At 36.1% G+C, this 72,089-nt stretch overlaps 1 long non-coding RNA gene across 1 annotated transcript; it reads left to right on the forward strand.

Annotated features, from left to right (window-relative positions):
* Positions 1-7,900: 7,900 nt before the first annotated feature.
* On the forward strand, positions 7,901-36,780 carry LOC112920465 (uncharacterized). The gene is made up of 7 exons (XR_003235071.2): positions 7,901-8,281; positions 13,185-13,237; positions 14,735-14,788; positions 31,008-31,275; positions 32,000-32,201; positions 32,633-32,702; positions 32,867-36,780. It is a non-coding gene; the product is annotated as an uncharacterized lncRNA (long non-coding RNA).
* Positions 36,781-72,089: the final 35,309 nt, after the last annotated feature.

Consider the following 72,089-nt stretch of genomic DNA (forward strand, 5'->3'; position numbering starts at 1 on the left):
ATAATGTGTTCTGGATGTTGTGCAAATGAACTACAGCCAAGATGATAATATTAAAATAAAGAGCATTAGAAAATACATAGTAAATGTTAAAATGTCAAAAAAAATCATTTGAGTAGTACAATTTCACAGCTGTATTTGAAGACACCAAAAATTACTTTAAGCAGCTCAAATAAAAGAGAAGATAATTAGTGAAAAATCCATTGTTCTTTTTCAGGGAGCCTTGGTATCACTCCAATCAACATGAAATCAGGTCATCTGCACAGTGCATAGAGATACACACCAAGCACCAAAAACCCGTCCTGGTTTTGAAGAAATCTGATCTCTCTAGAAATAAGTATTTTGTCAATGCTGAAAATAAAGAGACCTTTTTCTTTTTTCTCTAAGGCAGGAAAAATATATATATCGCTAATATTTTAGATAATTGGTACTCATTAACTATTTGATAAATTAGTGAATGAATTCTGGTTCCAGTTATACTATAAAGGTCAAATACTCTTTGGTTCTTTTTTTTTTTTATGTATTGTCTAACTTCTCACCCATCTTTGTTGTACTAATGAAATGAAGATATCCATCATGATGTAACTGTGAGCTGGGGGGATCTAAATTACCTTCATCTGGCACCATTCCAATATACTATAAATGAGGTAATTGTCCTTGACTATAAAATTTGCATTTTCAAGACTTAATTGCTATCATTACATCTTTTTGTAATTCTATTAATTTAACTGAATGGAGCGTTTGGTTTTTATGGTTAAAAATTTGCATTAAAACATTGTACATCTAAATAGAATTTTAATATTTTTATCAAAAGCTCTGTACAGTTATCCCAGAGGAGCAAAATAATTTCTCAAGAAAAAAGTAGGAAGCTGTCAACAAGCAGGTTTTACCTTCAGTGATCATTAACAGACCTTCAAGTCACCTGGCAAATGCTTCATTCTGGGATTTGAGAAATCACTGAGGCTGTGTGCTCCATGGAGTCCTCCTAGTTAATCATTAACAGGAAATCTATTAGCCATGGCCAAGGCATGGATGGGTGCCCTTTCCTATGATCGTCCTGGTGTTTGAGGCATTTCCCTCTTATCCTCGGTGAATGGCTCTTTCTATGTGTGCACGTGTTTGGCTTCTGCTGGAACATAATGTTCTTTCTGCCCTCTCCCCTCCCGAGCAAGCCTCTACATTTACAGGTCTGATCTTCCAGCCATGGTTCACTGCACGGACTAGGTAGGAAAATGTTAGAATTCTCTCGCCTACTGGAGGGTGCAGTTGAGAAAACTTTCCACCTTTGCTTTTGGAATCTTCTCGGTCACCTTACAACTATGTAGCGATTTCTTAATAAATCTGAATGTGAATTTAGCACCTTTGTAGCAGATTAACTAAAGTACTTTTTTTTTTTAAGATTGTATTTATTTATTCAGGAGACACAGAGAGGCAGAGACATAGGCAGAGGGAGAAGCAGCTCCCTGTGGGAAGCCCAATATGGGATTTGATCCCAGCACCCGGGGATCATGCCCTGAGCCAAAAGCAGACACTCAACCACTGAGTCACCGACATGCCCCCTAAAGTGCTTTCGTGAGTAAAGTTACAGATAATTGCAGTTAATGAGATTACCTTTCTATTTAATAATTCTCTAACCCTTTAGACCCTTAAAAACTGCCAGCATCCTCAGCCGAGGCTGGGTTACAAATCAGAAGAGAACTGGAGCAAAATGTCAAAATAAAGTTTGGAAGGAGGGGTAAAAACTCAGAAGCAGTCTTAGTTTTAAAATATTTGGGCGCAGTAGTAGATTTCTCTTCATACCTCACTATAGTTAGGATGAAAACACACATCTCTGTTTACACCTTCATTTACACTACGGGAAAATGGCCAATATTTGCAGAAAATGGACCAAGAACTTTATGACTTGACCCAGGGCTTACATTTCATCAAGTGGCACAGACAGGTCCAGCAGGGACAATTCTTGATTTCAGCATGAACTTTTTTTTGTCACCGCCTCATACTTTCCCTCTGCCATCATTAGGTCTTCTGAAGAGCTTCTGAAAAGCATCACAGAATGCACATAAAGCAGCAGGGCCTGGGAAGGTTTGATGAGAAGCTGTTGATACTAGCTCTGGATGCCAGGGTTAATTCCTCATTAACCCATCTCTCTACCTTGTGGATCTTCCTCTGAATATTCCCAGACCCAACCCCTGAAGCCCAATAAATTGAAGGGTGTGTGTCCAGTCAATGACGTAGCTATCTATGGTGTGTCACTAGGTTCCTTTATCCACCAAACTGACACACCCATCACAGATTCTACACCTGATGTCAGTTTTAATTCATTCAGAGGCTTGAAATGTGAAACTCCCACCTCAAAGTAAATTCAGGGTGCATACACCAGAAATACAGAACCGTATTGTATTGAGCACACAGTAATGTGCCTACTTAGAAGGAACAGCAGGTGTGAGTAATATATGAAAATACATTAATTAGCATATTCAAAACATATAGCTGTGTCAACCCAGGGATACAGAATGGGCCCTTCTCATTGGATTGAACCCATCATTTCAATTATATAACCCAGTTGACCAATTTAATGAAATCAACCAATTATTTATGGATTCATATTTACAACAAAGATATTTCTTGCTCAAACAGGAAGTTAATTTCCTTATCTCTGCCTTTCTGCCCCTAATCCTCCCCCCATGATGTGGTTAGTCATAGCTTGCTTTGCTCTGTATATCTTTAATATATGGTATTTTGAGTTTGCCCATTTAGATCAGGGCACATGATTATCACAAACTTACTATCACCATGCACAAGTCAAAAGACTTTATGTAACTTTGACTAATATCCCACTCTTTAATTTACCAAACACCTCAGCTCAAAAAATCCAAGTCAACTTAATAAATATTTATTGAGCTTCTACTATATTCTAGGCACTAGACGAAGTGCTGGAATCTTATAAATGAATAAAGCATCTCACTCTGCCTAAGTGAGACAGTATAGGGAAAGCAAGAGAGACGTAACTCCTATAAAGCCACTGGTCTGAAGCAAGGGTTAAAAGTTTCCATAAGCTTCGAGACAAATACCTCCTTCTGGAAAAGATGAGAGATAACAGCCATTCGGAGTAACGGTTGTCTGAGCAAAATTAGAAGTCACAATCTAAAGCCTGTTTGTACAAGTATTTCTGTTTTGCAGGAGCCCTAAAGAATGTCGACCATGAAGAAAGACATCCTGTGGTTGTCTTGCGTCCACTAAAAAGTAACAACCACAAGACAGTGACGGTGGGACTGAAGGGACACTTCCCTATTCCCAGCTCCTAACCCTTTGGGAAAGTGCCTTTACAAACCTCTCATGTTATCCCTTTGGGAAATGATATTTCTCTATCCTTTCAGCTCCCTTATATAAAAGCTAACTCTAATAAACTCCACATGTTTTCTTTTTTCTCGTGGACAGTGTTCCTCCTCTCTATGGCATTGAGACTCCAGAACTTGGTCTGCTAGGTCTGGTGACATAAAGAGTATATTTCTCTTGTCTGAATAGCTACAGCTATTATCACCTACCTGTCTCTTCTTTGTCACTTTGGGGGTTTTTGTGTGTTTTTTAAAAATTATATTCTAAGTCCCAAGCTACTTTCTAAAGAAGCTAGAGTTTGAAAGCGCAACTTACTCTTTATACTCTGACCTAACTTACTCTTGCTTTTGTCACAGCATAACTCAGAGTAGTACCCCATGGCTCACCGGCCAATACGTTCTTCTTTGGATGATAAATTCTGTCTCCACCGCACGGTGTTTGGCTTGTTGTTGATTCTGAGACCAAAGGAAAAAAGCAGGAAGGGTAAAGTTTCAAAGGCTGAAACCTGTGTTTAACCTCTGCACCAGCACTGGCTAAACCATCCCAAGTTAATCCCTTCAAACCCAGCCTTCAGCCTCCTAATCTGCAAATGGACAGGTGACATCAGTGCCGTAGAGTTCTAAAACCAAAGGGTTTCAAATACTGGTAAGCAATTTGTAAAAGTAACGCGTTGTATCACCATTCTAATAAATAATTGTGGTTGGGGAGATTATGGTAGTGTGAGGAGTCATAGCTCTCAGCAACGGAAGGAAGGAAGCACACTAAAGCTTCCGGTCTAACCCTAATATTTAGATCTTCTGTCCCTGAGTCTCACCAAGCAGTTAGCCAAATATAATTGACTACTAATAAGAGGAACAATGGAAACAATCTTAGCTTTCACCCACTGGATCTTTCAGGATCTATCAGCCAGGCATTCTATCAGGTATTACATATGGAAAAAAATAAAAATAAATAAAAATTAAAAAATTAAAAAAGGTATTACATATGGGATGTTACTAATCCTCATTTTTTTCCCCATTTTACATATAGAGAAACCAAGGCTCAGTGGTTGAATAGTTTATAATGGGCATGAATTAAGGGATGGCGGAGTTAGTTTTCAAATAAATACTTCCTATCATTCCAGACTGCCTTTTGCTGTGTACCTGCCCTGGTGGGAAATTCCCAGCACAGATACAGTAATACAAATACGTGCTTTCACACACACACACACACACACACACACACACACACACACACACATTCCTATGCATACAGCCCTACACATCAAGGAGCTAGGTAGTATAACAAAGACTGTGTGCACACACTGTGTATACAGTGCTTTAACCAAACCAAAACTTTTTGAAGTCTTGATTTCTTTGAAGACATCTTTAAAAATTTTGGGGGGCGTGTGACGGGATCTTTTACAGTCACATTTCTAAAATACAACAAAATTTTTTCTATGAAACTGTCCCTTTTTAATGTTTGTCATATGTTTTAAATAACTTATTGTTTTAGGTGATTTTTTAACTTAAATGAACACCAAATAAATAGTATAATTAATCTTAAATTCAAAAACATATGTTAACTTTCAAGTAAACCAGAAGATTAACTATTATTTGTGTGTTTCTATTGCTGTGTTAAGTTTTGGTTCTATATTAATTTTACCCTTCCAAAAATAATACTCATTGCTTTTTATTCACAATATCTTTTATTAGGCAAGAGCAATATGATTTCTCCACATTTCATTTTATTTATTAGGTACCTCAGTTACTTTATTTAAATGTTAAAGCTGTTGGCTTTTTGTAAAAAAGCATAGAGATATCACAGTAATAATTTATACTCCTCTCTGCAGGAAATCACTTTTTTCTGAATCTTTAAAAAAATGCAAATTATTAACAGTACATCAACCAATATTGCACTTTACACACTATTTGAAGAGGAGTGTTCTAAACTGCTTGTATTAAAATAATCTATTTTACTTCTCCCTCAGCAAGTCAACTGTTACTTTGGTACCAGGACTAATCTGGCCAAAGATACTCAAGCGTATTTTGCTGTGAACAGCTCCCCTTATATTCTAATGCTAGGACTGGGTTCAGGAGGGAAGATAGCTGTTCATCATGATATGCTGAAGGTCAAATACAATAATACAGTGAAAGTCATTTTCAAACTGAAAACTGTGGATTTTTTCCACAAATATTTAGTGACCAACTTTTCTATGCCAGGAACTCTACTGTGAACTGGGGATAAAAGTAATAATTAAAAAATGAATCATTGTCATCAGCATCTGTGCCCTCAAAGAACTTCAGTTCAGGATGAAGATGCTTGACAAAGAATAATACATGAAAGTGCACTGGGATAAATGCTGTGATGGTGGAAGGCGTGAGATTCTGTGGGACTGTGGCTCTAGGAGAAGTCTGTAGCCTACGCTGGTAGGGGCACCGTGGGGTCATCGTGTTGACTATGGTATTTTAAGCTCAATCTTTAAAAAAAAAAAAATGGGCGGAAGATAAGGTCTAAGGCAGGAGCACAGAGCAAAGTCCAGAAGTGAGAGTGCAAAGCTGTTCCAGTGGAGGTTTTGTATTGTTGATTTTCTTGTTTGTGTCTTTGTTTGGTTTTTAATGATAAAATGATTGGAAGGGCTTTCTAGAAATTGTCCACAGATTTGTGTTGCAGAGTTATTATTCTCTTTGTCCTGACTATACTCTACACTTATTGGCTAAGCTTGATAATACCTTTGAATGCTCCTCAAAAAGAAAGAAAAAAGAAAGAAGAAAGAAGAAAGAAAAGAAAGAAAGAAAGAAAGAAAGAAAGAAAGAAAGAAAGAAAGAAAGAAAGAAAGAAAGAAAAAAGATTTTTTCCTGTGAATCATCTGTGCTTCTCACCCATTCAGATCTGAGGATAAGATGAGGTACTAAAATGAAGGAATATCCCTTGAAAAATTCTACACTGATCCCTGCAAGAACTGAGAGAAGAAACAAGACCCCGGTCCTGCAGGAACTGGAAGAGCAAGCAAGGAGTAGAAGAGAGAACAGAATTACTGCAACTCAGCATTTTACATATGCTGGAATCCCACTCTCCATGCGGGGTTGTGGGCTACCTGTTTGCATGATGCAAATGCCTGCCTACTGGAGAGTCAGCCAGTTCCCTGCTGGGAAACATGGGGATTCTATTTGTTTGCTTTCTGAGACTTTACAACAATTATTGCCAAGACATTAACATAGTATTAATCTCTAATACCTTTTTTTATTCCAGACTGACCTCAAGAGAGGTCAAAGGGAAGCAAAGAGCTCCATAATTTGGCTAAACTATACCATGAAAATGTTGTACTTAATTAAAATGATCACCCACTGTGGTGGCTAGGTTAAAAATCTCCCATAACTATTTTGATATAAAATATGATTGTTTTGGGACGCCTGTGTGGCTCAGTGGTTGAGCATCTGCCTTTGGTTCAGGTCATGATCTCGGGATCTGGGATCGAGTCCCACCTCAGGGTCCCCAAAGAGAGCCTGCTTCTCCTTTTGCCTGTGTCCCTGCCTCTCTCTGTGTGTCTCTCATGAATAAATAAGTAAAATCTTTAGAAAAAAGTTTAAAATAAAATAAAATAAGATAAAATAAAATAAAAATATGATTGTTTTTTACAAGAAGCGGAATCATATAGCTACTAGAAGTATGTTTTCTAAAGCCAAGACTATCTAGGTTTGAGTCTTGGGTCCCTCGACTGCTAGCGGAATGGTCTGGAAAAAATGATTTAACCTCCCTTTGCAACTGTTCCTTCACCTGTAGAATGGGATAATAATAGCATCTACTTCATAGAGTTCTAAGGAAGAATAAATGAGGTCATTCGCATAAAGCTGTCAGAACAATGCCTGGCACATAATAAATGTTCAATAAATGGTGGCTAGTATTATATTCGGCACCAGGGCCAAGATAGGTTACCTTATTGGCACTCAATAAAATTGGTGATTGAAACAAATGAATGTTGGACTCAAATAATGACATAACACTTCATATAAGTTCATTTTAATGAAATAATCCCCCCCCCCAAAGGCATACCTGAAAGCAAACTCCGACATTAATGCGAGTCAAATGGACACACATGAGAATTGCAATATTCAACAGTGAACAGTTTTATAATGAGGGGAAGTTTCTGTCTGTGGGCTGTTATAACAAGAGCTCAGTGAATACCTTGCCTGTTACAGAGTGGGAAATTGTCACAAAGGGAAAACTTGAAGGTGTCGGAGAGCATTTAAAATATTGAGTCATGAGTGATGCTTTCAAAGAAACAATGCTCTCTGCTGTTTTCCACTTGTACTGAAAATATCAAAACAAAACAGCAGTGATGAAACTTATTATTTTAATCAAGCCTCCCCATTAAAATCCCACCTCTCATCACTCTGGCCAAATGTCACAGCAAGGGAAGTTTTGATTCTCTACCACCAGGTGTGTCGAAAGAGGCTGATGTAAACGTCAACCCCCGCAAACAAAGGTCTGTATATTTGGAAACAGCCAAGTGGCTTGCTGACTCACTGGCTTGCATCTGCTTTATCTGATGTAGATCCATGTGATGTGTCGATCCAGTGACTGAGCCAGTGGTTCAAAGCATGTTTATAGTTCAGACTGGCTACTACAAAAGTGTGCAGTCAACAGCCAGCATCGAAAACTTGCTCCAGAGGGTCAACCCAAAGAGTCAGCACTTCATTTTTGAAGAAGCATTTTCCTGCTTTGACAATGTCTAGAGCACTGTGCTGTCCGTCTTGAGTTGCCTCCATCTGCACATGGGTGTTCTAGATTTCTCACAAGTGTGGTTGCACCAAGTTATTCTTCCACTGGTAGTGAATGGCTCGTTTTTTCAACACTGTTGGTGTTCTCTCTCTCTCTTTTTTAAATTTCAGAAACGTACAGTGTTTCTAGCTTCAGGTGTACAATACAGTGATTCAACAACGCTGTGCATGACTCAGTGCTCATCATGGTAAGTGTCCTCTTAATCCCCTTCACCTATTTCATACATCCCCCCCGCTCTGGGAATAATCTGTTTGTTCTGTAGTTACCAGTGTCTTTTTTAAAGATTTGTGTCTCTCTCTCTCTCTCTCTCTTTTTTTTTTTTTCTCCTTTGCTCATTTGTTTTGTTTCTTAAATTCCACGCCTGCGTGAAATCATCTGGTATTTGTCTTTCTCTGACTGGTTTATTTCATATGCTCTAGCTCCCTCCATGTTGTTGCAAATGGCAAGATTTCGTTCTTTTTTATGGTTGAATAATATTCTATCGTGGTTAAAAAGAGAATGCCAATAGCCAAATTATGGAAGCAGCCCAAGTCTTTAAAATAAAAGGCTTATTCTTTCAATTTGCAATTCTTTTATGATTAATTAGAGAGGACACCTTTTCATAAGCTTATTGACTGTTTTGTTTTCTTAAAAAATGTTTGAGTTGCCTGTTCATATGCTTTGTTCATTTTTATATTGGGCGGTTTCTTCCTCTTAGCACTTCACTAGATTTCCTTATATGTAATAATTCTCTCTTGGTTCCCTATACTGTTTCCCTTCTGTAATCTGTGGCTACCTCTTTCATTCCCCTCCCATTGTCTTTTAAATACTTTTATTTAGAGATCATCTCAAACATACGGAGAAGTTCTAAGAATAACAGTGTAAAGAACAGCTATGAATATTTTTTTCCAGATGTACCTATTCTATATTCTGCTCTCTTTGTATGCACTGGTGTATATACACAATCATGACCCATATATGTGATATCTCGTTATACAAATATGCTTTTAAGGAGGTCAAATTTCTCAGCTTTCTTCTTCATGCTTGTGTTTTTGGAGCCTTATTTAAGAACTTGTCCTTACTCTAATTTAGTATTATATTTTCTTCTAGAAATGTAAAGCTTTGTTTTTATTTATTTTATTTTTTTAAAGCTTTGTTTTTATATTTATGCCAAGTACCCATGTATTTTGTGTACAGTGTGAGGTAAAATTTTAGTTCTTTTTCCTAGAGATAAAAAAAAAAAATTTGCGTTGCCAGTAAGTACATTAGTAATTTTTTTTCATATTGATGTATAATTATACTTTGATCATATGAGATATCTAGAGCTATACCTATAACTGTAGTTATAAAAACATACACACATAAAAAGGACATAAGAACACAACAGAAATCGCAAAGACAGGCACCTGTCCCTCCCACTCTCCCTAGATCTCTCTCCTTGTCTCTCTATACATTATGGATGTGTGTGTGTGTATAGTATGTATATATACTGTGTGTATATTGTATGCATCTGCATAATTATACAGTATAGATATATAGGAATAGATAGAGGTGTGTGTATGTATATGTAGATATAGAATTATACTATATTTTTGTATATAGATTTACATTATGTATATTATATGGTATATCATATATTAACTATATATGCATGTATAGGCATATATGTGTACAGTGTAGATATATATATTATATAAATGTTTGTGTATATAAAAACATATAGTAGTAACTTTTTAGTTACCAGTTTCTGTTCTGTTCCAGTGGTCTGTTTGCTTAATAATTGAGATTGTAGTTTAGTATTTTAAATACTGTATCTTCAAAATTTGTCTTCATAAATTTCTTCCATCTTGCAATTCTTCTGCGGTGTTTTTATTGTGTTTGGATATGTCTTGTTTCTCTGCCACCATCATATTTTAACAGCAGATTGTTAAATTCTATGGAAACATTTTGGCATTTTATTGGCTTTAGTTTAATTTAGAGATTTAATTTGGACATTATATCTTTTCTGATATTGGGTCTTAGCATCCATTAATATAGTATATTTTCCCATTTATAAAAATAGTTTTTGTCTCCTGGTTATATTCTCTATTTTCATAGAGATCTTGAGTACTTTGTTAGGCTTATTGCTATGCACTTTACTGTTATACTGTTTTTGTTTTCCTACTGAAATAAGCTTTTTTTTTTTTTTTTTTTTTTTGCCTAGTATATTTCACAACAATTTATTTCAGTGCTTTGAAATGTTCTTATTTTTAGGTTGTTTTTAGCCACCTGTTTATTTGTCTTAGTTTTAAATGCCTGCAAGTGCATTCTCTTGGATTTGGATAGCAAAATATACTATCAGTCAGATAATTTTGTTTCCTCTTTTCCAATTATTATTCTCCTTTTTACTCATATTGCACTGATTAGCACCTCCAATACAAAGTTAAATGGAAGTCTCCTGTGATTCCTCCCTTAGCAGGCATGCTTCCAATATGTCTTAATGAGCATTTTGTTTGTTGTAGTTTACTTGGAGATGATCTTTTATTACTTAAAAAACTTCCTTTTCTTCAGAAATGTAATGCAGGGGGCTGCCCGGGTGGCTCAGCGGTTTAGCGCCGCCTTCATCCCGGGGTGTGATCCTGGAGACCAAGGATCGAGTCACACGTTGGGCTCCCTGCATGGAGCCTGCTTCTCCCTCTGCCTGTGTCTCTGCCTCTCTCTCTCCTCTCTGTGTATTCTCATGAATAAATAAATAAAATCTTAAAAAAAAAAAAAAGAAATGTAATGCAGTTCTATTGTGAATAAATTGTATTTTTTGTATCTTTGAGGTGATTGTGGTATTTTCTTCTTAATTTTATTAATAAGCTATATGATATTATAATAGATTCTTTGGAGTTGAGTCACCTTTACATATTGTGAATAAATCTTATGTAATTGCAATATTTTTATTTTCAAGCACTGCCATCTTTGATTTGCTGATATTTTATTTAGGATTTCTGCATCAGTCTTTATATAGGAGAGTGGCCTTTATATTTTCCCCTATCCAATATACAATCAAATTATAATATTTATTGGCATAGTGTTTAAAGCTATCTACCGAATCTACTGTTAGCATTTTTTTTCTTTTTTTTTTGTGATACCAATATCATGTATTTTGAGATTTTTTTTTCATTTATTAGTATTGCTTGAGACTTATCTGTTGTGTTACTTTCTTTTTTAATGGATGATTACTTATGGGGATCCTTTGCGTTAATATTTGTTAATTTTAGTACTTACCTGTTTTTATTTCATTCTTTCTGCTTTCTTTAGTTTCATCTCTTTTTAATAGCTTTTTGAAAACATCTCTCCACTTTTTTCAATTTCTCATTTTTAAAACTGAGTATGTTTAAGATATAAAATAAACATGAAATTGCATTTGCACTCTGTCCCCAAACTATGCTATATTTCACTTTCATTGTTGTTCAGCTTACAATATGTAGTATATCTGATATTCCCACCTTAAATCTTGTAACATTGTTCAAATTTCTTGTTTTTCTACAATTTTTTAATCTACTGGAACTATAATTTCTGAGACATGTGTGTTGAAATTTCTCACAATGATTGCAAATTAGTCATTTGTCAGTTTTGTTTTATATTTTGAAGTCATGTTTTTATGTGCTCACTAGATTGTGACCATTATAATTTCTCAGTAGATTGTTATCTTAATAATTATCTAGTTTTTCTATGACTATGAAAACTCTTTCCTTGAATTCCATTGCTCTGTAACAATTTTGCTATATGATTTATCTTTGGCTTGGAATTTTTCTGTTTTTCTCTTTCATATCTTTATTTTCAATCTTTATGTAGGTTTACTTTAGGTATATCTTTGCTACCTAGAGAGCTAGATTATCTTGAGTTTGTGCTGAAGATTTTGTGAAAATGAGTTCAAGTCATTTATGTTTATTTAACCATAAGAATAATTGGACTTATTCTATCATTTTGTATTACTTTTCACATCAAAACATTTTTCTCTCTTTCTGCTTTTTTAAAAAAATATTGGTATATTTTAAATATCTTTCTCTATCTGCCATTCCTAAAGCTGTAGATTGCATTTTATTTATTTGAATGATTAATTTGGATTTTATTTTATTTTATTTTTAAGGATTTTATTTATTTATTCATGAGAGACACAGAGAGAGAGAGAAGCAGAGACAGAGACCAGGACCCCGGGATCACGCCCTGAGCCAAAGGCAGACCTCAACCACTGAGCCACTCAGGCATCCCGATTCATTTGGATTTTAATTTTCATGCTTAATCATTAGTTTTTCTACAGAATATTTGGGTTTTTAGTGCTTTTATTACCTTAAAATCTCAAACAGTCTTGTTATTTATAATTTTTCCTTATTTTTTTCCCACAGTATATAGTTATGTTTACCAATTTATTCTATCAGCTTGTATATTCACTATTGTTTCTTTACCCCACATGATATTCACTTTTTTTCATCAATGAAATGCATTTTCATTGAGGATATGATTATTGTAATCCCTCTCAGTCATTTTATATGAAAAATATCAGTATTGTGTAATGATTAAAACCTTAGGTTCTAATGACAAACTAGGTTCATATTTGCCTCTGTACTCATTAGCTCAATTAACATTGGGAAGCTAACATTTATCTTAGAATAAAATGTAATAAAAATTATTTCTAGGTCATAAGGACAGTGAAAATTAAATAAGATAATATATGTAAGGGGCTTAGGACAGCGGTTTGTGGCAAACATGGAATAAATGTTCACTATTTTTATTAGCATTTGACTTTTACCCTTCTATTTATTCCATTTGGAAATAAATTTATTAAAAAGTGGCAAAAATAGAATGCCCAGGACTTTTTTCCTGACCCATTGAGAACATGTGGCCAACCTGATGACTTAACACTTTAGTATATATTTTCATAAACATATTTTTGACATATGTTTTTTAAAAACAAATTTTCTTCTAACATGACCAAAATGAAAAAAAAATTGACATTAATATATTACCACTCTAAACCTCAGACCCCATTCAAGTGTTCCTAATTGTTACAAAATGTCCTTTGTAGCAAAAATAATGCAATTTAAAACAATGAATTGCATTTAGTTTTCATTTCTTTTCAGTCTTCTCAAATATGGAACAGTTCCTAACTCTTCCCTTGATGTTTATGTCCTTGGTAAGTCTGAACCTTATAGACTAGTTATTTTGAAGACGATTTCTCTATTGGGGTTTGTCTGTTGTTTCCTCACGATAGGTTTATGTTACAACTACAGGATTATATTAGGAGAGATACTGCTTTTTGCTGCATTTTATCAAGGAGCACAAAATCTCCATTTATTCCATTACTGATGATGATCACAAGGGTCACTTGATTTAAGTGGTATTGACCTTAACCTTCTCCATATAAATTTTTTTTTTCCTTTTGTGATCATGATGGCTTTGCACCTTTTCACCTTAGCTAAGCTTGAACTTGGGTTCCCAGAATTCCTTTCCCTGTATGGTTCTGAATGAGAAGCTCTCACAAGGGAAATCTGATTGAGATCTGAAAAGCAGGAAGGCAGTAGCAGCCATGTTCATGATCAGAAGGTTGATGAAGTGTCAGAGGCTGTGACCGTTCTCAAATATCTGGCTGACATGAGAATCCATTAGAATCCACAGTTCCTCCCGCTCCTGCTGCAACCATGTCACGTGCATGTTTATTTAGCTTTGTGACAAAGGGCATCAGCGTCTCCTGCAGATAAGATAGCTTATCGTCAACACTGGAGGCAGTGCAAAACTGACATGGGTTCATCCTCGTGGGTTCCAATTTTTCCTTGCCCTCCCCACTTCACAACCAGGTTTCCTTTCCTGCCCACCCACTCTGCTGACTTCTGACCTAGCTCAGAGGCAGAAGCAACAGCTATGTGCTAAATTGCATAACTAGAACTCTTGATTGCATGAAGTTAAACCTCTCACCATAAGTTCCTTATTCTATATCACTCCTAACACTTCTGTTTCTCTGATCAATCCCTGATAGAAATATAGAAATATTTGTACCTATCAACCTATCTAGAAAGCCATGAGTTAGTCCCCTTTTGAAGCTAAAACTATGAGGTTCATTTTTTTTCCCATGTGTCTAACTCTCTTCTAATATGAGAAATGTAGCTTCTATCGGAATTAATATGTTTACTATTTGACCAATTCCTCTGAATATAACCGATCTTTCATAGTCATCCAACACAGATGCCTTACTGAAGCTACTTGGCAGAGACATCCCAGACGAGCTCATTTCTCTATGTGGACCCCCTCTTATTCTGCTTGGCCTCTGATGTACCATGTCAGATGAGTCTTCTCACCCTGCTAGCACATGGGTACCTTTCTAGGCAGGAGCCCACCATCATCCCCCCCCCCCCACCCCATATCCATCTCTCCTCATTCTTGTCTGTCTCTGATACACTGTGTACCACCCCCTTACATCTCCAACTCCATGCCTGATTAGATGCAATGTTGCTCAGCGCCATCTAATGATGGTAGGATTTTTCAAAAAGGAAAAGAAGGACAAAAAGATACTAGAAGAAACAGAAAAACTTGCTCTTATATTTGCATGACAGTTTGTCTTGAATACCTTTCTAAGTTAAGAAGTTTCTTGTTTGTTTTTAACACAAAATTTAAAGATATGTTTCTTAATTTCTAGCTTCTCTGGTAGCTAAGACGAGTGATGTTGATTCTAATTGTCCTCCTACTATAGGTAATGTATTGCTCCTTGATTGTTTTAGAATATTAGTTTTGTTTTTCTTTCCCTTAAGTTTTGCAGCTTGACTACAACATGCCTATATAGATATATTTCTTTGTTCATATATTTTCTGTTCACTATTTATAATGGCCTTTTGTTCTGATGTCTTTATATGTTTCTTAAGTACTGAAAAAAGTCAATAGTTGTGTGAGCCGAGAGAGGTGTTAACTAATTCTACTGTGATAATTATTTTGTGATTTTAAGTATATCAAATCATCACATTGTGCACCTTAAATTCACACCATGGTATATGTCAATTATATCTCAATAAAACTTAAAAAAATAAGTTGAAAATAAAATTTTAAACAAGTGGCAATTGTGCACAAAAAGAAAACCTTTTGAGTATGTTTTGATTTGTGAGATGAATATTTGTTGCGTTCAAGTTGAATTTAAAAGCCAAAAAGAGTGGTTATTTTTAATATATTCTTTTCCATCATCTGTATACTTTTCCTAGGTTCCTCATATGACAAAGACTAGAAGGTTTGTAATGTCTTTTCTTACTTGTCTTGAATTCTTTTTGGATTCCTTAGTGCTACCTTGAAATTCAATGATTCTCACACATATTGTATATAGACAAGAGTCCATCCCACCTATTTTATTGAAAGATTTTTAAAATGTTTTAATGAATTCTAGATCAGACTATTCTCCTACATGCTACTGTGTGACTTGGGATAAATTATTCCTTCACTGTCCCTCAGTTTTCTCATTTTTAAATAAGAAAAGTATCTACTTTATTGCATTATTGTGCTGTCATCCTTAGCTATTACTATTATTTTATTATATTAAATTCTTATTTTTTCCTGTACTTCAAATTATATCATCTTTATATCCACCTTTTCTTTTTTTTTAATTTTTATTTATTTATGACAGTCACACACAGAGAGAGAGAGAGAGAGGCAGAGACACAGGCAGAGGGAGAAGCAGGCTCCATGCACCGGGAGCCTGACGTGGGATTCGATCCCGGGTCTCCAGGATCGCGCCCTGGGCCAAAGGCAGGCGCCAAACCACTGAGCCACCCAGGGATCTCATATATCCACCTTTTCTTGTTTCATTTATGCCTGTTTTTATTTCATAATTTAAAAAGTAAAAAGAACCTCTGTGTTCCTTTTGTATATACAGAACATATAAAATGCCTTGTCAGATTCATCTATATAATTATTTTTCATCTACAGTGCATTCTTATTCCAACAGATTTTGTGAACTTCTTTCTTAATTTTCTTAGATTATTTACATGCCTTAGAAATTGGGTTTATATGTATGCTGTGTGGAAGTCTCCTTACAGCCTTTACTCTCTCTGTGCAAACTCCTCCCTGTTCACCAATATTCTATTTGTATTTATGGTCCTCATCTGAAACAGGTCAAATCATAGAACCTGTTTCCTGCCTCAAAGTGTTGCAAGGGATATCACATATCCAGTTGAAGAACTAGAGGGTGGTTTGAGTAGTTCCTGGTGGAAGAAAAGAACTGCATTTGTGTCCTTTGACTAATTCTCTAAAAACAATATCTTCAGACAGGTCATCAATGACTTTTTGTCTAGGTTTCAGGCTTCAAATTATGAGAAAACATTTTTTTTCCTAGTTATACATGGAGCACGTTTAGTCTCCATTTCCCTTTCAGAAAACAAAGTCTTGGCTGCCACTGCCTGTGCAAGGATTTTTACATCCCTTACCCTTTTATGTTCCTGTTTTCTTTGCTGTGAAGATGTTTATTTTATTTTATTTTGTTTTGATTCTTCTGTGTCCTCAGAATTTTTCTTATTTTCTTCTTATGAATTATTTACTTATTTTTATTAAATTTTTCTTATTTTCTTCTTATGAATTATTTACTTATTTTTATTGTTTATTTTTATCTGCTATTTGCATATGTTGGAAGCTTGGCTTGGTCTCTTAATTTCTAGATAGTGATGTTCCTACTGTCTGTACTTTGGTTCAATTCTCCATTTCAAAGTTGATACAGTTGTCAGAGTATATGTTGACTTTTTATATAACAAACACACACACACACACACACACATCTCTAAACATAGAGTATCCACTTAGGCTTAGAATACTGAACATATACAATAAAAATACAATATTAACATATTGATGCCTATATTTTCCCAAGACTAGTTAAGAGTTTTGTCATTTCTTTCCAGTTGACTTCTAGGAAATGTGCAAATGTATTCCAAGTTTTAAAAAACAATTTGTGGAGGTCCCTGGGTGGCTCAGCAGTTTAGCACCTGTCTTTAGCCCAGGGCATGATCCTGGAGACCCGGGACTGAGTCCCGCATCGGGCTCCCTGCATGAAACCTGCTTCTACCTCTGCCTGTGTCTCTGCCTCTCTCTCGCTCCCTTGGCATCTCTCATGAATAAATAAAATATTTAAAAAATAAAAATTAAAAAATCACATTTATGATCAGAATTGACTGAGTAGGTGGAGACTCTTACCCTTAAAGAAACAACAGAGACAGGTAGTACATTGTAGCATCTAATAAGATATGTATAGTCTCTCCTTTTTAATGAATGCCAGACCTTACTGCTTTTTGGTCCAGTCCGTTACTAAGAAAAATAGCATGTTTCAAATATTTTAAAGATGTAGAATGTTGCAATATTTTTTTGAAAGAGGAAAACAATAGTACCAAAACAGTGATAATTTTTAAGAAGCAAATCGTATTCCAAAACCACAGTTCTGTTTTGTCAGACAAAAGCTAGAAAATGTATTGTCACTTCTAAAACCACTAAATCTGTATTAATTTTTGCATGATGTTTTAAAATATAATTGAATGCTCAAAGGGAATGTCTTTGGTTATAATTCTGCTTAATAATTGGGACATACCATGATGGTATGCTAGGCCACAAAAGTGGGATTTGCAGAAAAAAATGGGGAAAAACAAATTTGCAGTACTTTTCTGACCATCTAATTCTCTCATAAAAAAAGAGACTGAAAATAATTTTGGATTGCCTCTTGGGCCCTGTGAGTCTTACCCCTTCACCCAGGTATGGGCTGTTTACATGGGAGAGCTGCCCTAGGATTCTCTTAGCTCTTGTTTAAGAGAGTCTTACAAAGGAACAAAAAAGAGTTGCAATGCACTGTAATAAATAATATGATGGCAGTAGGCATGAGATGCTATGGAGCTGTATTCACAGGAAAGGCTCTGATGTAGGCTCTTAGGGTCACCTTATTGAATGTGGTGATTCAAGTTCAGTCTTGAAGGCAATGGGTATAGGATGAGGTCTGAGGCAAGGGAACAGCTCAGTGTCCACTGGTAAGAGGGGAAGCTGTTCCTAGATGCTGGGGAAGTGACAAATAAACTGCAGGTGTTATTAGGTAAATATTATCTAAATACTTATTTAGATAATAAGTAAATATTATCTAAAGCGAAGGAACTGCCAAGGAGGAATTCCCAACAATGTAACAGAAGGGACTCAAATGATCCACAAAAGTCCCGCAGAACATTTGCCAAGTTCAGTGAGAAGCAACACAATTTCACACAGTATTTATCTAATAACACCTTTCTGCTCCCCACTCCATCCAAATTTCCCCTGTTTACTGCACTAGTCCAACCTGGAGTCAGACACCATGCTCAGTAGGATGCGGAACAGAAGTAGAAGTGTAAGGTAGGGGCAAGAGGAAAGCCAACAGCCCTCTGATCACCACAGCCACAGAAATAGAGGCATGGCAAGCTCCATAGCATGCGTATTAAAAGATGTGAAGGACCAAAATGACATTTCTTTATGCTTATTCCCCACGAGTTTTGTTTCCTTAATGTCACATTTATACTCGTAAAATGGGATTCGTAATACTCACCTCATATGGTTTTTGTGGGAATGGAGAGAGGCAATATGCATTAAAAACATGGCACACACCTGGCTTAAAGGAAGAGCTTGCTATTAAATTATTTTAGCATTCTTCCTTTCTTACATTTATCATGATTGGAATAATTAGCTGAAATGATTAGCAAAGGGAGAAATAAGTTACTAAGATGAATCAGAGATGGAAGCTGATCACTGATCAGCTAATCATGTACCTTATATAGGGAAAGCCCAGCAGATGGGAGGAGGTCAAGAGTGGCAATGGGCTTTTCATCCGTCAGGCCTTCCAAGACTGACCTATCACACGGGCTACCATCTTGGGTCTGTGTCATTAATTCATCTATCTTGTCTTTTGTTTAAATCATTCAGCTAAAAATCTTTGATAGTTCCCCTGTGAAACTCTGAGAGACCATCTCAGAAATCAAAGGAGAAGACACAACACTCTTGATAAAAAAATTACACAATGTCAAGCTAAAAATTCCCCCTCAATCATCTGTTAAATGACTCACTTTCTGAAGATTCTTTCTTGAATATGTGGTATTGAAGGATATGATTCATAGTTTTGGCATATTTGTGGATTTGTCCCATGAAGATAAAAGGAGTGAAGCACGTGAGCAGCAATAAAAGGCCACTACTGCAGAAGAAGGTCTGTGAAATTATGGTGGCTTTCTGTTTCCATGGAAACTCACTTGTGGTTTGGGTGCAGCCCATGCCTTCTTTTAGAGCCAAAATGTTATATCCAATCATGATAATGTTCTGATCTATAGTTTTCTAAAATATCCAATCAATTTATTTCATGTTCTGACTTTTCTTCTCACATAGTGAATATTTAGTTGAATCAATGATTTGATGTCACGTGGGTACAATCAAGTGTCTATTGCATTCATTAGATTTTTAGTTCAATTACTCAAAAGGACATTTTCCTCTTCGGCATAAACTTGGAGTATGAAACACTTGGGAAGTAGTTTCATTGGGTTACTTTTAATCTAATAATGTATTTATAGCACTCAGTTTCCCCTTCTTTCAGGAAACAGTGTACTTATTACAAAAGAAAGTGTTATTTTTTTTAGCATCCCTTTCTATATATAGCAGGTATTACATTTCTGGCAATCATCTGCAAATAAGGTTTTAGTATTTATGTTTGCTATTTTGCTATACTGTTGTTATACTGATCTGTTTTCAGGGAGACTGAGGGTTAGGGATATGAGATATTGACATTATTCTGAATTTTGTCTACTTAAAATATACGACTACATTTAGTCACGGTTTGAAATATATGTTCAAGTGTGTTTAGTCAATATTTAGAGTCTTTTAGTCTCATGCAGAAGGAAATAATCATTTCTATAAGAACTTTTACTGAGTGAAGTCAGCAGAATCTGAATATAGTATATTTATGATATTTAAAAGGGAGTGGGGTGTAAGCAAGTGTTGATACAGATAGATCAATGAATATTGTCAGAAATTTAGATAATTGGATAATTATAAAATAGAATTCCTGGGGCACCTGAGTGGCTCACGTGGTTAAGAATCTGACTTGAAATTTCAGCTCAGGCCACGACCTCAGAGTCATGAGATTGAGCCCATGTCAGGCTCTGCGCTAAGTGTGGAGTCTACTTGGGATTCTCTCTCCCCCTTGCTCTTTGCTTCTCCCACCAATTTATACTTCTTCTCTCTTAAACAAACAAATAAATAAATAAATAAATAAATAAATAAATAAATAAATAAGTCTTTAAATAAAAATTCCTTATTCCTGTGATTGGGCACATGACCAATCACAGTATCTCTATTTTTTACTATTTTGTTTCATCTGTTCTCCAAGGAAATTGCAGTTTCTCATTTCCCTTGAGACATTGAATTGTATGGATGCTAATTTTATTTATGTCCTGTGTAAAACCAACTTCAACTATGAAGTGAATAACTGTTGAGAACCAAATAAATAGTATTACTTATAAATTAGGGAGTGATACTTAAACATGATTAAGTTTCTTACATAATTTTTAGACGTTTCAAACAAGAAGTATCTGAGCAGACTAGGGTACTCTGATGCATACATTTTGCTTTATTTTGGATTTCCTATATGATGTCAAAATATTTGCTTTGAAAAATGAACTCTTTATTTAGCCCCTGAGCTAAATGATTTATATGACAAGAGTTTGCTTAATGCCAAAAAATAGAAGTACTGTGTTTATCACCTGAATATTTTGGCATTGTTCTAAAACCTGGGTAAAATAGGTAATGGGAGTTAAGGAGGGCACTTGTTGTGATGAGCACTGGGTGCTAGATTGTACATCACTAGATGTACACTAGGTTGTACACCTGAAACTAATATTATAATGTCTCTTAACTAACTGGAATTTAAATAAAAATTTAGAAAATACAAATAAAACTGATATATATATAATATATAAAATACTGTTACATTTATAATGGTTTCATGTGTCCTTCAGAATTGACTTACCTTAAAAAAGGGTATTCTAGAGAAGATAAATAGGTGATAGATAGACTTAGTGCTTTGTTACCTTAGTCCCTAAATGTTTTTTTTTTAACCCATTGATTTTATTTTATTTTTTTCATTTTTTTTCTGGGTGTTTTTTTTTCTAAATTGCTTTAGAACAATGCTATTTATTTTTTTACAATGCAAATATTAAATATTTAAAACATAAATATTAAATGACACACTCTTGCACAAGCAATGGGACAAACAACAATACAGCAAATCAAAACAGGTCTCAAAACAAAAGAGGAAGAACACACAATACTCCCAAGCCTATGGGATACAGCAGAAGCAAATGTTAGAGTGAAATTTCTACTCTAAATGCTTTACCAAGAAAAAAGTTCAAATAAACAATATGACACCACAAGGAAACAGAAAAATAAGAAACTTAGCTGAGATTTAGTAGAGGAAGGAAAGAACAAAGAAAAATCAGGAATAAATAAAATAGAGACTAGAATAAACAATAACATAACACTGAAAGTACCAGTTTTTCCACAAAAAGAAACAAAATTGGCAGTGCTTTAACTACACTAGCTAAGGGGGAGAAAAGAAAGAGTTCTCATAAACCAAAATGAGAAATGGAGGAAAAAACAGTACAACAGATAATCACAGAAATATGTAGTATGATAACAGATTACTCTAAGCAATTATATACTAACAATTCAGATAACTTAGAAAAAAAAAACCCAGGTTAATGCTAAAAATGAACAAGTTACCAAGATTGAATCATGAATCTTAAATCCAGTACATAGGAAATTTTAGAAGAATAATAAGAACAAAAATTGAATTAGGAATAAAAATCTCCCAGCACAGAGAAGCCCAAGGCGGCAGGTTTCATTGGTGAGTTCTATCAGACATTTAAAACAATAATTAATGACAATCTTTATCAAAATGTTACAAATAATGGAACAGAGGAAACACATTATTTCATTCTGTGAGGCCAGTATTACCCTGCACCAAAGCAGGATAAAAACAATACAAAAACATAAAAGTCAAAAAAAAAAAAAAAAAAAGAACATAAAAGTCTAGTTTGTCCGGTAGAAGTATTACTATTCGGGCTTTCTCACTCTCCTATTCCTCAGCTCTTTACTGCTATCTTAGGTCATATTTTACACAGCAACCACCATCTGCCATCAGGCTGACTGAAACCCAAGTGGAATCTCATAATTCCCCTTTACTAAACTATGCAAAGTAGCTGGCAGGGAAAGCCCACAATCAATGTCATTTCTAGATTTGAGCATATCCTCCACTATTGAAATGTAGCCACCCTGACAGTTCTGGCAGTTTGAACTATTGAAACTAGAGCCACTCTGATCAGAAAGGATCATCTGTAATGTATTTATAAAATACGGTTAGAGTTTGATCTTGTATGATTCATCAAATTACTGTAGGGCATCTGTTTGGTGACCAGCTCACTCTTCTTTTGGGCAAGTCAAGGCATTAGAGAGCTTGTGTTAAAACACACCCAAGGTTCAGTGTAGTTGCCTACTGAGTCATACTCTGGAATATAGAATGTGCCACTCTACCACACTATTCAGGGGGGGAAATGTAAGTTATATGGCTCATAAAGCAAAAGGGATAACTCATACTCTCCACTCCTCCAGATGTATGTTTGAAAAATTGTTTTTTTTTCTGTTTTTTTTTTTAGTTAGAAAATACATTTATTATTTACAGAAAAGCACAATGAGGTCATTGTTAGTCAAAGTCCCACTGACGAGCAATAGCTGCTGTTACAGTAAATGGGTGAATCTAATTTTGATCTTTAAAAAACACATCTTTTTTCATACACACATATACACATACACGTCATAAATTACACAAAATTGTTTCTCCTTTTTACCATTTAACATCTATCTTTAGATGTTAGATATTCTTACATAAACTACTATTAGTAAGCACATAGCATTGGACTGCATTAATATTCCTTTATTTTTATTTTTTTAATTAATTTTTATTGGTGTTCAATTTACCAACATACAGAAAAACACCCAGTGCTCATCCCGTCAAGTGTCCACCTCAGTGCCCGTCACCCATTCCCCTCCAACACCCGCCCTCCTCCCCTTCCACCACCCCTAGTTCGTTTCCCCGAGTCAGGAGTCTTTATGTTCTGTCTCCCTTCCTGATATTTCCCAACATTTCTTTTCCCTTCCTTTATATTCCCTTTCACTATTATTTATATTCCCCAAATGAATGAGAACATACACTGTTTGTCCTTCTCCGATTGACTTATTTCACTCAGCATAATACCCTCCAGCTCCATCCACGTTGAAGCAAATGGTGGGTATTTGTCGTTTCTAATGGCTGAGTAATAATATTCCATTGTATACATAAACCACATCTTCTTTATCCATCATCTTTCGATGGACACCGAGGCTCCTTCCACAGTTTGGCTATTGTGGACATTGCTGCTAGAAACATCGGGGTGCAGGTGTCCCGACGTTTCATTGCATCTGAATCTTTGGGGTAAATCCCCAACAGTGCAATTGCTGGGTCGTAGGGCAGGTCTATTTTTAACTCTTTGAGGAACCTCCACACAGTTTTCCAGAGTGGCTGCCCCAGTTCACATTCCCACCAACAGTGCAAGAGGGTTCCCTTTTCTCCGCATCCTCTCCAACATTTGTGGTTTCCTGCCTTGTTAATTTTCCCCATTCTCACTGGTGTGAGGTGGTATCTCATTGTGGTTTTGATTTGTATTTCCCTGATGGCAAGTGATGCAGAGCATTTTCTCATGTGCATGTTGGCCATGTCCATGTCTTCCTCTGTGAGATTTCTCTTCATGTCTTTTGCCCATTTCATGATTGGATTGTTTGTTTCTTTGGTTGAGTTTAATAAGTTCTTTATAGATTTTGGAAACTAGCCCTTTATCTGATATGTCATTTGCAAATATCTTCTCCCATTCTGTAGGTTGCATTTTGGAATACCTAGATACCTCCAGCAATTATTGCCCTGAGCACGTAGCTGCATCATCTCTTCAAATATTTCATCCTTAGACAACAGGTTCAATTCTTTTTCTGGTACATAAATACTTTATTCTTAATTCTACTTCACACCTGATCTAGGGAAACATATTTTCACTTGACCTCTTGAATCTTGAGAACCAGGAAGAAGATGAAAAGTAGTAACCTAGAAAGCCCTAGTTTCTACAACCTAAGTTTTCTTACATTTTTTTCGATATATTATGGAAAATATCAAAAGTTGACTTTAAGGCTCAAGAGAGATCACCAGAAAGTCTGACTTAGAGTTGACAGCAATTCATTCACTCATTCCCTTGCTCACTCATTCTCTGGGCACTCATTCTGCGCCCCGTACTGTGGTTGCATACCTTTCATACACCCCTGATGAAAGGATGATGATATTTGGTAACACAGAGGTCCTTACAGGGTGACTGGCATGTCGAATTGGAGAAGGTAGTGTTGCTCAGTTCACTTCCAGGGTTTATCTAGGGCTAAAACAGAGTTTATCTGAGCTCTTCTCTGTGAGGCCCTGGAAGGAAGTGAAATGTACAAATGAGGTTGCCCCTTCCTCTCTGTGGATATAGCGTTGTCCACATTTTAAACTCCATTTCAAGGAATTAAGGTCACTTAAATACTCTTTAGAACAATGGAAATGTTAGTGCAGAAAATCTGGGAAGTGATGAATTTGGATTGCTAATGGTAGAACAAGTGAGGGAAGGGAGAATAGGAAGCAAATAATTCAGTTCTAATTCCAGTAGAAAGAACAAGAAAAAGAGGAGGGGGGGAGGGAGGGAGAGAGAGAGAGAAAGAGAGAGAGAAAGGGAATGCAGGCAAGTCTTTTTATAGTTTACACACCCAAATCCCTTGGCTCAGGGATGGATCACAGCAGATTAGAGGTTGCTGGGTGGAGTGGAAGTTGTGTTGCTCCTGTTGGGATGGTAGGCTGTGTGTTGCCCTCAATGCTGACTCACATGTGAAAGAACAAGGGGATGATTCCATGCCCAGAGCACTGTCTTCTTGCACCCTTGGCCCCCATAGGGTGTCTGGCGTACATTGGCCTACAGCCTGCCACTCAACAGGAGGCCCATTTGTGACCAAAGCTCCAGCCTGGCAGCAAAACAAGATACCCGTCTCTCAAGTAAAACTTGCTATTTGTGCTGCATCGGCCGCTATTTAAAGCTGATCAATCCTGGTAGCGCCCCTGTCACTATAAACTGCACTTCCCAGAGCTGTATTTTTAAATAGGGAACTGCTTACAATAGCCATTTACAACTGTATGCTGTTTAATTAGCCAGCCTGGGCAGTGCTGCAGGCATAGATCACTTTGCTTTAAAGATTTGAGAATGTTAATAGTACAGTATATCATTTTAATTATTACTGGATTAATGTTGTGTCTCAAAGAACACCTAATGCAAATCATGAGAAATGGCGTAAAGTGACCCAAGGGTTGCGCGTTATTAGAAAAGTAATAGTTGTGATGCTTAAATATAAGGACATTTTCTTTGTTCAAATGTCAGTCAGCATCAGCAGTAGGGCTTGGTGAAAAGAAAGATTTTGCTTCATTTATTGGTGGCGGCCTTCTGCAGGTCACGCTCAGAAAGGCCAAAGAGTTGGGTGAGAAGCTGCGTGTCCAATGTGGTAGCCACAGGCAACCATGCACGCAGATGAGCACGTGGAAAGTAGTTCTTGGAAGGAGACATGTGCCCTAAGTGTGAAACACACACAGGATCTCAAGGATTTAGAACTTTGAAAAAGGAACATAACACACCTCGGTCCTAGTTATTTCACGTTGATCACATGTTGCACTACTAAGAATATTTTAGGGGGGGCGCCTGGTGGCTCAGCGGTTGAGCCTCTGCCTTTGGCTCATGGTGTGATCCTGGGGTCCTGGGATTGAGTCCCCAATGGGGTCCCCACAGGGAGCCTGCTTCTCCCTCTGCCTGTGACTCTGCCTCTCTCTCTGTGTCTCTCATGACTAAATAAATAAAATCTTTTTTTAAAAAAAGAATATTTTAGAAATATTTGGCTAAATAAAATATATTGTTAACATTACCTTCAGCTGATTCTTTTTACCTTTTTAACGTAGTTGCTAGGAAATTTCAAATTACCTAAAAAAAACTATCAAATTTTCAAATTGGTGGCTCACATATGTGACCAATGCCACATTTCTGATAGCCAATGCTGGGCTAGATATCCAGGAGGAAAGAGAAAATTCTGTCTGACAATAAAAATGTATTTAAACTTCTTTTCTATTACCACAAGCCGACTGTATATAAAAGAGACTATTAGTAAGCAAACTGTAGAAAGAGGGACAGAATGCATCACGGCATGACAAAGAATGATTATTATGATTATTTCACACCGTGAAACCAAGAAACCTAAAAAAAACCCAAAAACAACAACAACAAAAAAAAACAAGCTTTTTTTCTGAGTATTATAGCATTAGTCAAAATGTAGCCACATTCTAAATACAGCATTTTATAAATGTCATTCAACAAATAGATGATTAGCTGCCCCACCTGTGTGATAGCAATCTATGCCATGCACCTCGAGGTGTGTCTTCTTTCTGAACATCTGAATGTCTGGAGCTAATAAGAAACCTTGGGTTAGTCAAGGCTAACTTGAAATGGACTTGCTCACAGAATAAAAGGGGTGAGAAAGAGACCAGAGAGTATGTGCCCATGAGATAAATCGGTTGGAAAGCTATGGATGATTCTAAATCCCATTAAGATATAGAACCAAAGGTAAAAGAAAGCCGAAAGAATTAATTTGCAGGGTTGTTTCATACGTCTGAAGTTTGCATAAAGTTAGAGAAGCGGTGAACAAGCTTGTCAGAAAATTATAGAGCTAATAAATTCCAGGGACGATCTCCTAGGTCCGCCTCCCTGAGCCTCACCTTGGCCATGATTATGTTGCTACTTGTTGAGAAAAGCTTCATTATATCAGCAGGTTGTTAAAAATGTTTTACAACAAACCATGATTAAGCCCATTGAGGCATATGCCTTGTAAGAAACAGGACCAAATAGCTTTGACTTTACAACACTTAAATCTATGATTTTAAATATGTTTTTAATGTTGGACACTATGCCCCTTTCCAGCCTCTGTCCCAGGATGATTTTTTTTTTTTTCAAATGCACATTGTTAGGTATATATGAGAACCAAAAGTTTAAGGAGTCAGGTGGTCACAGGTTCATACTCTAAAGGAGATGACAAAAAAATGATGGAGGTGTCTCATTTGAACAAACATTATTTAGAGACTCGTTTGGTAACTTTTTGGCATTTCAGATTCTCTATTAAAATTTCCAAGAAATCCTCACACACTTGGTTTTTGAAAACTCGATTTCTTTAGTTAACACTTGTCTGTTCTCTATGGGTGTTCCTAGGCGAAAAGGCAGAAAACAAACTCATTGTTGCGTTAGGAACGTGCAGGATGTATTTGCCATGGCTCATCTCTCCAGCTGGAATCTAGAAGCACTGATTTCTACCATTCTCATTACTTATTTCTAAGAGTTACATTGAAAGAGGTGACGTTTTAGGAGTCTTTAGAAATCATCAAAACAGTGACAAAAATAACAATAGTGAACATTTATCAAGTGCCATATATGCTAGCCACTGCCTCAAGCACTTTATATCTCATTTAATTCTTCTAACATGCCCAAGAGCTAGATACTGTTACCCCACCTTATAGATTAGGAACCCAAAGTACAGAAATATGGCCCCATGGCAGAGATACGATTTTTGCTCACATTTGTCCGCCTCCAAATTATGCTCACATTCTCTGATGCCACACTTCCTTCTAGACACACATTTTACTCAAATACTGGAAATGACACCTCATTTATTATAATAATATAAATTGTGTGTAAGACTGACATTCTCACCTGCCACTTCTAGAAGAGTTGTCTGTGACAAAAACAAGTATTATTTTATTATGCACTAGTTATATTTACTTGCTCTAATTAGAAAAATAAAGTTATGTGAATCTGAAGCTATATCACGTGGCATTGAAAATCATTTGACAAGTGAAAGCAGTTGACAGCACATATGGAATACACTCAGCTAAACCAGCTTGACTGTTTAGTGTCAGTGAATTTCTCAGCATATGGACTGGTGCAGTCTAAATGTGGTAACCACTAGCCACACTTGGACACTGAACTATTAAACGTGGCTAGCCCTGGGGGAGATGAACTGGTAAGTATAAAATCCACACCAAATTTTGCAGACTTTATACCAAGAAAATTGTCTCATTCATAACTTTTCATATTGAGCATTATTGAAAGGATAATCATTTGGACTAAATAAAATATTATTAAAATGAATTTTACCCATTTCTTTTTACATTTTTCAAAATACATCCAGCAGAAAATTTAAAATTTAATTTGGCTTCTATTATATGTTTATTGGATGGTACCAGTATAGAACAATCTGGAAAATGAGTATGATAGACAACCACCAGATAAATCCCTTAAACTTAAGAAAAAACATTTCTTTTTTTCTATATCCTGAATACTCTTCCAGGCATGGGGGACAGAAGGGCGAAAAAAAAAATCAAAGTAAACAAAGCCTTTAAGAATTTACAGTTGACTTTGAGGAGGGCACATGATGAGATGAGCACTGGGTGTTATACTCTATGTTGGCAAATTGAATTTACAGAAAATTTTTAAAAAATAAGAAAAAAGAATTTACAGTTGAGGCAAGGAAACAGGAGCGTTTAAATAGAGTCCTAGGGAGGAGGTAGTAGAACAGGGGAGGGTACCCGCTGAGGAAGAAGTAGGGAGTCCTAAAGCTGCAAACTGAGGTTACCTTTAAACCCTGCTTTAGCCCTGGTTGGTGTCCGACACTCACCCAGGTGTCCTGCACTGGGGAACGGGCCAAATACAGGCGGGCCACGTGGAGCCCGCTTCCTTCCAAGCGTTCCTAATTAGTGATGTTGCTTGACCAAAGTTTTTAGGGCATCAACAGAAGGAACTTTTGGCTTTGCTAGAGAGGAGTATATGGATTATTCTGCACAGTTTGGGACTCATTAGTGCCCAGGAACTTTGTACTCTAAATGAGAGAGAGTTTCACTGTTCAAAGAGAAATTCCTGCTGACCTTAGACCCTTTTTGGGGGGGAAGTGGAATAATGGGGCACAGGAGCAGAGTTTGGTATTTGACCGAATCCTTCACAATTATCATGCATGTGTATATAATAAAATTAATTCTGTGTCTCTGCATCATAGCCTGCGGCAAGAAGCGTACAATCAGTTTTGTATGTATAATAGATCACAGAGTTGTTCATGAATAATACAAATGCATTGAGCAGATACTAGTGAGAGAGGATGTTTGTCTTTGCATGGAATCGAAGTGAACATGTAATATTGTGATAATATATATTTGATGAATTCAGGTCTGACTTGCCTTTGCCATACTCTGCTAATTCCCCGACAAGGGTTGCCACAATAATTGAGTTTCCAATAACATTATGATTATTTCCACATGATAATTTAATTGTGGGTATTTTTTAATATTGTAATATTGTAGATTTGTGATTATTATGCATTTACATGCAGATTTTCATGGTGACTTGGAGCACATCCCCACATTTATAACTTAATTTTATATATTATTGCATATATATTTGAGGATGAGCTCATTAATGCAAATAAAAAAATGTAGGTCTGTTTAGTCATTCAGCTTTTATTATAAATGGCTGAAAGCCTTGCTCATTTTTTATAACAGTTCTTACAATACTGTGAGTAAACGAAAGAGAACCTTAATTCAAGAATGGATTCATTAAAAATAATGGTAATAGTTATAATAATTACAAATTGTACCATATTTGTTCCACCTAATTGGGATACAAGATACTATATATTACTCTTCAGGATGTAAAGGTTCTGTGTGTGTTATTCATTGACCTTATCACATGAGATCCTTGCTATTAAGAATGTAGAAAATGTTAACTCAGAACTCAGTCAGTGGAAAATAAGAGAAAACTTTAGGAAAAAAGTAAAATCTTAAATAATGTTCACATCATGCATCTAAAAAATCAGTAATAAATCCCATGGTAAAGACATCTGAGTTTCCTTAAAACTAGAATTTGAATTTTAGGGTAGAAATCAGAAGTAAATATAACAAGCAAAATATTATGACAGACATGAACTCTTCAGTAGTTCTCTAGCTAAAATAACTTGAAAATAAAAGCCACCAAAAATTTAGTGTTAAAGGCATGTATCCTAAAACAACAAATATGAATAAATTACATACCTGCTGCCACTTAAAAGCAATAGAAATGCTTATCAATTTAGAAGATTTTTTTTTTTCAGTAAGTTAAAGAGATGAGGCAATCATTAGTACAGTAAGCAGGCCAAGAATCACTTTCAATGAAGACTCCAAAAATTTATGGGCAATGACCTTCATTTAAGTATTAATCTTGGGTGCACTTAAGTATTAATCTTGGGTGCCAAGAAGAGAAAGAAAGACTTCTCCTTCTGGGATTAATTTCATTCATTTCATTTTAGCTAGTTTGCACTTCCATTGAGGAAGAGAAATATAAACCATCACTGACACAACAACTGAGTTTGAACTGACTGAATTCACCTAGACGTGTTCAAGCTAAATGATTTATCATAATTCAGCCATTTTTTTAATTGCAGTGCAAATTTCATCTCAGATCATCAGAATCAAAATGGTGAATGGACACGCCATGCAAAGCTTAATTTTAATAGATTTTTGTTGGAGTTCAGTTTTCAGATTCATCAAACATTCAAGTATTGATTTGAAGTTGAGCTCTGATTTAGATGTGGGAGGTCAAGGGGTTTCCAGTCAGCAGCAGTCGGAAAGTTTCTTATATGCTTTTTAGGCTAGAGAGAAACCAAGGCACATTGAAAACCATGCTACAGTGGAAATGCAACCAAGAAAAAAAAAAGAATTTTTTTTTTTTTTTTTTAAGGAAATGTGACCAAGGACAACCCAGGGGATGACCAAGTTGAGGACATCTTCTAGATTGATGAAGATCTCTCTGTGAAGCCAATCAAGAAGATGATCGTGCCATTCAATAGAAGTGGGCGAATGGCATGATCAAAGATGATAGAAAGGGGTCAATGTTATTGGGGAAGATGCATATTTGGAGTAGATAAATTAGATAAAAATTTAACTTCTATGAGCTTCGACTTCTTCGATTAAAATGAGTATAAAAATAACCACATGCCAGAATTATGGTAAGAATTGGACATAACTGTTAGAAATAACCTAAAGAAGAATGACCCAAAACTTGGACTAAAAAGACATAAAAAACAACGCAGTAAATAATAACAATAGCTAACATTAATGGGAGGCTTATAAGAACCCAAGAGCTTTTGCCTCGATTCTCATTATTTGTATTTGCACCCTTGTATGGACTTGAGCATGTGGACACTTTAGTCCAAAAAAGAAAATTCCTTTGAGAGAAAGTCATGGGGAATTTTGGGAGGGGGAAGTCACAGATCCTAGCGTGAGCTATGTATTTGTGTGAAGATTTCTTTACCCATAATCTCTTCATTTTACAGTGAGATACTCCCAACAATCAAATTAGTCCCTCTGTGTAGCAGAAAAATAACCCAAATGCTAATTCATTAATCCTTAATAAATATGTCTGCGGAATTATCAAAAGTATCTAATTTTAGTAGTATGCATATATGTTACTATAGATAATTAATGCAATTGTCATATGGAAACATTAACCATTAAATGTCCTATTCAAATGAATGATTCCTGATGTCCTACTCAAAGACTGCAGAATATTCTCATTGACCTTCGTGTGTAGCTATTACCTGAAACTATTACTGTTCCTCCACCACACCCGTACTTGGGTGAGGAAGTACACGCACGTATGTTCACCCTTGTGGGAATGATTGTTACGGCTGATAAGCTCCTCCCTCACAGAATTGTTTTCTTCCCCCATAGGTGGAGGTTGATGCCTGGCAGTGGCTGCCTACCTGGCAAAGAACCATGTGATGCTATTTGCTTTTGATCTTCTTGGAATTATTCACCTCAATACTGAAGCAAAAAGGGCCTCGGCAGGTTGGCAGATACAAATCTACTCTTCACAACATGTTGGACTTGTAGCTACCCAGAAGCATGGCAAGATTCTTAAAAGATTTACCTGGTATATTGTATTAAATTCTGACTCCTATAACCCAGAAGAGGCTAAGAATTCCTCTACTTTTTGTTGTTGTTGTTGTTGTTGTTCTTGTTGTAGTTGTTTTAAATTCTATGCCCTAGTTGGTATTGTTGAGCATTATCCTTGAATCTGAGATAGAGCAACAACCACACGTGGTTCTGTATCAGTGACTGAAAGGCGGAGAATTTCTTCAGGATTAATGACTGGACTTTATTCCACATCAAAGTAACAAAACCCCAGCTAGTGATTAATCCCGAGAAAATGCCCTGATACTTATTATTGATTTTAAAGACTGAGAAAAAAATATATACCTCCCAGGATTTACTTATAGATGTGAAGGTTCCATTTATTCTTATTAGTAGTAGTAATGATATGCTCCCATGGTGCTTTTGTGACACATGTTCCTTGCCCTACAGGTCCTTTATGCAGAGCAAGAGCAAGAGGAAGTACACTGATTTGCATTGACTTCCCATGGGGGTTCTACAGGCAAGGGGATTTTTTTTCACATCTCCGAGGGTAGTACAAGATCTCACTGAGAATGGAATGTCTAAGGAATTACTGCCCTGTACATTGGCCAATCAGATTTCCTGAATAATTGCTCAACATTCCATTTGCCTTATTACATTGTGTATCATTTTAATTTCCTCCAGGTAATCATATGACGGATCTCTCATGCACATAAGGCGCTCGTTTTCCCCCGTGCAACAGCTATAAACAAAGGACTGCATGTTCAAGAGAAGGAAACAAAAATGGAAGAGTCAAAACATATTAAATAAGCTTAATTTGTTTGAACATATTTTATGCCCCTCATCATTCCCAGTGGTTTCCTGTTGTGAAATGATGCATTTTGTTTTCCAAATTGCAGACTTGAGATAAAAAGAAGGCATTTTTACTATGAGGTCACATTCCAAGAATATTATCATATGCCTATTTCTTATGTGTGGCTTTTACCAGAAGAAAGACCCACTTTGTGTGCTTTTATATTTTAGGACCATGTGATGGTAGAACCATCTTGAAATTCTTTTTAAAGAATTTGCTACTTACCAAAATTCCGTGGAATACCCCACTGATCAGACACTCATTTTGTCTATAGAATACAAATTAAACTTTTTGACTTATAATTTTCCCATGAGTTTGGCTTCTGAGCTTAAAAGTGTATGGTTATTTAGGATTTGTTAAAGGATCATTGTTTTATTCAGGATTTAGGGCACAGAGGGTTTCTTCAAGTTGGAAGAAATAGGGAACAACTGTTGAACTCAGGAAAGTCTTCCTCCATCACAAGAAGATTGAGCTCCCATTATATAATTATAATAGCAGGCATAGCTAAAAGTTGTATTTATGAAGTGCCAGGCACTATTCTAATTACTTTGCATTTATTAATTAGCACTTGTAAAACAAATTTGGGGTTTTCTTTATTAGCCAACTTAAAAACTTGGATTTTAATTCCACTTTTATCAAGAATTAATGAGACGAAACTTTCTCTATGAAACAAATTCAATAGCTAAGTACACACTCTTCTATTTTACCTTTCATGTTGGACCTAAGTAATTGACTACTGTCAATTATGAGATGTAGAGGCTTTGTTTATTTTATATTAGTGGTTAATGACCACTTTTCAATTAGAAATGTAATACAACTCCTTTTAAAACTAAGACAATAGTGCAGAGAAAGACAATTGCCCATAATTCACTGGTTTTAAAGCATCAGCTTTGGAGTAACAGAGTTGGATTCAGGCCCCAGTTCAGTTACATTCTGCAAACGTCAGCAAAAAATTTGCCATGTTAAGCTTCAATTGTGGATCTGCAAAATGAATAAGACAGGTCTAACTTATGAGTATTCCTCTGAGAGCAAAGTCTGTTTTAAAGTATGAATGGAGGCTGGAACATAGTAGCTGCTCAATAAAGCCACTTTCCTTACAGTTACTGAAATATAAATATTATGGTACTTTGAATTTTACATACATATGTATATATACAAAAACATACATATTAGTAGTATTAATGATTGTGCATATATTGTGCATATTGATAGTAATAATAATACACTGCCATGGTTCTTTTGTGACACACACATATATATTTAAAACCAAAAAATAAAAAATAAAATAAATAAATAAAACCAGGGCAGCCTGGGTGGCTCAGCAGTTTGGCACCTGCCTTCCGCCCGGGCGTCATCCTGGAGACCCAGGATCGAGTCCCACGTCGGGCTCCTTGCATGGAGCCTGCTTCTCCCTCTGCCTGTGTCTCTGCCTCTCTCTCTCTCTCTCTCTCTCTCTCTCTCTGTGTGTCTCTCATGAGTAATTAAATAAAATTAAAAAAATAAAATAAAAGCAACAAAGGCGCCATACTGTATGTGTGTATATATACAATGATAATGATTGGCTACACATAATTTAGAATCCTACTGCTTTCTTCACTTTCTCTACTATTAAACTTTTTATAAAAGTTTCAAAGTTATAAAAAGCAAAGATCTTGCAGTTTTGAACTCCAAAAAAGACCATTCATTTTAAATTCTCTCTTGAGCTCTAGAATACTAGTTTGAAAATTATCTGCCTTGGAGCATCCTGGTTCTTCAGAGGGGCTTTATAGTCAGTTAGGAATGGATGATTGGACATGATTCAAGCAACTTTGCTTTTACAGGTTTTGGAGGTCACTGGAAGGGTTCTATTTCTTTTCATTTTGCCTTTGGTGCAATGATTTGGTATCTCAAGTCCGCATAAGCATTACTGCATTCATTTGCAACAGAATAGTCTAGTAGAAAGGACCCAGGCTCAACAGACAACCCCACCTGGCTTGGGACTGTGGTTTTCTTGCTTCCTGGCTGATTTATTTGGTAGAACCACCTACTTTCTCAGAGTATCACTTTCTTCATCTGCAGAATGAAGTTACTAACCACTCACATTTTAGGGCGGTTTTAAGATTGAAGGAAACAATTACACAAAGTTGTTGGCATTTAGCAGTTCCCAACATCCCTTCACTGTACACTAAAATCACAATTATTTACCAAGGCCTCTTGTTATACATACATGTAACTGTATACATACATAAACACACATGTGTTTATAAATATGAAACAGAAACAATAAAACAACATTCGTTTTCAAAGCAACAGATACACAGTTTTTCAGGCTGGAAAATATAAAGAGGTGCCTGTAAAAGAATGACTTCACTAAATGAAATTTAGCGTTGGGTTGTGGATCAAACCCAATGATACTGCTTCAATCAAGTGTGGCTGAGCACCCTCAAATAATTAACCTTTCAAAGTAACACATTTGTTCAAAAATTATATTTAATCAGTCACATAAAATGTCTCAAAGTTCCAAGGAATATGTTCATCTTTATTAGCTGTGTATACCTGTTGATTATTAGACTTATGATTTCCATTCCAAAGAAACATCTTGGATCCCAATTGTAATGATGGTCTCTGAATCAGAGGTACATTTTCTTCGTGCTATCAATTTCTTGTTAAAGTTGAATTCCTTGTGAGTTTCATTTTTCCAATAGATGTTCATTATTTTAGATCATACGATGCTGTGTTTGTATGATTAATGAGCTTGAGATTCCAAGTTGAAAGTAAGAAATTTGGTTCTTGTTTATTAAGAGAGGCATTATGTCCTATTTGTTTACCCGAGAGTGATATGAAATAGGGTGGTTCTCAGTGGGGCAGTACCATCACTGGGGACATTTAAGATAGTTGTGGGGGCATTGCTAATCGTCACAATGTTTGTTTGTTTATATTTAAGATTTTATTTATTTACTCATGGGAGTCATAGAGAGAGAGGCAGAGACATAGGCAGAGGGAGAAGTAGGCTCCCTGCGGGGATCCCCATGTGGGACTGGATCTCAGGACCCCAGGATCATGACCTGAGCCAAAGGCGGACACTCTACTGCTGAGTCATCCAGGTGCTCCATGACAATGTTTAAAGGGGTGCTGGTAGCACTGAGTGGACAGAAGCCAGAAGACCTACTTTTCACTGCACTGTGTGGGTCAGTTCTGCCCTGCAAGGAGCCTCTTGTGCATCACATGGCTTCTGTTAGTCCTGCTGGAAATTCCCGTACATGAGAATCCGGTGGTCTGAACCTAAAGCCTAGCTCAGGTAACATGGACAAAAAGTTGTTGCTACTGCTGTTGCTTTTTGTTGTTGTTGTTGTTATCTTACTCAATTTTAATCTACATTGGATATTCTAATACAACTGCTACATAAACTGAGATAAGATGCCACTTTGTAGTTATTTAGAGAATTGCAGTGGCTTGTTCACCATTTTAGAAAAACACATCACTTGACCAATACCACTTTTTATCCTTCTCCACCTGTATCCTTCCACATTTTTTTAAAGATTATTTATTTATTTATTCATGAAAGACAGAGAGAGAGAGGGAGAGAGAAAGAGACAGGCAAAGGGAGAAGCAGGCTCCATGCAGGGACCCCGATGTGGAACTCGATCCCAGGACACCAGGATCACGCCCCAGGGCCAAAGGCAGGCGCTAAACTGCTGAGCCACCCAGGTATCCCCTCCTTCCACAGTTAAATCTGTTGCATTCATGGTATTTGAGCTGTATGTCTTCTACTATTGACGTGTCTGATATTTGCACAATAAAATGCACCTCACTTTATTGTAAAATCCTTTCTTTTTATTACTCCTTTATATTATATTTAGAGTTTTGTACTAATATTTTTCACATTTTTAGACACCTTGTACTATCTAAAAATTTCATTTCAGAGTGGTACAAGAAGAATTACAAACTATTCATGATTAAATACAGTACTGGGGGAGTGACTGAGAACCACTCATACAGTGGCCTATACACAGGCTTTGGCATGAGAAGTATTTCTGGTTTTGAATTCAGTTCTGCCCCTCAGTAGCTATGTGATCTTACACAGTCCGAATGAGTCAGAGCCATCATAACTTCACATGTAAAATAAGACTAATAAGAGAAACTGCCTCATACATTTGTTGAGATTACATCAGTTAATTCAAGCCAAGCTTGATGCACTGTAAGTGTTCAATGCATATTACCTCTTATTGCGTTCATCATGGGGAACGTGGAGTCATTATATGCTGAGATGAATAGCACTGTTCACTTTTTCTTTATCTTGTTGTTTCTGTGTTTGTTTTGGCTTCAAAGTGATCTTGGTAATATAACCTTGTCAAGGCCGAGGTGGAGAGCACGGTGAAGATAATGACCTTAATGTTAGTTGCCGGATGTTTTCTGGATTCCAATCTTTCATCACCCTACTAGGGGCTGCGTGATTGTATTTGTGTTTGGAGGAAAAATGACTACTTGGGATACTGTTTTGAGACCGGACTGGACATTAGTGAAGAGTGCACGTGAAAAGAACACTTAAGTAGTGCTATTCAACGAGAGCCAGTGGCAGCCTGGACTGGGCTGCTGGTCATGGCCAAGGGGAGGAGTGGAAAGAGCAAGTTTTTGCATTGAGTTAACTTAGAGTGGAATATAGGGTAGAGAGGGAAGCCACATTTGATTCCAGATTTCTCTCTTGGAACTCTGGCTGGATAGCAAATATACAAGAAAAGATCAAGTATGGATAAATTAATTCAAATTAAACTGGAAAATATAAATATGTTACCTTGGAAATGGGGGTAGTAACAGAATCTTCCTCACAGGATTATGTGATGAATAAATAAGCTTAAAAATGTGGTTATTATAGTATTTGGCAGCAATAAGTATTCAAGGGATGGTAGCTATTATTATGACAAAATATTATTATTATGAAATAATAACAGTAATAGATAATAGGTAATAATTCACAAGTAATTCAAAATAATCTCAAGAGCTGAGAATGTATTCAGTTCATTAACTTCCTATGAATGTTTCTCTTCCCCACCAGAAAGAACATGATGGATCCTTGTCAATTTTTTTGAACTCAGACTAATAGAAGGGTAGTTTTACTTTACAACTGATGCCTTCACTAAATGGTTTATATATCTACCTGCCATCCTTACTGTTAAATGTAAGAAAATAATTTTTTTATAATCCAGACTTTTATAAAAGTCCTTGTCTCTTTTGAACAATTTTCAGCATTATATTTATTTGAACAAAACACTGAAAAAAGAACACATTTTCAAATAATTATTGTTTTTATATTTCCTCAAAGACACTCTGTGCAGGTCATTGCAGTTGGTGCTGTCATGGTTTAATAGAAGACTGCCCTGATCTCCATTGTTTACAGTCTTCTTGCTAAATGAATCATTTACTCTCCTATATTATTGGTTATTTTTTTTCTAATTTGAATATAAGTATCAAGTTATACAGTAATTACTCTAAAGAATCCAGAAACAGAAGAAATCATTATCAACAGCAGTAGAGAAGGAGGCTTTATGAAGTAGGTAGACATTGTTTTTTGCCCTGAATGATATCTAAGACTTAAACATGCAGAGACACCCAAGAGAGCATTCTGTTTGGCAAACAGGAGAAATGGATATGAAATACAGGGCATTTGTTTTTTGCCCTAAAAGTTGCCTATGCCAGTGATTACAGACAAGGGGAATAGTAAAGGGAACTAGAGCTAAAAGCCCCTAGTATTTAGATTCCTGGAGCATTTGAGGCAAGGAACTTTCTTGAAAACAATTATTTCTTCTTAATGTCTGCCAATTCTTAAGGAGAACCTATGTTATCCTGAAACCAACCCATTAACCCCATGTCTATTGCTGTTACCAGAGTTTACTTTTTCACAGATGCTGTGGCTCAGGCTGATGGTATCCACTTTTCTCTGTACACTGACAGCTTTTAACACTTGCCAAATATTAAATCCTATAGCCATCGTCCTAAGTCCCTTCCCACAATAATCTCATCATCTAATGTGGGAGGCAGATGTATAAAAGTTTGAATGATATGGCATAACCATAATAAATATAGGAAGACATAAAGAACAGAGCCCTCCAAGTCATGCAAGGAGAATCTAGGAAGAGTTCACATAAGGAGTGATTTGGAAATTTATGTGGATGGTTTTCCAGACAGAATTCACCTGGGGAAGGTGTGTGGGAATTCAAGAGACATAATACACTGGGAAAGAAATTTAGTATACTTGTATTGCTAAACATAAAATATACATAAAGAAAAAAAACAAAAAATAAAGCTGATTCAATTGGTTTATCATGAGCATTCATATTTCTTTTAACAGCTGTATTGAGGGATAATAGACATACAGTATTTAGAGTGTACAACTTGTTTTGTTTTGACCCATGTGTATGGTGGTAAAAGCATCCTCACAATCAAACTAGTCAATATACCCATCACCCCAAAATCTTCATTTGATCCTACTGGAAGCCCTTCCTTTCAGCCCTCCTTATCTCCCATTACCAAGCAATCACTAATCTGTTTATACTCACTATCAATATATTTCCATTTTTTAGAGTTTTATGTAAATAATCCATCCAGGGTCCTTTTTTGATTCACCTTCTTATTCTCCATAATTATTTTGAAATCATCCATGTTATGTAATACACATGTTATTGTGTATAACAATTGTCTACTCCCTTTTAGTGCTGAATAGTGTTCTATATATACCATGATTTGTTTATTTATTATCTGATGAACATTTCATTTTTTCCCACTTAGGGTAAGTGTTCTTTTTTTTCTAATGACTAAATATCTTTTTTTCTGTTGACTAAATATCTAGAAGTAGAATGGGTAAGTCATGAGGCAATTGTGTTAAGAAACGGACAAACTTCCATGGTGGTTGTAATGTTTTACATTCTTATGAGCACTGGATAAGAGTTTTAGCTCTTTCATATCCTTACCAACAGTTAGTGAAGTCCATCTTTTTAAAAGAATTTTAGCCATTGTAACAGGAGTGCAGTGGTATCTTATTATAGTTTTAATTTGCATTTCTCTAATGATTCATGATGGTGATCACATTTTCATGTGTGTATTGGCCATTCGTGTCATCTTTGGAGAGGTGTAGATCTTTGCCCATATTGTAAAACTACGTTGTTTTCTTGTTTTTGAGTTTTGAATTATCTTTATATACTCTGGATATAAGCTCTATATTAAATATATGATCTACAAATATTTTCTCCCAGTCTGTGGCTTGTCTTCATCCTCTTAATTGTATCTTTCAAAGAGCAAAAGTTTTCAATCATCAAAGATGTTGAATTTTGTCAATTTCATTCTTTTCCTCAGTAATCATGTTTTTGGTGTCATATCTAAAAAATCATTAAATTAGGATCTTTGGGAATAGGATTCACACACCATTACTTTTGAAAACTCCCCAAATAATTCCAATGTACAGCCAAGTTTGAGAACCAGTGTGCTATAACAACTAGTGGTTTTCAGAATTTAAATATGAATTCAAATAATCTCAACATCTTCTTAAATTGAAGGTTCTGATACAGTAGGACCTGGATCCCACAATTCTAACAATAAAAACAACAGAAAAGATAAAGCTGACGAAGCAAGCAGTAAGTAGGCAGACAAAGGAGAATTGCACATGCTATTTTAAGGAATTAGGAATTTTAGTTTGATTATTTGGGCAATGGGGAAACCATTGGAAGGTGTTTAGGGGAGGAATAACATGGTTGTATTTGTGTTTTAGAAAGATCATTCTGGTAGCAAGTGGGGAAAGATGGATAAATGATAAGATGAATCAGGGACCCATTTGGAATATATTCTGTAATCCAGAAGAGAAATGAGAGGTAATGAATATCTGAATAAAAGGGGAAGGATGTCAAGAGCATTTAGGAAAGTTATGTCACTGACTGAATATGGCGGTGAGGGAAAGGATGACATCTAGAATGGCTTTGAGGGTACTTTGAGGTATTATCACATTTTTCAGTACAAGAGGAGCTAGTTTGGGGTAGGGGCTGAACTGGATGGCATAAACCTCTAATTTAGGCATGATAAGGTTGAGAAGACTTTGCAGTGTTCTGGAGACCATTGTTCAGTAGACCACTCATTGTTCAGTAGACCATTGGCAAATGGACCTTGAGTTCAGGAGAGAGATACAAATTGGAAGCATGCATGTGGGAATTTGCAGGATAGGACAGTTGAAACCATGGATGCAAATGGAATTAACCACTGAAGATTTGGAGCATGAAAATTAAAAAAAAAAAAAAAACACAACAGCCTAAAAGTGACCGCTTTGGAGGTCATCCAGGTCACGTGTCAGTAGGGTGAGCGACAGAAGCCTAAGTGCAGGGTTGAGGGCTGAAGAAGAGCCTGTGCCTTCAGGGTCCTCATTGATCACCTTGGAGGGTAATTATCAGGTTACAAGGGGTGATTGCGTACTATATTGTCCTGAGCATCTGGGACTACCTCTCTAGAATGCCAGTTTGAGGAATGATTCTCTTCCCCCGACCTCTATAAATGTCGGCAGACTTGTGAGGCATAAGATACAAGGGGTGACACTGTCACACCACCCAAACCAGAGTGAAAGACAGGGAAAAGAGTCTCCATGAGCACTTTTCTCCAGGCACCGTGCAGAAGTGCTCTATTGATGGCTGTTTAAAAACATACAAAACAAAACAAAACACTTCTTTGTACTACTACCCCGGCCTTCTGGCTGTGTCATTACAATCATTTAATAGTGAAAGAATTGACCCAAATTTCAGAAGTGTCTTCCTCAACAAGCTTATTTCCTAGCCGTATTTTCATCTTGCAAGTAGCTTGCCTTACCCTAGCACAGACTCATGTACTGGGTTTGAAGGATCAAGGGCAAAGCCCTCAAGCCATACCAAACATAATCAGAAACATTTCCATTTTTGTTCTGATTGTATGAGACAAATCCTAAAATTGCCATGTGGATTTAAATGCTCAGTATCATGTGAGAAATCCATCTCCAAGTTGGTAATTATACCAACTCACTGTGGGTTTCTGGATTCCTTCTCTGTCTTTATTTTGCCCTCCAAGTCTATGTTATGCTTGTAGCTATGAGGGCCATGACTATGTTACATGTGTAGCTTTTAGGGTAAAACTTGGAGTATATGCATCACTTCCTTTAGTCTGGGCAAGGTAAGGGTAAATTCCTTGTGTGTTTCATCACTAAATTCCAGCCTGTCACAGAGAGTGAGGGAGCACCAAAGCCACTATGAAAAGGGGACTGTGCATCTTTAAAGAAAACTGCAAGGGAAACCCTAACCTCTCCTCATTTACATACGGTGACATTTTGCAGAAATATTGAAACATTAGCAGTGACATAATGAAATTCTGCCTATCAGCCATGGAAGGAATAATGTTACTGTAAAGGTAACCTGTCCACAGTTTGTTATCAAGAAAATATTCTTGCCAAGAAACATATATTTAGTAAGGCATGATAAGGAGGGATTTTTTTTCCCCTTTTATATTTTCTCTCCTGGGCTATCCATCTTCCCCTACAGATTTACTGTGCGATCACTCCCTTTACATGCTAATTATGTGCAGGTCTGGTGAATTTGTTAGTGGTGACACTTCTGGGACCCAGTGGGACTACAACTCATTATGTGGCAATGTCCAGATATATCAGATATTATTAGCTGTCATTAATCTGCTGTGGAAACACTGAGTGCTAAGCTAGGGAGCAAGCAGAAAAGGGTGTGCAAATGAAGTCTGGGAACAGCCTGAACCCTAAAAGGTCAAAGGGGAAATCAGCCAGAAGGGGACAACGACTGGCAATGGACAACACCTTGCTCCAGATTTTCTACCCCAATAGCTAACTAGGCGCACCAGACAGAAGGAGCAAGGAAGCATCGCTTAGCCATTTGTTATTTTAATACCCCTTGTGGCCATTCACCAGTGCTAACCTTTTACTGTAATTATGTACAATTATACACTGTTTTTTTTTTGTCTGTGCCTCAAAAAAAAAATAACACAACCACCACCACAACAAAAAACTCAACCTACCAGTGGTGGGCATTTGACCGTGGGATGGAAATTCAGCTCCAATTTCCTACAATGATTCGTAGGACAATAAATCTTGAAATACATACCTTCTTATTGTTATTATTTGAGTTTTATTATTTGAGTAAATTTGAGTAAATTCAAATTCTTCGAATTTATTGGTTAAACAGTTTCCTCCATATAGAGTGTCTAGTCCATATGTACTCCCCACCCCATGCCATCTCTGCATGCCCAAATTGTTCTTTCAATGCTCAGCTAAAATTTATGGAATCTTACTATCTTCTGGAGTGCTGTAAGAGGTTCTCTTTGTGCTTTAGTGATATGTAACTATATTACATATTTTCTCTAGCTATCTATCCACTTACCCACCCAATTTCCCTTAGTAGATCATAAGTCTTCACAAGGAGAGTAAGTTGAGATCCCATTTGAGCTTTAAACAAGATGTTTCAGGTCTGATAAGCACACAAAATTAATTTTTACAAAAAGTACATAAATAAACATATATAAGTGATTTTTTATCATGGAGGTGTGCATAATAAATGTATTTATATGTTCTATATGTCTGACACATATAAGCACATGTGCCTACTCAAGACATGCCTAGAGACATGTATATGGAACAGAAAGAGAGGATAGGAGTTTAAATTGTATATTAAAATGCCTCATTTTCTCTACTTTCATCCATTCTTTGCCGCTATAGGAACTTGCCTTGTCCTGCTCTCTTTCAGGACTATCCATTTTTCAGTGATTCTATGGTCTCGAAGCAAGAACTCATCCTCACATCCTGAGTGATTCAAGGTTCCAATTCAAATCTCTTCCTACTATTATTTATCTTCCCTCTACTTTAGATTGTTCACACTCTAAAGGAAAAGCCTTTCAGGGATTCCTAGGATTATGCCAAATATCTTTATCAGTTAAGCAATTTTTACATTGTCGAATATTGTACAGCACCCCAGAATGCTCATAAATAAGTTGACTGAGATGTCATTGATGATTAGCTTCCTAGCTGTAGCAGACATTGTTAGTACTCCACCCATAACCCTTTAGTTACCCTCAAAGAAGGTTGTATACAATCTTATTCAAAGCCAATGACTTTCTGTAATCTTCCTCCAGAGCATTCTGCCCATGGAAGCAGCCAGAAGTTTCAGGGAGTAATGTCCCAAGAGTGGCTCTCAACAAATGAGAGATAGAAGTTGGTGGATAGATATATCAGTTTTCTTGTGCTTCACTAGGAATCTGAGATATGTTCTACTTAGCCTCTAAGGAGTGGGGCTAAGCTTAGTTCTCCATAGTTATAACCCCTTCATTCTCATGCTATTTCCTTCCCACATCTTCAGTACATCACCATGAATCCTATGATACCTCCCAAATAAGCTACATGGACCGAAATCCTGTGTTAACAGCTGCTGTTAAGGGAACACAAATAGAATAGTTAGTATCCGAGAACCACAGTGAAAATTCTTGAGTTGGACAGCCAGTGATAGGATGGCAGCAGGCGACTTATCTTGGTGACAAGTAGAGTGGTGATCACTTTTGTGTCACTGTTTCTAGCTCATCTATGCTGTAATATGATGGGGTACAGGGTAAGGGGATATATCAGTGTGGACAAGATGGTGACAAATGCCATTACAGGGACCACAGAGTAGGTTGTGTTTTGTTAATTTCTGTAAAAAATCTTAATATAAGATGATAAGGACAGGCTTGTCAACTCTCACCTTAGAGTTCACACTGAAAGTCAGAAGTCCTTATGGAGGGGTTTAAAGAGACCCTCTTCCTGTACCTGAAACAAAGTATAATCAAGTCAGGCCCAAGATTTGAGCATGGCAGCAGTGGAATTAACACAGATACTCAATTTACAGCCCCAACATGTTTTCCATATTAAAGTCAGGTCTAATAGGATAAGAAAGAAGACTTGAGACCTCAGATAAAGACATTTGGGTGATGCACTTGAGTCGCGTAGCCCCAGAATCACCTGAATGATGGAAATGATATACTCTGCTTGGATGGCATTCAGAAAGCTTGCATAAAAGCCATGTCTCACAGAATACTGCTCCTTTTTTCCTCCCCAAACCTGCCCCCATCTTCCCTATTACTAAATCAATAACTGGAATCAGTCATCAGCATGGCTTAAGTAGGAAAATATTGTTCCTGCACGGGTAAAAATGGGGTATTCCCCAAAATCTGCACAAGTCCTGGGGAATATGTACCAGCAGGAAGAGGAAGAAGATAAAGAAATTGAAGGGAAGGGTTGCTTTGGGAGGCCCAGGGCATAAGGCTGGGTGGAGGAAAGGTGACCATCAGTGGCCACCTGTTTGTGACATAGGATTTAACATGCTGATGAGCTCACCTGAATCTGTTTTAATTCATTGATGGGATGGCTACTTGGAGGCTTGGACATGATATTGACCTATAGAAATGAGATGGAGAAGCTGAAGGTACCTGGCAGTTGTTGGAAGGGAACAGAAGGCTCAGAGAGGTGGTCCTACACCCACTATAGAAAGTTGGCAAACCACCAGCAAGCTGTGTTCGGAGGAAGGGCTTCCTTTACAGGAAAGGATTCCTTTATCAAGTAATAAGGGATGCACTGGTGTGGAGGGCAAGATTACACATTTGTTCTATTAACCTAAGAAATCTATTTTTAATATTTAGGTTGTATGATTTCCCAATACTAAAAATGATGTGATGGATACTTTTGCCATATGGTGTTCTCCGAGTAAATTCCAAAATATCATGCTATATTTTGGAATTTACTCAATGTATTTTTGGTCAAATGATACATTTTTGGATTTCTGGGATATATGGTAAATTGTTCCAGAAAGTTTGAATAAATTTATAGTACCGACCACAACATATGAGTAAATTTCTCAGCACCATTACGAGAAATGAGTATCCTTTAATATTTTTCTTTTGGCCACTGAAAAGAAATATGAAGTATATGATTTAAAATAAATCTTTATTTGATCTTAAAGATGATATCCCCCAATTCTTTTTGTTACTCATCAGGAATTTGGGAGGCCAGAAAGATTTTGTTGATTATCCAAATACACACAGCTCATCATTTCAATGTCTATAGGTTCGCTTTCCTATCCAGATCTTTCCCTTGTCTTATGCTACCTGATTCTGAAGTCTTATCTGCCTGTGCCCATTGCTTGAACAGTTTTTTGGCATATCTTCCGAAAAAAAAATTATTAAAGTTGAAAGGAATGAGCACTGCATTTGAATAAAGATTTGAGGCAAAAGCGATCTGCTGATGGTTATAATCTGACACTTACCTTTTGAAAATATTTACCACAGTGCTTTATAAATGGCTGGGAGGATATCCTCTCCTGTTGTAGGGAGTAGGATCACTCAATTTTGCAATATTTCAGTTGACTTCTGGCTATAAATTCAAATAGTTCTCTTGAAATAAAGGTTATGGTCTTCTTCCCCACACTTCCTTCTCCTCTTCCTACTCCCCACCACCTCTCCTGGTGCCCCTCTCCTTTCAGTAAACCTTTACTTCTTGTTTTGCCTGCCTTACTGTAACTCATCTAATATCACACATATATGCTGTCTCTGCAGACTTACACTGTAATAGGCCCTGGCCAGGGTGTCCGTGGCTAAAATCAAGCCCCCTGCATTGTTACTCCCACTACCATTCTAATTCTTGAGCCAGTCCTATCATTGTCAAGTCATATATCACTCACTTCTCTGGAGTTAAGGCACGCCTCTCTCTAGATGTGGAATCTAGAGCCTCGCCGTTACAGATTGGTTACATTTAGTTCCCTAGCCTTTTCTGCCAGCTACAATCTAGGGTCTGGACTTTTTTTTCAGCTTGTAAATTATAGATTTCCCTTTACTGTACCTCCAACACAATATTTAAGCCAAGAGAATAGTCAAGTTTTTCATTATTATTATTTTCTTTTGCTGCACTGTGTGCAGTGCTGACACAGCTTCCAACATTTGCCTGTTTATTTGAGGCAGCACCCAACTTTTGCCAGCAATTTCCTCCAAAGGTTTCTCTAAACTATAGATTTAGATTATGCTGTTTATAGTTAGATCTTCCCCAGTGATGACCAAAACCATCTTAACTCCTCTGTAGCCAACTATCCAACTGGATTATTTCCATCTGTTGTCTGCAAACTCTGAAGGTAGAACTAATACAGTTCTATTTAGACTAATATAGTCTAAATTTAGTGCAGAACATAGAGATCACTCTAGGTAGGAGAAACAAGAAGGGACTTACAGAGATCATTAGAGAGAATGGAAAAGCAAGGAACGAGATGGCAGCTCTAGAACTACTCAAGTTTCAGATTAAACAAATGCACTGCGGAGATTAGGCTGAGTGCTGAGGCTGGCCATTGCAAATGTGCCTCAACATCCATGTTACATGGTCTTGCCTGGTGTCAGAATCAACATAAAAATATAGCCTCTGTCTCACCTTTACCTTTCAGATCTTCTAAAGGTATATCTAACTAGAAAGACTTGATTGCTCTCCAGAACTCTCATTGTAATAGAGCCTAGGAACCACAGATTTTAACTTCCCAGCTCTGTAGTAACACAGAAAAGAGGTAGGAACAGATGTTGAGTGTTCATCATCTTAGCCTCTTGTCTCTCCCCACCCCTACATGAGTGCTCTGTGGATAAAACTTCCCTCTTCTGGATTAGACGCTGCCGCTGCCAGAAGTGCAATCCTCCATATCCTATCCCATCCTCTTCCCCTCAACCCCCACTCAGTCCTCTTTGTTGCTCATTCAGTTTTCTGATGGCTTATAATGCTTTGCACTAGAATCAAGTCAAATGTCTTCTGCGATATTTAAAAGGGGCCTGTTTTGTATCAGAAATTCCCAGATCTTAGCCAGTCAGAAAGTGTTTTTCTCCCTCAGATAGCACTTGCTTATTCTTTTTTTTTATTAAACAATCAAAAAAAAGTGCAAACTTGAAATATCCCTCTTCTCTCCCACCATGATTCTCATTTCATTCCAAATGTCTAATGTACGGTTAAAGGGCTCACAAAAAGACACTAAAGAGTATAGTGGATGGTGAATGAGTTCATTAAGCCCGCCATATTATTATTTTCTCTGTTGTATATGCATGTAGCCCTAGGTGTTGTCCAGATGCCTTTACCAAATTGTTCTTTCCGTGTTGTCCTTTATACTGTTTGTTTGAATATCCAAGGGCGACAGTTTCTGCTATCTGCCTCAAAAAATTCCTCAATGAATTTGGCTTGCCCAGACAGGTTTGATAGGATCATTCACAAAGTACAAATATGTGAAGCTTGAGTATGTTTTAAATTCTTTTAAAAATCCTATTTTCTTTATAGCTCATGCATATCCCTTTACTTAACACTGACACTTTGTGTATTTGAGCATATGTCTTGTTGAAGCAAATTATGTGCAGTTCAATTGAGAACAATAACAAAATTGCATGTAAATATGTAGCTAAGGTATGGGCAAGAAAAACAGAATTGCTAAACACATATCCAGGATGATGTTTCCTATGTACTAGTCATATGGATTAAATATTAAATATTATGGACTACATGCACACATATATACCCCATAGGAAAGAAAGACCAGCTTAACCAAACACCCCAAAAGTTATGGAATATTAGATGATTCCTTCACTCAAAAGCTAGAGTAGCTTTAAACCTCAGTCACAAGCTGAAATGCCTACTGCGGCCAGAAAAGGGATCCAAGTAAGTAAAGTTGATGTGTGAAAAATGAAATATTAGTTGATACCCGCTCTCCATACTGTAGATCGGTAAAGGGTAACAGTGACTATGTTGTACCAGAGAGCTCATGTTTGGTCGAAAAGGATTAACTGCTGCTCAGGAAGGCAAGCCCACTATTTTCACCTCTTCCACTTTTCCAAGAAAATCAAAATTGTAGATTTCTTTTTTTAACGATTTTATTTATTTATTTATTTATTTATTTATTTATTTATTTATTTAATTTTATTTATTCATTTTTTTTGACAGAAAGAGAGAGAGAGAGAGCATAAGTAGAAGGAACAGCAAGCAGAAGAAGGAGAAGCAAACTCCACACCGAGCAGAGAGCCTGATTTAGGGCTCAATCCCAGGACCCCAGAATCATGACCTGAGCTAAAGGCAGGCGCTTAATGGACTGAGCCACTCAGGCACCCAAATTGTAGATTTCTATATGAAGTGTACGGATGTTTAAATGTTGTGATTAATGCAATTATAGGCAAGAAAAGCACTGTAGGCTAGCACACTTATACCAAGGCGGGATCTGGCTTCGGGAATCCAGGTTTACCTTCTGAAGTTATCCCTGAGATGTAAGAAACTCTGGGATGACATAACACCCCATCTAGGAAGGACAATTCATTGAGGAGGAGCTGTGTCTCAGTGCTGCTCTGTTCCACTTGCATTCCCTGGCACACTCCTTCGAGTCTCTTTCATGTCTTTCCCTCCTCCTTACCAACTCCCCTACCTCAGGCCAGGTGAGATGACTATTTGTGGTCTATGGTTAAAACTGATTGATGTATGCGTTTGGTTATATTTTCGAGTTATAAAGTTATTTGGCGAATTTCTACCTGCATCGAATCACGTGTCTGTGGGATTATGCGGCCAGTTTACCTGGTCTCATCAATCAGTTTCTTTCTAAATTTCAGTGATTCTTTTCCTGCTGAATTCAGTATCCAGTTGACTTCATTGGCCAAATTGGTATCAACAGTATTTTGGAGAGAAGTCTGGATCTTTCCACTTCCTTGAAAGTGTAAAGTGCAGCTGCCCTAGTCCATACCCATGTGGAGCAAATGAAATGAATTTGTGCTCTGGCAACTCTAGGTTGAATTCGCAAGACTCATTTATGTAGCAAATTATCCCAGGAAGTATTTGAAAATATCCAGGCACAGTGCTTTATTTTCACTGGGCTGGACCCTTTAGCTGACTCGATTTTCCAGCCCTGTACTTATTTCATAATGCTTCTAATTGGCCCAGTTGTATCAAAGATTACCCTTGCTGCTTTGGAGAAAACACTTTTGAAATCATTGTGACAGCTTCTTGTAAGTTTCAAAATCAAAATAATTGAAAAAAATTGAGTCTTAGTCACTTATCTTATGGGTTCAAATCTAAAGTTCTACATCAACTGTCTCTCTCAAATACATAAATAAATCTGTAAAGCACTACACTGGATCAACGTGAGCTATTTCAGTTCCCTGGTGATTTTATCCCTTAAGTGAAAAGAAAAAGTGGTAAACAGGTTAGCAACACTTTGGGAAATTACAAAAAAACCACAGGCACTTAAGTGGTGTATGGCCCCAGACCATCCTAATATCGTTCAATAATAAATAACCTTAATAGAGAGAGGTCAAAGCATAGATGCATTTAGTTATTTAGGTTAAGCCAAGAAAGCTGGTTTCAAGACTGTTATTGCTGTAATTTAGACAAGGAAGCCCCAATTTGAATTGCTAGAAAGCAGAGGAAAAACTTCTCCAGTGGTGTTGCTTCAAATGGTTTATTAGCTGCTGTAACGAGCAGCAGTGTTGATTATCATAATTCCTTGGGGCTTCAGTTTCTGTCCCTTTAAAGTTTCCCCAAAATTTGTCCCTACCTTCAGATGAATATTTTATCTAGTTAAACAATCAGTTCGGTGTAATAAATGAGAAGAAGGCACACTGTGATCACATTTGGCAACCGTGAGTAGACTGGCTGTACATTCCTTATTTAAGGAAACCATCTCAGACCAAATGTGTGCATATTCCTGGCACAAAAAAAAATATTATTGAAAAGAAAGCCAGAAACAATTGTCTTTTAACTTATAACATTAGCCAATGGCATAACTTTGTTTCTGAGTTGAAGTTGTCAGTATTCAGAACAATTATAACAGGCCATGAATGTCCTAAATTAAATAGATAATTGATGCATTTAGCACTCAATGGATTCCATTATTCAGTGCCTTAAGCTGCCAACTGGGACATGGGACAGATCATCTGATAATTTTGGTTATCTCCATTCAGCTGTGTGATTCTTAGGGGCTGGAGCAAGTAGAACAATTTGGCCCATTTATCATTTTGGATTTTTTTTAATTCTATAAATTTCTTCTTATACTTTCCCAGGAATTTTGTATAGCTTATAAAAATTGCCAGAATTCTACTAAAAATCAGAATTAAAATCATAAGCGATTTTTCTTACTAGTGAGCCTTTGTGCAATTACCCATGTTCATTGCTGTCTACTGGCATCATCCAATAGAACATGTCGCATTCCTTTGCTTAAATCATGTAGCTCACATAGTCTTTTAAGTAGCACATGTGGCACCTCCAGAGAAATTAAGGAGGCACAAAATAAATCTGCTTACTGATACTTTTGAGTCATGTCAGGTGGACTAAAGCAAGGATGACTACATAGCTCATTGTCTAAACTGGTTCGATTTTAGAATGAAATTAATGATTACCCCAGGAAAAATGCTCAAATTAGGGATGTCTCAGGTAGATGGGGACAGGCCTGGGAAAAACTGACACTTTCTTCCAAAGAATTCACAATTTGTGTCTTTTCTCCCTCATCACATCTTATCAATGATGCATGTACATTTCTGATGTGACAGCTTTCCTCTTGTTACAGCTCTCAGAATCATTTCTCAAGTTATGTGGATGATTCTGTGCTATTTCATTTGGCCCCTGTGACAAAACGCAAACATTAATAGGTAGCTGGTGGGGATTTGGGTTATAGACTGTGACAGCGTGACGCTGGCATCCCATCCAATGATCACACTCAACCTCATTCCCCGGCTGCGTCAGATTCTAATCAACTGAGCTAATGCTCATTCTAACAACACTCCAAGACTTTACATGGTATTTTATGATTCAGCTTCTTTATGCAGAGCTTCTTCTAGGAACCTTAAACTTTAAAGGAAGACACAGAGTGAAGTGGATCCCGTACTGAATAAGAGCCAAAGTCTGTAAGATTTGTTTTGCTTTTCTGGAAGCTTTGTTACCACAGCACAGATCTTTGTGCAAAGACTTCCACTGGGTCCCAAGCGGTAAATGTCAATGAGTCATTATGAGTAATATTAGGTGGTGTTTATGCTTTAGCCTCTTTGTTGTATCCTGTTGGCTGGCAAAAATCATGCCCACTCAGTAATTGTTATAATGTACTCCCTTTTCATAATATCTGGGCTGAATCTCTGTTGCTTGGCACTTCAGTTTGCATTCCAGCATCTTTTCATGCCAATTCTGGTGATTACTTTCGGTCCCTAAGCTACAGGCATAATTAGCTCCCAAAAAGTCACTGGGGATTCCAGAGAGGAAGGAGGAAAGTGGAGGGAAGAACAGGAGTTGAAGTATTTAGGTATATCTTGGGGGATGTGAGCAGAGGATGGGGAGACATGACGGAGGACACTCACTTACCAAGTGTTTAGAGGGGGCCAGGAGCCTAAAATTTCACCCCTTAAGTGAACTTAAGACCAAAGTTAAGGTCATAAAACAACCTAAATGGCCACTTATCCCATTTGTCATGGCAGTCTGCAGCTTTGCAAATACACAGAGATATCATATCATTTAAATGTAGCTAATACTTGGTTTTACTTCAAGTCAAATTCATAAATCAGTCAATTCACGATATCTCATATTTTTGAAGAAAGATTTGATTTCCAGAGATCTTCAGAGGTCATGCTCCCTAAAAATAGTGCCCAATGATGCTCATCTTACTACATCCATGGGATGTGCTGCGTGGCTTATGAAACTACATCATTAACTAAATAAAAAAGACATGGCACCTTTGGCTGGGAAGCGCAAAGTGGAGTTCACTTAGTAACACATGAACATCAAAATGCACAAGAGATAAAGGAAAAAAAATACATCTGATGAAAAATAAATAAATAAATGACGAAATATTAAGTCAGTGTGATTTCATGATCACTGCAGAAAAGTAAATAAAAATCCTTTGATTATTTACATTTCTGGCTCGCCTTAGTGGTGTGTCATCTATTACCAGTTCTGTTTATAGAAAACATTGCTTTTGCAAAAACATGTTTGCAATGAAAAATAAAATCCATGAAAAAGGATTTCATTGCAAAATAAACTTGTAGATTCATTACCCTTGGCAGCATTCTCTATAACAGCTTCGTGTTTCTCATCGACCAAGATATGGTGGGCCTTTTTAAAAATGTTTATTTTTCTTTTAACAAGCCACCTAATGTATTTATCTTCATAGGCATCAGGGGAAAAAATCTGGGACCAATCAGTTTCTATTTTATTATGAGATAATTTATTACTATGCTAAGTGTTACCTATTTTTTTCCCCAGTAAAACAACTAAAAATAGGAATGTCTCTCAAACACTGACATATGTGATCAGGCTAATACCATAATGTGTGCACTCCTTATTCTAAAATAAGTTACTGCAATCCAAAATGCAATATGTGTACAGCAAGCAAAAAGGACCATGTGACTATGGGGTGCCAGGATAGGATTTTTGCATTAGAATATACATGGCATCCATAAAGCCTTCTTTTCAGAAATGTAATTAGCTTTTTTATGAACTGGTAAATATAGTATATAGAACACCCAGGGGATTTCCCTATAGCCACATTTATTCCCACATGTCTCTGGGAATCATAAATGGTTGTCTCCCTCTGAAATGCATTAGGACAAATTACATTAGGACATGACTGTGAATCTGATTAAGGTGGAACACAGTTAGTTTTTTTTTTCTTTTTTTTTTTTTAACCCCTTTGGGATGACCATGTTTTCGTCTAACAAGCAGAAGATGAAAGAGCCTTTGGCAAGATGTTTCAAAGGCATGTTTCACAACACACATAAAAAAATTTTCACGCTTATTCAAAAATTGGTCCATACCTTTAATTTCTGTATCTAGCCAAGACAAAGCTTGAAGCACATTCTTCTCTAGTAGAGAGCAGTTTCAGATATGATTTGAGGTGTCAATGAAATCTTGTAAAAAGGGAATTTTTGTGCATAATTTCCTCTAGGAGAGGAGAACCTGTTTGGAAGGATTTTCCCTAACTAAAATTCTTTAAGAAAGCAAGAAAAATGACTTCATAGGTGGTGATAGTACCTTATGGCAGTTAAACATCTTCACACTCTTGTGAAATAAAGGTCAACCATAAGGCAATGCCTGTTGGCAGGTGGCAGAAATTGGACATTGGCTAAAACTTGGAAGATGGAGGGAGTTGAGAAGTTTTGGGATAGTGATAAGAGTATATCAGGAAAAATAAGGGAAATAAGAAAATATGAGATCATAGCAGTGATCCATTTTTTTTCTGGAAATTTAAAAACACGATTAAGATTGAAGCAAGCTATTTTCAAGCTACGTTTACTTCATTAATAACAAATATTTCAAGTGTGTGTGTGTGTGTGTGTGTGTGTGTGTGCGTGCACATGCCCATGTTCTTTGATTTGTAGTCTTCTTATTTTTGGAATTCCAAATCAGTGGTTATCATGCTTTGCTCCATACTAGAATCATCTGGGTAGATTTTAAAATCACCACATCTGGGCCACAACCATGCTAATAAATCAGAATTTCTAAGAATGGAACGCAGTATCTATCACCATTCAAAAAAAAAGAGTCTTTTCCAACATGCAGCCATGTATGGGAACCAGTGCCCTAGGATTTCATTATGATTCAGAAACTTGGCATTCAACTTGTGGCATAGGAAGATCCTCCAAGATCTATGGTAAGTATTTATTCCGATTGCTTGATAACCATGTCATACTGGTTATGAAATATATTTTGAATATCTTACCTCTTAAAATTTCTTTAAACATATGGTATATGTGCAATGATTCCTGGCCCATTTGACCTATAGATTTTCCCAGTTCTTGCTTACTATTGAACCTCTTATTCTTTACAGGCATGAGTTTTGTCAGGAATTCCAGCCAGTTTGTCTAGAGGCTGGAACACCGTCTTTCTTCTTAAATCTTGATTTTTTTTTCTGAGAGTTGGATCCTAGATTTCACACTATTGCCATTGTTTATGGGCCAGCTTTCCAGCAGATCTAACTGGAGACAAGGCATTGTTGTCTATCTTATTTGTTTTTTTCTTTTTTTATTCCATTCTATGGAGAATAAATGCACATAATGTTTTTTGTTTGCTTTTTGTTTTGGGTTTTTTTTGGCATATAATATTATATTAGTTTCAGGTATACAACACTGTTATGCTACCCTCACCACAAATGTAGCTACCATCTGTCCTGATATATGGTTATTACAATATCATTGACTATATTTTTTATGCTGCACCTTTAATTATCATAAGTTATTCATTCCATAACTGGATGCCTGTCTATCTTGATGCTTGACATTTTCAAGCATCTACACTTTTGCTATTGTGCACAACCTTTTGATTGGAACTCTTTAGGTATTTATAATGGTCCAGAGTTGCAGGGATGCTGCATATTAGTTGTACTATTTGTAGAAACTATGATGTGCTCTGCACAATTCTAGGGGAGCAATTCATATCTATAGCTACTGTGGATTTCTCTCCATTGTTCAACAATCCCCTTCATGTGCTTTTGAATGTGGAGTGCTCACTTGAATGTTCCCTGCTTGGTGGCAGACCCTAGAAGTTAACCGGTTTCTTCAGTTCTGTGTTTTTGAGCTGTTTCTCCTTCTTGCAGCTAAAGTTTCAACTAGTTTAATGACCGAGGCCCCCAAGATCTATATAACACTGGAAAAATAAAGTGTTTAGTTTGAATAATAGCTTGCAACCACTTCTTGGAATTTTCAAGGACTATAGTTGGTGTATAAGACAAACATCACGGATAACAACAGTTCAAGAGCTTCATAAATCAACTGGAAAAATATATACTGTTCCCTATAAAAATGAAGGCAATGAGAAGAAGGAATTTTCTTATATTTTTTCCCCAATGCTCTCTAGCTACTCACCAGGTCACCAAGTCTAAAGACAGAAAATTATGCATTAAGATTTGCTTTGTAATATCATGTATTAGTCCTTTAGTTCATAGACACTCTACAAATGTTATTTAAGGTAGAATATTAGTAAACAATCTGGTACTGATCTGTGATGAGCTAAGATTATACATCATTGTACTGCTTCCTTCAATGAAAAAGTCTTGCTAAAAAAATTAGCTGTGTGTCTATGAAATAGTTGATTAACGTTCTAGCATAAGCTTTTCATCTCATTAAAGACCATTTGCAAAAAGTTTTTAAGAAAATGCTGGTTCAGGGAGCACACCTGGTATTCTTAATGACCTTGACAGGCATCATTGCTTCACTTAAAAATATATATTACTCTTTCATTTATTCATCCATTTTATGAACATATGAAGATCATTTATATACATGGGATCTGTGTTTAAGCAAACACAGATGAGTAAGATATAATCTCTGCCCTGGAGAAATCTCAATTAAATTCATCCTGGTCATAGTTTGGCAGTGAACCAATCCATTTATTAAAAAAGAAAAATAAATTTAGTATATCTAAAGCCAGGGAGTGATATGGCACAAATGAGTTGTAAATAGATTCTTTGGGGGATCTCTGGGTGGCTCAGCGGTTTAGCACCACCTTCGGCTCAGGGCGTGATCCTGGAGTCCCAGGATCAAGTCCCACGACGGACTCCCTGCATGGAGCCTGCTTCTCCCTCTGCTTCTCTCTCTCTCTCTCTCTCTCTCTCTCTCTCTGTGTGTGTGTGTCTCAATAAATAAATAAAATCTTTTAAAAAAAGAGAAAATAGATACCTTAAGATTAAGAATCTTCTATTTAAACTTACAAATAACACTTTGAATTAACTCAATCAGGAACAGATACTAACAAATGGTTAAAATTATTTGTAGCCGGAATATAGTTTTCCATTGTGAGGACTATATTTTAATATTCTTTTTCTCTCTTCACAGAGTTGGCATACAAATCTAAAATTGGTTTATATTACCTAAATAGTTTTTAAAAACTGCTCATATTATTAAATTGTTTCCCCCTCTTCATCTTAACCTGTTATAAACAATTATATATGTATATATAGCAATATTTACGTATATATATATTTATAATAATCAACTTATTAGTATGCAATGATAAAATGAAAAATTCCAACTATAGAGACTAGAGTATTCAAATATATAAAATATACTGCATGTAATATACATTAATTATTTCTTACACCAGACTAGGATCTCCTTAAGGCATAGAATTTGTTTGATTTTTGTTGGTATCCTCCATAGTATGCAGAATGTTGCTTGAGCCATGGTAGATGATTGATTAATAGATCTTCTACAACACTACTACTACTATGAATAATAATAATAATAATAATAATAATAAATATGACAAAAATAACAACTTACATTGTGCTCACTTACAAAACAAGGGGATTTGTGCTAAGTGATTTGCATAGATTAATTCTTTCAATTATAAAAGAGTTTCTGTTTCTAGGTACTATTATTGCTTCTCCATTTTTCAAGTAAGGAACTTAACCAAGATTTTCAAAAAATGGTGCTAGATGGTAATACTCATTTAGAAATAATTGTAGAAATATAGTTCTCCTTTGGAGGTCAGATTCCTGTCACTATCTTCTCTTAATTTCAAATTATAGGAAGAAAAAGCTGATTGGACTAGCATGGCTCAGGTGATCACCCTTTAGACCATTGACTGCCAAGGAGAGTAAGATGATGCAGCTTTCTTCTGCTCTGTAATCCCTTTTGTTTTCTTAGGGTAACAGCATCTCAATTTTTCAATAATGAACCAGCCTTTGCCAATTTCAGTTCATGTGCCTCAAGTCATGGGGTGAACATTTAGCTCATCGGTGTCAATTCCAGGACATTTGCTGGAAATCTTTGGTTAGCTGTGTTCACTGCTTGCAGTCAGGGAAGATCCTATGCAAGTAGGAAAGAAAAGAAAAAACACATTCTCAGCAGTGTCGACTGAGCACTTGCATCTAGCCACACCTGGACTTATATAATGGAATTTTAGCCAGTTTGACTTTAGTTTTTGTTGCTAGCAGTGCAAAGATGATGAGGGTGGTAGACATACAGATGTACTGTCCATTGTTAGGGAGTGTAGTCATCAGCCAGCCTCCAGGTGACCCCTCCTTCATAGTCGGCCTCAACTTCAAAGAGCTGCCTTTCCCTAAGGGTATGGTATACCCAAGGCAGCCCAAATCCTATGACTAAGCAGGATGGAGTAGAAAGGGTGAGCCATTTTCATCCAATATAAGGCAGTCAGTATCCACTTCAGTTTCCTGTCTAGTTAGGAGACATGTCATGTGTCCACTGTTTAGCATTTGCCATATGTAATGATGTTTCTTTCCCCTTAAATTTATAACATGTTAACCCCTAATAAGCATCTTATGCCTTAAACTCTCAATGTTTGCTGCCAGAGAACCCATTTTGCAGTAATAAGTAGTCTAGAAGTGTATACAGAAACCGAAACATCAGGGCAAACTTCTAGGTTCACAATCAGCATAGAGATTTGTGGTTATGAATAAAGTGAATGAGAAGAAGAAAGCAATATGGACAAATTAAAATAGCTGTGTCATGGTGGTGGATGATTTTCTAGTTTTATTACTGTGTATGAGTTAAATAACACTAAAAAAATGGCATCTGAAAGATTTCCGTAATAGTCCAAGCAATCGAGAATTGCGACGGAAAGGATAAGCTTATATTTCCTCTGTTTCAAAGATTAATAGATTCTTATCTGAAATTCAGAAATCAGAAATACAATAGAACTGTTTTCCTAATAAATTGTTCATTTATTTTCTAAACTTTGGTGTTTGAATGTTCAAGTAAGTGTAAGATAAACTTAGTGATTGAGAGGAATGGATAGGCTTTAAACAAGGTTAATTAATAACGAGGCAAGTCCAAAATCTGTTTTCTCTTTCCAGTCAGTGAAAGATGAAATGAAGTGTTAAAAGAAAACTTGTAAATATACAAAATATTTTAAAAAGGGAAAGTCACATCGGTGGCTCTGTTGGTTAAGCCTCCTGCTCTTGATTTCAGTTCAGGTCATGATCTCAGGGTTCTCAGATTGAGCCCTGTGTGGGGCTCAGCCCTCAGCACAGTCTGCTTGTTCCTCTCCCTCCGTTCTTCTCTGCTACTTGCTCTCTCTCTCCCTCTCTAAAATAAGTAAATAAAATCTTTAAAAAGGAAAGAAAAGAAAAGAAAATTGGGCAATATGGTGGCCCAAGGAATCCTAGAACTTGTTAATGGATTTTATTAAGGTTTTAAAAATAGGATTTATAATAAACTGGGCTAGGTTTTATGGTTACATTCCCTTTAATGCATACAGAAATTCCTCCAAGTTCTTTTCCAAAGTCTAATCTCACATTTGGAGGATCATGATAAAGTAAAGATAAAGCAAGAGCAGATATTTCTAAGAGGGTGTTTATAGCTACTTTATTTTTTATGTGTGCTTCCGATAGTTATGCTTTCAGCAGGCGAACATGCAGTAACAGCATTCTCTTGTCAGATGCCATGGTGTCTGAGGTTACTTTTCTTTCTAAACACAAGCCAAGACTTCCTGTATTATTTCACAGATATTTTTAGAGGGGAGGCATCCCACTCTCTTCCACTTTCTCCGTAAGTGGTGACCTCTGTGCAAATGTCTCATAGCATTCTGAAATACATACTTGCTGGTAGGGGTTCCTCTTTCGTCTTTAACAGGGTAGAAATGTTGAGCACAAGAGACACACATAGTTCCTAAACTTAGCACTTTGAGGGGGAGATAAACAGAAAATTGAGCCGATAGTAGATATTATGCAGATCGGAGAAGATATGTGTTAAAATATTGATTTGTGCCTCATTTTCTGAGCTCAACCCATTATTATCAGTATAGTCACCAGGTCCTACAATATTTAAAGAGGTGTTCCACTAATTGCAAGACTGCATTCACTAATTGTGAGGCTGAATTAAATTGTACCTTTACTCAGTTAGCCAAGTACTCATCTTTGATGCTGACAAGATGAAAGTTAATGATCCCAGGGCACTTTAACATGTGAACAAGCCACTTGTTACTTCCTTGGGTCAATAAAATATCTACCCATGTGCTATGGGTAAACAATTCTTAAAGTGCTAACAGTTGTATATTTTTGATTCAATATTTAAAAAAAAAACTTTTGAGAAAGAAGATGTCCATTAAATACAAAATTAAGTAGCCCCATGGAATTCCTAAGACAAATAACAGTTCCTATCTCTATAGTAAATTTCAGTATGCCATAGTCTCTCAGCATTTGTCAGTTGTTATATCCTGTTTTAGAAAAATAAGCTAATCTTTTAGTTTTTTTTTTTCGCATTTCAATTTTATACAACTTATTGATGGTGGCATTAATTTGTGACCGATGATTTTCATAAGAGCAGGGTTTTATGTATGCATTGATGGATCTCACTGAAGTGGTAATTGTGAACACCACTGAGAATGCTAGTCAAGAAATGTGAAATCCTCACTAAAGTTCTCTGGAGAACAACAGTTTAATGGATGACCCCTTTACTTTTTTCTCCTGAATGGTATAATGAAGGCTTCGGGGAAAAATACCCATGCCTAGTATTTTTGGATCTCTTTTTTCCTTGGAAAACAATGCCTCTTGAATAATTAAAGGACAAGGGCAAAGAACAAGGGGAAAAGGATAATTCGAGATAAGAAGGATGTAGATATAACAAAGCTAATGCTCCTTTAGTATTTTCTTTTTCAAAATTTTAGAAAACACCAATAGATTTTCTTCCAAATAATAGAGCAAAATTAAATCACTGCATTTCTTTTATTGGGGAGAAATAAAACAGAGGCTTGCATCTGAGAGCTCCCAACAGTGAAATAAAAGCAAAAAGGCTTTACCAGCCACAGAACTAAAGTTCAGTAGAATGTAGGGTCTGCATGTGTAATGGGAAATCAATGATATGGAGGGTACTCTTTTTTTCCTATAAAGTTAATTTTTTTTTGGCCTTCCATGTGATGCATTTATTTATTTAATTTGATTTCTATGTTTAATTGTATATCCTCATGACATATGCAATTTAATTAACATGTTTTTAATAGACATAGCTGATTTCCAGGGCTTGCAAGAGATGACAGAGTATTGACACATCTCTCTCTCTCTCTGTTTCTCTCCCTCTCTTTAACTGACTCAGTTTCTTCTAGTTGCTCTTATTTCTAGCCAGTCATATAGGGGATTTCACCATCACCTTCACAATATGTGTTCTACAGATTTCTGAGCTCTTAACATTTAGATACACATTATTCCTTGAAAATCTTATTTTTTCTATAGCTTGAAATAGTACATCTCATTCTTTTTTTCTTTTTAATATTTATTTATTCCAGAGACAGAGAAAGACAGTATGTAGGGAAGTAAGGAAAGGCAGAGGGAGAGAGAATCCCAAGCAGACTCCCCATGCAGCCCTATATAGGGCTCTATCTCATGACCTGAGTCGAAATCAGGAGTCTGAGGCTTAACCAACTGAGCCACCCAGGCTACCCATAATGCCTCTCAATTCTAAGCCTCTAAGTCTTTCTTCCAAGTCCCAAACCCATAGATTTAACTAACTGAATGTCTCCATGTGAAGGTCTTAGCTCACATTCAACATAGAGCAGCTAAACTGATCACCTCCACCCAATGCTCTGCCATTGAATTCTTTTCACCTATCTCATTGAATGGCACACACATCCACTAAGATGTCTAAAGAAGAGTGCTAGTAGGCATAAATCTTGATGTATTATCTGTGCACATCCAAATTAAATCTGTGATACATTTATGTGGATTCAATCTTCCTAACATCTCTCAGATCTATCCTCCTTTGCCATCAGCTTGGTCACTGAATCATTCTGTTCTTCTTCACTACACCCATGGCCACTGGGTTGCCAGTTCTCCTCCCTGAGAAGATGTTTTGTCTGAGAGGATATTGATTTACATTTTGGTACTTAGGATTTTTAAATATCTGTTTTTTTCTTTCCTTTCTCCCACATTAAATAAAAAACAAAACAAAACAAAACAAAAAAACAAAACTCTAAATTCATAACTTGGCATGCCAGGTCTTTCATGCTTTGAGCCCTTCCTGCATATTTGGCTTCAATTCCTGACACTCCTCTCAGTCTTGGTTTTTCACAGGGATACAGATATATTCTTAGTTCCCCAGACATGCTAGATGGGACTGCATTTCTGATATTTAGTTCTCTCTCTTCCTTTTATGTGGCATCCCTTCCCTTATCCACTATCCCCAAATACTTCACTTCCTACTCACCCTTCAAAATCAGTTCTTATCTAACCTGGTCCAAAAATGTTTCATGAATCTCTAAGCAGGGTCAGCCGGTCTGGCTTTGGGCCCCTACAGCACACTGCTTGCCTCTCTCCCTTCTCTCTGATGCCTCTGCCTCTTACCCAGGATGGCTTAGTTGTGAGCTCCATGGACAAGGGATGGTATCACTGGCATCCTCTGAATGTCCTGCACCTAACGTAATGACTAGTACATACTGATCATATAATAAATATCCTAGTAAAGGTATGGTCTTTTCTATGGAAGAAAGCTACATTTTTTAAGGAACGGAAAATGTGTAAAAGTATGAATAACTCAAATGGGATGTGTAAGAAATGCAATCACAGTTTACGTCCAAAGCACTACTGCCCTAATGTAAAAGAACAACTCAACGACATTTATCTGCTGTTTTATTTAAAAAAAAAAAAAGCAAACAAACAAACAAACAAAAAAACTAGAAGTACTTTAGGACAGGAGGTATTTTTCCTATTCAGGAAGTAAAATAATAAGCTAGACATGATATGAGGGAAACAGAGGAAATGGCATAGAATGAAGAGCTACTGAATAGATTTGAGGAGCTGGCAAAGAGGTTTCAATTCATAAAATACAGAGAAACCCAAGAGAAAGCCACTTGGTGATTATATTTTTACCCATTTATTTTAATCTAGTTGCCTTAAAGCTATGTTAAACATACAATCAACCTTTTCAGGTACAGTTCCAATTTCAGATATGTTTTTTAAATCAATATTTTGAGATTCAGAAGATATGATGGCTTATTCTAGATTCTTTAGGTGATACACATGCACATATTCTATATCATTGCATTTCAGTAGTCTCTGGGAAAGAATATCACAATGACTATTTTACTAAGACTTAACGGTAGTGATGACTTCATGAAAGGAGAGATCTAAATTGAAGCATCAACAAGAATCTTCTTGAATAACCTAAAGAGAGATAAATGATTACACTTTAAAGGTGTTTTCTAATCTATTCATCATTATTGAAAACTCAAATCCATAGCACTTGAAAAACATATTTTGTCCCTTTCAAGTGCCTTTAACTTTTATAGAAAATAATTTCAAAATTTCCCATTCTAAAATGTTGAGAATCCTTTTCCTAGATTTGATGTGGGAGTTAAATATTAATTGATCTTGAATTTGTGGGGATTTATAAATATAACTATCAAGCTGATATATTGCTTCATTTCAGAGTAAAGACTCTCAATGTTTTATTTACATGAGATTTTATTAGACTCATTGAAATTCTCTTTTTCAACATTCAAATTGTAGCAGTTCACATCTATCTACTTTTTGCCCTATTTCCCAAAAAGAATCAAAGAAGTACACATATTCAGCAAGAGAGAAGAAAGCCATTTCAAATGTAATGCTTTCTTAAAGATCTCAGTGGATGTGGTTGGCAAATCAAATTTTGCTATTATATCTATAAAAAGGGGAACGATCGTTAGTATTCGTGAACTGCTTCACTAGTTTGTATGTTGCTGTGACACCAAGTATGTAATGACTCTGAGTCTCAATTCATTGGCCATAATGTGGGAAAATAAAGAAATGAATGGAAAGTGATTTCTCAGCCCATTCTGTCATGGCAGTTCCTTTTGGTATGATTTAGGAAACTATAGGCAGTAGAAAAGCCTCCCTTTTAAATGTCAAATACAAGATTCATTTCTGTACTGCTTTAATCCAAATGTCAGAGTTCTGAACTGAACCATCAATCTCACCAGAACTTTCCAAGCTTTACGCATCAAAACTGCTGTCCTTGAAAAGAGAAATCCTGGTTTCTGGGACTACCCAACATTCAATTTGCATGATGCCGAGAAATGCATCCCTCAAGTAGCGAGATATGTTCAACGTCTTGGGTACATGTGACCACTCAAGAGTAAGGTTAGAGCATACTCTAATCATACTATAAGAGGGACTAAAGTAAATTAAGAGCATTTTCTCCTAGAACTGAAAGATTTTTTTTTTCAGGGATTTTTCTCCTGTGTTTTTTATTTCCCTACCCTCTGTTTCCTCGGTGTAGAATTATGTCCTTTGTTCCTCAACCTAAAGCCATTTACACTTGTCAAGTTAAAGTGACCCACGCTTGTTGTTCACAATTTAAATGTCCCTGTGGGGTTCACTGTAGAGCCCAAAAGATGTGTTTGGACTCTAGTCTTTACATGGAGATGCACAGTGAAGCAAAGCTCTCCACTTCCAACCCCCAAGAATCAGAAAATAATAAGAGATTTGAATTAAAACAAGACAGAACAAAAAACAGACAACAAAGAAAGATATGAATCATGTACCCAAAGATCCAAATAACTTTCATTTGTTCTATGATTTCCAATTCAGGTTAACACTGAAAATATTTTACAGTGTTCTCAAAACAAACTATTCCTTCAGATACATGGAGATCTATGTGGTAATCCTCAGCCTACACACTAAATCATTCAGTCCCAGAACAGAACATGCGGAGCAGGTCTCTCCAGCCTGGCTGAAAAAGATGTATCAGGTGGATACAGAGAAGCACGGATTGTGACTAAAGGTCTAGAGCTCAATGGATAAGTTTCAGTGGAACACAGTCCCCTGGGAATAGGAATGCTCTTCCTTTGTAAAGGATTCTTCCAAAGATAATTTCTTTTTAATGTCTATATTAAGAAGTTTTTCCTTGGTATGTATATCTCTAGTGGAGAAAAGTTCTCTGATCATGAGTGCATGGAAAAGCCAATTAAATAGTAATTCTTAAGTTTGAAAATTATTAGCATTGATCTTCAGTTATACTATATGAAGAAATTATGCATAGGATAATGATTCCATCTTCATTTTCATGGAACTCTGGGAAGACATTAAAGAAACTTTCAAATGAGTATTGTAAACAAACAAACAAACAAACAAACTGAAATCTGCTTTCTCTGGATATTTTGTGTATTCATCAAAAGGGCAACTTTGTGGTTGAGTGTCTGCCTTTAGATCAGGGTGTGATCCAGGGACCTGGGATCAGGTCTCATATCAGGCTCCCCGTAGGAAGACTGTTTCTGTTTCTGCCTCTCTCTCTCTCTCTCTCTCTGTCTTTCATAAATACATAAATAAATTAAAAATCTTAAAAAAAAACTCTACATTATGGGGTTCAGATAGCTTCAAGGTCAGTGAACACAGTGAGTTGCTTGGAGAGTGGTAGACCCAGATAGAACAAGGAGGCCCTGTACCCATTCTTGCCCCCATACTTTGCCCTATATGCATCCCTTCCATTTAGCTTTTCCAAACTTGTATCCTTCTAGGAAACCAGTAAATGTAGGTAAAGTTTTCCTGAGCCCTCTGAGCCATTCTAGCAAATTGTCAAACCCAAGGAGATGGTCAGGGGATCCTCTGACCTTATTACTGGTTGGTCAGAAATATGAGAAGCCTATCATCTATCTATCTATCATCTATCTATCTATCTATCTATCTATCTATCTATCATCTATCTATCATCTATCTATCATCTATCATCTACCTATCTATATCATCATCTATCTATCCGTCATCTACCTACCTATCTACTTATTATTACAATTGACAAGGCAGTACTGTAAAGAGAAGTTGCCAATGAAACCCATTTTATACTGGCTATGCCACTGAGAGTGTATTGGCACCCTTGGATTTCAAACACTTGTAGGGAGATGTGCTTATATAACTTGCTTTGTAGCAAAAGAAAAAAAAGGCAGTAGGAACTGAGAAATGTCTGTATTGTATCTTAGATTATAACCATTAGTTTATGGGTCTTACTCTCCTTACTGTGTTGACTAGCCCCTCAGGGTACAGAATGCACAATATATTTTACTTCCTTGTGTAATGGTCAGCATGGAGCACATTTCTGGCCAACAGTAGTTGAATGAATGCTTGTCAAATGCAACTGAGGATCTTTGCTGTCTTTAATTAGAAGTAAAGCAGGGGCAATAAGAAAAGAGTATGGCAATGTAACCCCCTTCCCAATTTCCATTATTTAGGGACCAATTATCGTGTTTCTCAATGCCTTGTACTTCCTATGCCTAACTCATTTCACTGCTCATTAGCACCTCCACCACACCAGAGGGTAGACAGGAGTTAATAAAGTGATTATAAGGGATAATATGCAAATTACCCATGCTGTTTTGGTAGGCAGGTAGTTTGGAATTCTTCATTAACAGGAGGCTATGGGATTATCTTGGAATTTTCAGTATTATGCATCCCCCTGTTGGTGAACATACACAATCCAGAGTATATATAGATTTGATCTACAAGACTTTGGCATAAAAATCAGCATCCACTGGCTGTCTGGCCACCTGAGCTGTGATAGGTGCCGGCACATCAGAGAAAATAGATTCAAAAGAGCTTGGCAGACTGAAAGGCCTTGAAGCAAAATTTGTAATCTGATTGGCAAGCAGTTTAATAAAGCAGAAGTGGAGTTATGTATGTGTTCTATATGATACTACAGTAGATTCCCCATGTCAGCATTTTGTACAGCTGCAGTCTGTTAATTGTGCAAGCAGAAGGACATCCTGAAGGGTCATTACTGTAATTTAAATGGGGAGAAAAGCTTAGGTAAGGACCCCTACATCAGCAAAAGAAGAAGGATTTGAATTTGGAAATGTGAGATTCACCTAGTGATTTGTTTTATATCCTATACTGATCATAGGAATCAGGAGGGAACAGGTTGATAAAAGGAAAAGAAGTCAGTAAAAGCCCAAGTCCTTTAAAAGTCCAATCTAAAAACAGTTGGTAAACGAAACCAATGAAGAAAAAAGAAAAAAAAAATACAAGAACTGAAGGGATCTAAGAAATCACCAAGTCCATCTTCTCAGACACTGCTAAGTATAAGAAGGAACTGGGATGCTCTTCTAAATAGAGATCCGTGGGCCCAATTCCCAGAGTTTCTATTTAGTGTGCCTGGGTAATGGTAAGAGATACCTTTATGTCCAATATCTATGTCTGTGCATCTGTATCTATCATCTGCATATTATTTGTAGTTAGAGGTAGATGGATAAACAAATATAAAGAAAGATACATCATCAATTATTTATTTATGTCTATCTATTGATTATCTATCATCATCATCATGTTATCATCCATCATCCAGCTATCTATCTATCTATCATCTATCTAGCTACCTGTATTCTTAAAGCTTTTATGGAAAATCTGATGTATTTCCAATTTTGGGAATCACCGATTAATCTGATTTTTCATTCTAATGATGTAATAATTAAGATCCACAAATATTGTGTTACAGTCAAGTTATTTTATGAACTGTGACAAGGAGACCTAAGTCTCTTAATTATCAGTTCAGTATCCCTCTTCCTATTTCATAAATCAAAAAGAGAGAAGGGTGCAAAGGAAAAATGAAGCTGATACTCAGCAAAGTGGAACAAAGTAGAATTTGGAAAAAAAATCAAAAAGTCAGTTTTTCTTTTTTGAGTAAAAGAATCATCTGAAAATTATTTGAAGACAACCTTTTAAAAATATTTTTAAAATATTATATAAAAATATTTTAATTCCAAAGATATCCAGTGCACAGAATGGAGAGGAATAGCAGGTGGGGGAAAGCTGAATTTTCACTCAGATACCACAAAATGGCAAGTACTTTTGTGAATTCATTCCAGTCCAGAACCTAAAGATCAGCTTTAGAGAACCAGAGATAAGGTATTATTTTGTGTATTTGTTTTGTTTTTTAAATATCTCAGGCACAAGTGACCAGATTTACACTAACTTGAAGTAATAAGAAGCCATAAGTATAACCCAGGATCCCAATTATTAATTTAAAATAAGAAAGAGACCAGATTTATAGACAATAATAATGTTTTCTTGTAACCAATCATACTGGGTTGTGATATGTATTAAGTTACTTGGTGGGTATAAAATAAAAAGAGAAAATTATATAACCCTATCAGAGTAATACCTCGCTAAGGTTGCTGGTAATTTCCTTCATCATGCCTTGGTGTTTCTAAGTGGATGGTACAGTTTATGAGATTTGCAGGATACTTCTGGGTAGGAACAGTGGGAAAAAAAAGTAAGTTCTCTATTAGTTTTCTCCCTTTTAAATTTTAGCACCTTTTACATAATACAATGTTTCTAAGACTAATCCAGCGTTGTAACATGCTTAGTTCTTTATTCTTTCAAATAGTTTTCCATTGTTTGGATACAACCAATTTGTTTACTCACTCAGAAGCTGATGGATATTTGAATTGTGTCCACTTTTTGGATAATCATAAATAATGCTGCCAAAAACATTCATACACAGGTCTTTGTGTGGATATATTTTTAATCCTTCTTAACTAAATAGCTTAGTGTAGAATTGCACAGTTGTGTACGTTAACCTTATATTTAACATTTTGAGAAACTGTGGATTGTTTTGTAAAGTGGCTGCACCATCTTACATTCCCACTAGCTACTTGTTACTGTCTTTGTGATCATGGCCATCCTAGTAAGTTATGAAGTGGTATCTCATTGTGGTTTTGATTTCCATTTCCTCAGTTATTAATAATATTTAGCATTTTTACACACTTACTGGCTATTTCCATATGTGTGGCTCTTTCCATATCTTCTTTAAATATGTATATTCAAATCATTTTTTCCATTTTAAAAATTGGAATTTTTGTCTTCTTGTTAGTTGTAGGAGTTCTTTGTATATTCTGGATGCAGGCCTTTCAGTAATGTTTTATAAATATTTTCTCCCAGTCTGTAGCCTGTGTTTTATTTATTATTTTACTTTTAATCTTTGTTGCACAAATAATTTAAATTTTAATAAAGTTCAATTAATCACTTGTTTGTGTGTGTTTTAGCCTCATATCTAATAACATTTTGGCTCATGCAAGATCATGAAAATTTTCTGTTTTCTTTTTAGAGGTTTTATGGCTTTAGCTTTCATCTATTATGCATTTCCACCTAACTTTTTTTTTTTTGACCTAACTTTTTATATGATGTGAGATAAGAATTAAAATTTATTGCTTTGCAAATGAATATCTAGTTGCCCCAGCACTATTTGTTGAAAAGACAATTCTTCTCCCATTGAATGGTCTTAGCACCTTGTTGAACTCAACTGATCATAAATTTAAGAGTTTATTTATGGATTCTGAATTCTATTCTATTGATATAGGTTTCTATCTTTTTACCAATACTCCATATTATTGTAGCATTGTAGTAAGTTTTGAAATTGAGGTGTTAAGTTTTCCAACATTGTTATTCTTTTCCAAAATTGTTTTGGCTACTCTGAGTCTTTTGCATTTCTATATGAATTTCATAATGAATATTCCAGATTATGCAAAATAGCTATTGGGCGACAGGGGTTGCATTGAATCTACAGAGGAATTTTGAGACTATCGCCGTGTTAACAATATTATGTCTTCCAATCCATGAACATGGGATGTCTTTCCATATTTATGTAAATTTTTCTTTAATCTCTTTCAACAATGTTTTTTGACTTTTAAGCCACAAATCTTGTACTTTTTCTATTAAGTTGAATTCTGAGGGTTTGTGGGATTTTCTTTTATTTCCTTATGAATGAAATTGTTTTCAATTTTATTTTTGGATTATTTATTGCTAGTATATAAAAATGAATTTGAAATCTGGATATGGAACTTGTTTGTAACAGCCTTGATGCTCATTTCTTAGTCCTAGCATTTTTAAAATAGATTCCTTAGGATCTTTTATAAAGGAGGTCATGTGTTATATAGATAGAGTTTTATATCTTCTTTTCTAATATAAATACCTTTTGTTTCTTTCTTTTCCCTAATTTTCCTGCTTAGAACTTTAAGTACAATGTTGAAAAGAAGTGATGAGAGATAACATCCCTGCCCTGTTCCTAATCTTAGAAGGAAACCCTTCATTTGTTCACCATCGAGTATGATATTAACTGAAGATTTTTAGGCATCATCTAAATGCCTTCTACATGTTATTTCTTTTAACCCTCACACAAGCAATATGAGTAAATTTCTACTAGCATGTCTATTTTATAGGGCAGAAAACCATCATGCAAATTAGTAAGTGATTGAGTCAGAATTTAAATAAGATAATCTAACACCAGAATCCAATATAACTGTATTTCTATATTGTCTCAATAATTATTAGCTAAATTATATTCACTGGAAGTATAGTTAGCCTAAAATTTAGAAAACTAATTTATAAAGTCTACCGAATTTTGTATGAGTATTATAATTTAATGATTTATTGATTGTAAAGTGTAAGCAGCTGATTTTCCTGTTTCAAAAGTGTTTGGATGTTAAGATAACAAATCAAATAATAGTAATATTGTCAAAAAATCAAAATCACTTATATGAGCCTAATACTAGTTCTCTATGTGACGATATATATATATATGTATGTATATATATACATATATATAATTATATATATGTGGATACATATACATATATATAATATGTGGATATATGAAAATTAATATTTTAAGACCTCTATATTTCTGAGGGATTGGTTTGATTTTCATTGCATCGTCCAGCTTTAACACCTTATGATTTCTTTTTTTTTTTTTAATTTTTATTTATTTATGATAGTCACACAGAGAGAGAGAGGCAGAGACACAGGCAGAGGGAGAAGCACGCTCCATGCACCGGGAGCCCGACGTGGGATTCGATCCGGGGTCTCCAGGATCGTGCCCTGGGCCAAAGGCAGGCGCTAAACCGCTGCGCCACCCAGGGATCCCCTTATGATTTCTTATAATATGTTGTGAAAAATAACTACAGCTAACAAAAATGTTATGAATTTGAAAATTTCTGTTTTTGAGATTTTTTAGTTTTTATTGTCCATTTTGGTCTGTGCATAATATTATATAATCAAAAGATGCATTGCTATTCAAGGTCCATTGGGTGTGCTGAAAATAACCAGGGCAATTTTCCCTCTTGATGTTGCCCATGAGACCAACTGTCTGCATTCTCTGTTAGGCCACGATCCTTCTTTTTTATTTCTTTGATTTTGAGCTCAAACAGGTATAAGTGAATGCAAAGGGAAGGGACATGTATACATTTCTTACCTGCTGTGGCTAGGTTCTAAAGAAAAACAATCATCTACAGTATTTGGTTTCTACTGATGTGACCACTGTACTTTAAATACATATTTAAAATATGTAAAATTTAAAAATTAGAATGCTTAGTATTCATTATAAGCAAAAAATCAAGACTTTGAATCACCAACAAAAACCAATTTTTAACTACTAAACTAGGGCTTAGGAATGTTTCACTTTGTTATAATTGGCCATCATGATCTCTAGTTTCACTATGTTGAATGCTGAATGGGTAGGTTCTTTTAGGATCTGATCAATATGAGGATGGACAAAACTATATTTCAAAGAAAACTTTAAAAATCAAACAGGTCAATGAGAAAAGAGAGAAAAGAGACAAAAATATAAACAAAAATGTTCTGGAAACAAAAACATTCACTATTTTAAAATTCTCCTGGTTCCAATTATAAATTCAGGAGTTACATCAAGTGACTTGTATATCCCCATGCTAACCTTAGGTATAAGTGAAAGAATAAATTCCAATTATTTCATAGAAAGCTATTAGTGCTTAAATATTTCTAAGAAAATGAAGGAATATGGAGGTTACAATTTGCTCCCTCCTTTAGCAGAAAACAACCAAAGTACAGAAAACATGATCACTCTTCCCAAAGCTGTACTTGTCTCCTGTGAACTAAAATGGAGAAAAAGAAATACGCAAGTGGATCCAAATTAATACCACAACCAGGGGCACGTGAATTAATTTCACAGTTATAGTTAGATTTTCTCGAAAGAAATTTCATTGAAAACTTTTACACTGTAAAATCTAAAAGTAGATTTTCTTGAAATACATTTCAATAAAAAACATTCAGGTTGGAAAATAAGCTGGTACAGTAAAAGAAAAAAAAAAGAAGTCACTTTGAAAAGAAAATC

This window comes from Vulpes vulpes, chromosome 12 (genome assembly GCF_048418805.1).
Source record: "Vulpes vulpes isolate BD-2025 chromosome 12, VulVul3, whole genome shotgun sequence".
Taxonomy (NCBI): Eukaryota; Metazoa; Chordata; class Mammalia; order Carnivora; family Canidae; genus Vulpes; species Vulpes vulpes.